Source organism: Pavona decussata, unplaced genomic scaffold (assembly GCF_977016875.1).
Source record: "Pavona decussata unplaced genomic scaffold, jaPavDecu1.1 SCAFFOLD_186, whole genome shotgun sequence".
Classification (NCBI taxonomy): domain Eukaryota; kingdom Metazoa; phylum Cnidaria; class Anthozoa; order Scleractinia; family Agariciidae; genus Pavona; species Pavona decussata.
Window position 1 is genome coordinate 2193888 of NW_028145595.1, and position 72089 is coordinate 2265976.

Consider the following 72089-nt stretch of genomic DNA (forward strand, 5'->3'; position numbering starts at 1 on the left):
TGTCAGAAAGAAAATTCGCCATTTTCAACCGGGAACGGTGTAAGTGAGTCCTGTCGGGTAAGTTTAAACTCACTAATGATCACTAAATGGACATTTACGTTTATACACTGGCGTTTATTCCGTTAGTTATTCAAAAAAAAAAAAGCTAAAAAGGATTGGAAGCGTTTTATCATAGTAAGCAGTTCTCTTTTTGAGATATATGCAAATTAATTTAGCGTAAAGTATGCGAACTCCAGTGAAAGATGTTCATTTCAATTGACCTTCGACAATGGCAATGACCTTCGGCACATGTGTTGCCGGCTATTCTTCGCGGTATAATGGATAGTCTGGTGAATTATATACCATACTTTTTCATGCTACAAGGTGGGTCATGCTATACATGAAAGATAAATTGGATTTTTCAGTCGACTCATTTGCAAGCGCTTGACTTTGTGCTCTTGCGATGACCAAATTTGCATAATGAATGATATGAACTTGTCAACAATATGCGGGAACAGTTTGAACGAACGAGCTGTTTCAAATGTACTGTTGTTTGAATTTTACAGGCTATTGCTTTTATTGTTAGCGCGGACCAATGTTCAAATTAAAAGCCAATAAGAATCGAATTTTAATTTGAACATTGATGTGCTATATGCGCTAACAATGAATGAATGAATGAATGCATTCTTTGAAACGAATAATGGGTTCAATTTTCAAATAATCGATCCATTAATAGAGTCTACGGGGGTACGCTTGACCTGGTTCGACTGTAAGTTGGGTATTGTTGAAGGCTGCCACATGGTGTATATGTCATTACAAGAGTGCAGGGGCACTTTAAACAATATCACATGAACTACTGGTCAATAAATCATCAGTACTTAATGTTATTAATCCATTTGTTTTCAGAGACAGAGACAAATACCAGCATCAGAAAATTGAAACTTTAGCTGATGGAAAGTTTGTGCTTGAGGGACATGAGGTTGGTTACATAGATAATATTAATACCCCCATCAAATGTAAATATGCCAAAGAAGTTTGAGAATTCATGAAACCAAACTACAGTGTATAACAGTCGAATTACATACCTCATGGTAGGAAGAGAACGTGATTTTAGGGCCTGACAAAATTGTTTTTACTTTGGTTTAATTATGAAAGTTGTAAGTATTGGCAATAGTTTGGTTGAAATGTGAATGTGTGGGTTTACCATACAGGCATCCGCATAGTACTATTATCTTCACTGTTCCATCTGTGGTATGGTCTGGCTAGCCTCTACTCTGTCTACTGTTGTGTTTAGTGTTAACTTGCCATGGACAACAAACTTTACTCCACATTGTCTCTCTTCATCTGCCTGGGGTAACCCTGTGATGGGCTCAAGCTTCCCATCCTCAGGGTAGTAATTTTATGGTTCCTCTTTGCATCAAGCTAGATAAAGTAGGGTTAACTGCGGGTGGTACCTGTGGCTGGAATGAAATCAGATGTAATTTGACCTTACCAACCCTTCTCTCATAAAAGTTTGATATTAAATGAAACCAACTATATTTAAACTTTCAACTGAATGACGTTTTTAATTTAATGCCAAGATATATTTTCTTCAATAAAGATAACACATTTTTTAACTCATGAATGCTCGCATGCGGGTTGTCACGAAAGCCAAGACCCCGAAAATGAAGATTTTTTTTTGATACCGTAAAAATTCGATTTAGCGCCCGGGGCGCTTATTTACTTATGGTACCTCAAGGGAGGGCGCTTATTCGAAACAGGGCTCTCAATTATTTTTTGAGAAACAGCTAAATATGCCAGAGACAAAACTTTGATATTTATATAAAAAGGAACAATAACAGAAACTGTAAAGGTTACAAATATGCAATAAATATTCACTTAATGGTAGGGAATTTTGAAAATCACTAGTCTATTCATCGTCTATAGCATCAGTATCGCTTGCATCAATAACAGAGCTTTCGGGTGTAGCATTTTCTATGTCTGATTCGGTAATTCCGTCAAAGGGATCATTGTCGCGTGATTTATTTATGGCTTGACGTAATACCTTGAGCCGTTCTAAACGTATTTGACAAGGCTGCTTTTCCTTGAGGCAGTGAATGTGTGCCATCACTTAAACAGAATAGGGGCGCTTATTGGTATAGAGGTGCTAATTTATAAAACCAAAAAACGTTCGAGGGGCGCTTATTGGAACGAGGGCGAGGGTCGTAGAAAAAGGCGCAAGTTGTTTGTCAGTTGTATACACTCTGATGGTTCCCGCCCGGTCCATTTTCAATAAGGAATTTCCTGTTTAAATTACACTCATTTACTTAGTAAATATCCTATAAGGTTCAGCACCCACGGTATTGTAGTCTTCTACGCAGCCGTTTTTAGTATCGTCACGGGAGCGTTGTGTGACGACACTAAGAATAGCTGCGTTGGAGGCTAACGGTATTGCATCATCACTTTCCCTGGATTCTCATTTGACTCTGATTATGAAAAAAAACCTTTCATTTATCTCTCCCAAGTCATGTCCAACTAAATTTATTTGAAAGTACATTGTTCTGGTTTTTATCTCAACACAGGGTCACCTTTTCCCAAACCTGGTAGCATTAGTGCAGTACTTTGTGACTTGTTTGAAAAATGACATTCACTTGGCCCCTCTTGAGAAAGAAAAAGGTAAGTCAAAAGAGAACACTTAACAAGTGGCTGAATATGTTGTTATGTGATATCCCAGGCTGCGAGCTTCTTCTATTCGAGGCAAACCTGTATCAAATCTGTATCATAAAAGTCCCAGAAGGAGCATGTTTCTGCGAGAGCTCACTAAGGAGAGGCAATTAGGAACTTATCCCTAACCCCACGTTGTGCCTGTTCCTAAGCCATCTCCGAGGTCAAAGGGTGGTTAACGTTTATGGGAGGTTAAAAACAAACTAAAATTTCAAACCGCTTGACCAAAAGGTGGTTGCATTCACCTATGAGATGCTCAAACTGTAGTGAGTTGACTTGGAGAATGTCGGTATTTTGGCGAAGTGGTTGTTTACTGGAGGTGTTCGCTTACAAGAAGTGGTCACACCGAGAGTTTCGACTACAGTCAACTCTCCAGTGACTCTCGCCTTGCGGACACTTCGCTATTATCTGATGAACACCCTGGTAATACGGACAGCAGCTAAATCCCCGGCAAAAATAAATTACAGACATTTGACTGAATTAAATTCCCGCTTTTATGGACTCGCACTATTAAGACAGTACCTTGAGTTGACTGTATATAATGTTGACAAAAAACAAAAAGCTCATTTAAGCCAAGAAGACACGTTGCAATAACCATGTTTTCTTTTGCCGTCCATCGTGCTGAATGGTGTTGAACAGAACACAGCTGGGTTCTATTCAGTGCAACAACATTCAACATTTAAAAACACTAAGCTTTCGATTACCAGTCTGCAATCTTTAATCAAAGGCTCCTAAGAGCTAACTCATTCATCCATATAACCAAAATTGTGGTGAAAATGTGATCAGTTGTTGGAGATGTTGAAGCTACACTCCTTATCCCATGCAACCAAAATCGAGATTAACATTAAGGTCTCTAGCTGTAATTACAAAAAAGTTTGTTGTTGGGTTGATTAATTGATATTGATTTTTTGTCCCATGAATGGGAGTTTGAGGAAGGAGACACAAAACAGAGTATTCACTGCAAAACCTGTTCAAGCAAGTAGAATGCTATATCCTAACACAACATCTAACTTTATTTTCCTCAAATTGAACAATACTTAATGTTAACAAGCTTAATCTACAAAATGTTTGAAAGTTGCTCTTTAACTTTATTTATTAACATAGTTAACACTCAGATGCAGTGATTAAAAAGAAAAAATATGCAATCATACATACTTTCAGATATACCTGATCAAATCTTACATAGAACTGAAACTAAATGCTAGCAGTAATCTGCAACAGATAGTGGAAATCGACAAAAGGAAATGCAACCTCTATACAGTTCCTACAACTACAAGATTGAGGTTGTTATTTAATTGTAAGTAACAAGAACACAGCATTTCTTAACAACAATCAAGGAAGTGTTAATTTTTCCGTGGCAAATTTTATCTTCTTTATGGGTAGAAGTGTTGCACATATCTTGCTTGTATTTAGTTTTGTGACATGTGCTTTGATAGGGAAACTTTGCAAGTATAGTAACATTCTAAGGGCCTCTTGATATTAGCTCGGTAACCGGGACGAATTCTGGGGTGTGTTCATATGGGAATTTTCAGCCCGGTTTACCGGGATGAATTCAAGAAAGACAATCAAAATTGTGGAACATAAATTTGTATTGTTTGCAACTTTCAAAGCTTTCTCTACCCTTGTAACTTTACTAATAAAGCTAATTCACATACTTGTAAAGTGGAAATACTTCCAAGATCAAAACTATGCCACTTTGTTGGCCGCTATGTTTTGAGAGCGAAGCTATTTTGTTTAAAAACTTTCATCATTGTCACTGGGCTGGAGTGCATGTTCATATGGGAAAATTTTCATCCTGGTTACCGTGATGTGGGCTGCAAAAACTGAGATCTCGGTTACTGGGCCAGCTCAGCCTCTGTACGGCAATTGTATCGCAGGGCCTTGTACGGCAATCTGTATAACACATGTACGCGCGACCGTGGAACCTGATCGAAATTTGCGCTGTAAAAACAGATTTAGCCAGATTGTAGGTCGCTTCACTTTTTATGTATGTGTTGTAAGTTTTAAAGCAAATGAAATAATCGTCAACAGAGAGAATTTACTTACCGAAATGACGTGTGAAAGAGAGTCAAATATTCCTACCAAAAATGGCTTCCTTCTCTGGCACGGAACACGAGGCGATGAGACCCAATGGACAAAAACAGCCCCTGGAGGGGACGGTACGTACGCGGGCTCATTTTCGGAGTAAAAAGAATGTCTTGGACTAATTTTATTTACTGAATACCCACCTTAAAAATATAAATTCCCTCACGGTGTTTTGCAATCATTTAATCACGGTGTTTTGCAATCTTTAATTAGGCTTGTTTTGTTTGCTATTCGTGGCAAGTTGACTTATTGGTCAGCGGTTGCTCAAATCCAACCAAGTTTTACGTCACTTCCGCTATTTTCGCTAACGACGTCACATCCGTCTACGCAGATTTTGCTAACGCCGTTTTGCCCATCTCTGCAAAAACTCATCCATTGCTTCGCAAGCTCCGCAATGAATGAGTTAAAAAGTGAGATGTAAAAAGCGAAGACAGAAATATCAGTATACAAAGAATTGAAAAAAAAAATGAACAAATTTCAATAAATACAATAATACAAGGGAAATACTAGTGTGAACAAAAAATATTGATGACATGAATAAAGTTATAATAAAATTGAGTATTGTCTTGGCAGATGTTTAGCATTATTGTCTGCCTGGCTAGTTATCGCAGTGTGCCAAGATTCCAGCGTTTTTCTTACGCGTGATTTGCCTCTGTCGATGACACGTGCATTCTCAAAATCAATAGTATGGCCTTCGAGCCACGCATGGCTGGCAACGTTGGAACCACTTTTAAAAACTTTGGCGTTTCGAATATGTTCCTTTTTTCTAGTGTGTAAACATCTGCTCGTTTTTCCAATGTAACTCCATGTGCAGTCCGCACAGGGGATTTTATAGACAACGTTCGTTTGCCGATCTGATGGGGGTCTAGATTTAGGAGACACAAATTCTTGTTGCAGGGTCTTGACCGGTCTGGTGGTGGCTCGGATGCCGTTCTTGTTAAGAATTCTTGTAAGTGGTTCAGTGACGCCTTTGATGTATGGTAAAACTGCAAAGCCATTTTGGGAATCTGGTGGGTCTATCAACTTAAAGAACATTCCCACTAACTCTTCAGGGGAAGGATGATTTCAGGGGTCGAAGTCTTCTTTAGGATGTTCGATATAGTTGCTGATGGATAGCCATTTGATTTCAACGCATCGGAAACGTGGGTCAGCTCTTTCTTTACTCTTTCGGAGGTGCTCGGGAGGTTGATTGCCCGATTTAGGAGGGTAGAGGCAGTACTCAATTTGTGTGTAACTCGTGATGAGAGTTAAAGTCCAGGTATCTGTCAGTGTGTGTGGGCTTTCGATAGACGCCGATAGTAATTGCCCCATTCTTCCTGGTTATCAAGGTGTCTAGAAAGGAAATTTGGCCATTGTTCTCAGTTTCGAGGGTGAAAGATATTTTAGGGTCAACTGCATTAAGAGTATCGTGGAAGTGTTTCTTTATTATGACAAAACTGTCGTCTACGTAACGTTTCCAGACTTTTGGGGGTGTTGTTGAGGCGGCGATAGCCGATTCTTCAATTACCTCCATGCAGAGGTTAGCTACGACTGGGCTAACTGGGCTCCCCATTGCACATCCATGTATCTGTTTGTAGACAGTAGTTGTTGGAGAGGGTGAATTCCAAGAGGGAGATGATTTCATCGGTGTTGAGCTTCGTTCTTAAGTGTAGCGTAGTGTCCTCGTCTAGCTTTTTTCTGATGTAGTCACAAGCCTTGTCAACCGGAATGGCAGTAAAGAGTGAAACGACATCGAACGAAACCATTACTTCATCGTCAGCGATCTCTTGGTTTGCGACTTGTTTGGTAAAGTCCATCGAGTTGGAAACAGAATAGCCATTAAGGTTCTGAATAGGTGTCAAAATGTCCGTCAGGAATTTAGAGGTGTTATATAAGGCAAGAACCAATGCAAGATACAATGGGCCGAAGAGGGAGACCTGCTTTATGGTGTTTGATTGAGCCTCGTATGGCGGGTGGAATGGCGTCTGTAGATCGTAGTTTGTAGTATGTAGGATCATCGATTTTGCCTTTCTTCTTAAGATCCAACAAATTGTGGTTTAGTTCCTTCTCGATCTTAGCGAACGGAGGTTTATGAACCAACTGGTAAGTCTGATGGTCGCTGAGTAAATTTTCCATTTTTTCGTTGTGTTCAATTCTGTCCATAACCACAAAACAGTTACCTTTGTCAGCTGTCATTATAACACTGGAGACATCCTCCTTCTAACGCTAAACATCTGCCAAGACAATACTCAATTTTATTATAACTTTATTCATGTCATCAATATTTTTTGTTCACACTAGTATTTCCCTTGTATTATTGTATTTATTCAAATTTGTTCTTTTTTTTTTTCTCAATTCTTTGTATATATATTTCTGCCTTCGCTTTTTACATCTCACTTTTTAAAGATTGCAGACTGGCAATCGAAAGCTTAGTGTTTTTAAACTTTTAACCAGAGAACGTTTTTAGAAAAAAAATTTTAATTATGCCTGGTTTATACTCATCGATTTTAAACATTCAACATGTTGAATGGCGTAGTGTCACATACGACTCTTCATATTGGATACACTTTTTAAAATTTGTTTTGCAAAAAATAGCTGCTTCTTAAAAGTAAGTCACCACACCCACCCCCTCCCTCCCAAATCTCGGACTGAAACATCTTTCTGAGCTTTTCTGCACAATCACAAGTCCTTAGACTGCTACTGTCAGCTTCGTCAGACTTTTAGATAAGTGTTTTTTCAAGAAGCTGCAACCATCTCATTTTGAAAGGCAGAATTCGCTCCAGTAGAGAGTTTTCACGACGGCGTGCTGGCAGTACAGAGCAAAAGAAATATCTGCATAGAAATGACGTTTATTTCACAAAGGAAGAGCATGTTATTGTTTATAGCGGAGCTCGCGGGCGTAGCCCCATCGCTAAGAGATTTTGGTAAACCCATCAGTGCGAGAAATTTTGGTTTGATTATGACGTCACTTCCGACCGACCGTCCGTCCGTACTAACGCTACTCCATGTAAGCCAACTTGAAATGAGACACTCAAACCCTGTACTGAAACCCGGGTTAATTTTTCGGCGGGAAATTGCGTGGCCAACTGCGCTGCCACCCGCGTTTCTTTGGCAGGAAATTGCATCGCCCACTGCGTTTGCGAAAAAAAAAATAATAATAATAATTTTGAAGACGACGTGTACGACAAAACACAAACTCAATTTATGAATAAGTCTACAAACATGTAAAGCAAAAAAAGGGAGATAGAAAGAGATCGAGAAAACAGGCGACGAAAAAGCGAAGTTCGAGGTCAAAGAGAGCGATTGAGAGCGGTAGCAAGCAGGCAAAACATGAGTGACGAACAAAGAGAGAAAGGACAGGAAAGGGTGCCGAAAAAATCCCGTGTTGCGGCACAGGGTTTGAGTGTCTCATTTCACATTGGCTTACATAGATGAGCGTATGTGCTGTAACCCGGGTTGTTTTTCGGCGGGAAAATGCATGGCCAACTGGGCTGCCGGCCGCGTTTGTTTGGCGGGAAGTTGCATCGCCAACTGCGTTTGAAAAAAAAACAAAACAAAAAAAATAATTTTGAAGACGACAAGATACAAAGTCAATTTTTATATGTGACCAACAGCAGGAGAAAGAGCAAGGCAACTAGCGGCGGGAGAAACAAATCGACTGGCACATTATCAGAATCTGGAAGTGAAATCATTTTACTCCGATCCGGCGCTACGAAACGTTGGATTTTTCCTCTTGAAGTGAAACGTTTCGCTCACTTAACGTTGTAAAACGAACGGAAAAATCAGCAGTGGAATAAAGGGACTGGTTATTCTCAGAAGAGGCGAGCACATTCGTGCAATTTTTTGACAAAACTTTGCTAGTTTGCTGGTTTGCAAGATATTGTTTTCTTGCAGTTTTGACACGCTGTTTAACTTAAGCTTAAGCTAATACTGCTAACTTCAGAACAGTATTTTGAGCTCATTTTTCGGTCCATGTTCGTTATTTCCCTTGGAGTTTTATTTTCTGATCTCGTCCAATTTTGCCGTTAAACAGCGGGAGAAAGAGCAAGGCGGATCGCGGCGGGAGAAACAAATCGACTCTTTTAGCAGCTGTTAGAGGCGGAACTTCATAAACAGCGGCCGAATCTTGAAGAGAAATTATTTTACTCTTATCCGGCGCGATGAAATGAAATTAAGGTGCAATGAATTTTTCCTCTTAAAGTGAAACTTAACGTTGTAAACGAACGAAAAAAAAACAGCAATCGAATAAAAGGACTGGTTATTCTCTAAAGAGGCGAGTATATTCATGTGATTTTGTTGACAAAACTTTGCTGTTTTTGCAAGATATTTTTTTTCTTGTAGTGTTGACACTGCAACGTGTTTAACCTCAGAGCAGCCTTTTGAGCTCATTTTTCGGTCCATGTTCGTTATTTCCCTTGGAGTTTTATTTTCTAATCTCATCCCATTTTGCTTCATTTAAAAAAAATTGATTCTGAGCTAAAATAGTCAGTCAAACAAACGTCTCCCAACATTGTATCGTTGGCATAAGCTACTGTGACAAGTTTTTCTCGCATATATTTTTAATTTTAGCATTTATTTCTAACAATCTTGACAGAGAACAAACAAAAATACTTAAAACAGTAGGATATAACCGCAAAGATTAACATGTGTGAGTAGTTTTCACTGAAAGTCTTTTCAAAGAACGTTAAAAGCGGATGTAAAATTAAAGTGTGATTTCATTTTCATCAAAACAAAGTTTACGTAAAACATTCATTCGTTTGTTTTTTGTGAATTTTTTAAAGATCGTTGTTTAGTTTATTTCTGTACTTATTGCTATGAATTATCACAGTGCTTTTTTCATTTATTACTCAAAGATATATTTGAAGTGTGTTTTTTGGTTAGTGTATCCATTTTCTCTGAGGTTTATAGCGTACGGCCTTCTTGATAAGCAAAATTTACAAGACAGTGACAGTGCCGGTAGCACGCGTTGGCTGTTCACAAACCGTTTTGCCTCGATCATCTTAAAAACTAAAAACAAAAATAAAAACAGAAAATTTTCATTTTGAGTCCATTTAAATTCCGCTTTTATAACACAGAGGGAAAAATGTTCCAAAAACTATCAAGGAACTTCGTAAAACAGTCAGTAAAACACTCATCGAAGGCGCAAGCAAACCAACGAATTATTTAATTTTTTCGTAATGTACAAAACAAACAAAACCGACGAGAACAGTTCCCATCATACACATGTAATTAAGAGAGAACACAAGTTTAATTCAGGAGCAAACTAACAACGATAAATCAAATGTTAGGCATCAATTAATTGTTCACCTGCGCTGTGAAGCTTCCTACCGCTTGGAAATCACACGAACATAGATCGATAAAACTAGCAAACGATGGATCCAAAGAAGGAACTATTTACTTGCGGAGTAATTTCTTCTTGCTCCGTCCTCCCATCAAAAGGACACTTTCATGCTCGGTTATCGTTCGTTGAAAGCACTTGGACGCCATGACTGATTTCAGTTTCTCAACCAAACAAGATAAAATCAATCCGATCCAAGTCTTTAGCTTTTGACACAAATAACATTTTGCTGTTTCTTGTGAGAGACACCAAAATTAACCTTTAGGAATTTCCTTCCTAGCTACAGCACTTGATTTCCGTGTATTTTTGGTACAAGGAACCCGGCTTAAAGAGTCGAACTTCGAAAGAACCTCAAAGAACTCCTTTTTTTCGACACAAAATGTAGAAACCAACAAAATATAAAAGTGTCGTGCTCAGCCAATTAGGAGCGAGTATTTTCGCCGCTCGACCAATCAGGAGTAAGTAATTTTGCCCTCGGTGAAAGGAAAATTACGAAAAACTGCCCCCTGTTACAACAAATCAGCATTTAGTAATTTTATTGTTGATGAGCAGTTAGCTGCATATGCGTTAAAAAAGTACTATATAACTGCAGAATTGATGAGGAACTCATAAGGTTATTACGTTCATACAATAAGCAGACTTCTGTCGTGGAGCTCCTCTTTTAGGCTTGGCTAAATATATATATTACGTTCTATATCAGTGACGTCCGTGGAAACTCTGTATGATACCGCATACCCCCCTCCCCCCCCCCCCCCCCACCACTACCACCTTGCCTTCAAAAGAAAAGAGAAGACCCTCTGTTCCATCTGTTCAGCTTCCTAAAATATAAGCGTCAATAATTTGGAACGGTACATGCGTCTTACCTTCTCATTCTTTATCTGTAATAGGTAATGTAAAACAAGCCGACAACCGTTGGAGTGCTAAAGATTCTATCAGCTTTGCAAGTAACCGTGAACTTCAGTCCGGAAACAATCATCTGTTCACAGCTGCCCAAAGTGATGACATTAACGTCATTGAGATACTATTGTCTAAAGGGGCTGACGTTAATTCAAGGAACAGTGAGGGTGAAACACCATTGATGATTGCAGCTGCTAATGGGAGCTTAAATGCATTTAACCTTCTTCTAGAAAAAGGCGCAGATTCGACTTTGAAAGACAACGATGGGTTGCCTGTGCTGCACAGGGGTGCGCGAGGTGGAAACGATGAAATTATTGAGAAGTTGCTGTCCCTTGGACTTGATATTGATTTCAGGAACAGTGATGGTCTTACACCATTGAGGATTGCAGCTGCTAATGGAAGATTAAATGCATTTCACCTTCTTGTAGAAAGAGGCGCAGATCCGAATTTGAAAAGCAACAATGGGTGGACTGTGCTGCACAATGCTGCGCAAGGCGGAAATGATGAAATCATCGAGAAGCTGCTGTCCCTTGGACTTGATATTGATTCAAGGAGCAGTAGTGGTGCAACACCATTGAGGATTGCAGCTGGTAATGGAAGATTAAATGCATTTAACCTTCTTCTAGAAAGAGGCGCAGATCTGAATTTGAAAAGCAACAATGGGTTGACTGTGCTTCACAGTGCTGCGCAAGGTGGAAATGATGAAATCATTAAGAAGCTGCTGTCCCTTGAATTTGATATTGATTCAAGGAACAGTTATGGTGCAACACCATTGATGATTGCAGCTGGTAATGGAAGATTAAATGCATTTAACCTTCTTCTAGAAAGAGACGCAGATCCAAATTTGAAAAGCAACAATGGGTGGACTGTGCTGCACATGGCTGCGCAAGATGGAAGCAATGAAATCATTGAGAAGCTGCTGTCCCTTGGACTTGACATAAATTTAAAGGACAACAATGGTAAAACACCGCTGATGGTGGCAACATCTCACGGTAAAGCTGAAGCTGTCAATTATCTCCTCAGTAAGGGAGCACGTTAGCTTCTTTCTTTTAGTACTCAGCAAGTGCAATACTCTGTAGGTTCGGAAATTATCGTCTAAGTACAGTCAACTCTCGCATTACGGACTGACACCCCGCGATAACTGGCAAGTGTAACGAGAATGTTATAACAAAACCTCGTATATTATTGAACATCGATAATCAGTTGATCCTGTTATCGAGACGATGATAAAAGCTTTGAATCATTTTCTGGAATTTTAAGCAGATTGGATTGGAATATTCAAGCAAATGATAGCGATTTTTTACTTTACTAGTAACACGCGAAAAAATAGCGTTTGAGCCTGAAAGAAACGTTTTACTTAATGTCAAAATAGGCGTAATATAATCTTATTTGTGTTGTAAGAGTTATTCACAGAAAATTGAAAGAAAAATGACAGGTCCCATTTGACATAAATTCCTTTGTCAAGTTTTCTTTTATTGGCCAACTGGAAAACATGGACTGGACTCTGGACTGGACCCTGGACTGGACTTTGGACTGGACTTTATTGAACGAAGTTAATATTTAACTAACAATATGACGATTAACGATCTCTATTTAATTATTAACCAGCGGGGAATTTTTTCAACACTTTCAACACGTTTTAAGAATGCATGTTTTTTTCAAAAGGAACATAAACGAAAAATCGAACAATGCTGACAAGTAACTCAACTTTACTTTACTTTACGTGGATAATATGACGATATATCTCATGCGTGCGCTGTCTAAAGAATGTTAGGACTGTAGTCCAATTCGATATATTCGATATGTTGAGCGCGATCGCTTTGCGCACTATTCCCGACCTGCAATTGAACCAGATAGGACTACAATAAGCACTTCAGTTGTTTACAGCGGGAAATAACGCTACAAACCCGGCCACTTTTACGCTTGGCTATGATTGCGTGAAGGCTGTTAAAGTTTGAAGTCATCACGTTACAATGTAATGTCGCCACGCGATCCTATCTCGTGCGTGTGCCATTTTAGGAATGTAGTCCGATTCAAACACATTCGAAGGGGCAAAACACTGGAAAAGTTATGGGGTGGGATGTTATGGAGGAAGGGGGGAGGGTGGGTGGCAAATACCAAAACATTGTCGCGAGGAAAAAAGAAATAATAAATGTATGCAGCTGAGAAGGAAAAAAAAAACATTTGGTGCTATCTTTTAACACGCTTCTTTATTGATTGGCAGCATAAAGTTAATTTTACAACGTGACACTGATCATAACCTGGCATTCCTGATTTGCCTAACAATTCGAATTCTATAGTAGCTAATGTTTGTTGAAGAAGTACACAGGCTAGATCTAACCAACAAATCATTGTTCGTTGTCACCTGAGGGGTGGTGAATGGTCTCGTTTCTTTAGTGTTCTCGAACGTCTCTCAGTCTCAAATTTTTGGCAAAGCCATTTTCGGGTCTAAATCTCTGTCTCGCAATCAAAAACTCAAAAAGTCTCGGTCTCACAGAGAAAAATTGCTAGTCTTACCAACCCTATAAGCTATTTTACAGCCATTTTTAAACCGTATTACATTTAGTGGTCCGTTTTCGTTTTCTTTGGCAAGTGTTGTACAACTAAAAATTATCAGAAAAGAGCAAATGTTACTCAACATATCGAATATATTGAAATGGACTACATCCCTAACATTCTTTAGACAGCGCACGCATGAGATATATCGTCGTCACATTATCCACGTAAAGTAAAGTAAAGTTACTTGTCAGCATTGTTCGATTTTTCGTTTATGTTCCTTTTGAAAAATACATGCATTCTAAAAACGTGTTGAATGTGTTGAAAAAATTCCCCGCTGGTTAATAATTTAATAGAGATTATTAATCGTCATATTATTAGTTAAATATTAACTTCGTTCAATAAAGTCCAGTCCAAAGTCCAGTCCAGGGTCCAGTCCAGAGTCCAGTCCATATATTCCAGTTGGCCTCTTTTATTTGGTTTTGGTTAAAAGTAGCAATTAATTAATTAATGGTGTTTGCCGCGAATTGTTCTATTGAAATGGTAAATTATATCATGGATTAAACCTCATTTCAACCCGTCTTTTGAGAATTTGGATAAAATAGGCGTTGAATGTTACACTTTTTTTACTACAAAGTTTCCCTATCAAAAAACAGTGAAAATAGGGGTCTTGCATTTGTTACCAATTGCAAATTCCAAGGATAAACAAATGATTTCAAATGACAATCTTATGTTACAAGTGATAAGCGTTTCTCAAAATTCTGTTTTCGATTTAGGCATTTTGGTACGCACGAAACCTTGGCGAGGCCGCAAGAATTAAAAATTGTTATTTCAACGGTTAGTTGTAAGGATATTTAAGTATCTGACTATTTATGTAAGTTACGAACTCTTTAGGTAGTTGGTGCGTTGTCTTCGCAGTTTTGAAACAGAGATACCGGTGTGTCCAAATCGACCACCTCTTCATAAATAGCTTAAGGTAGATTTAGATTATCATACGATTAAACATCTCTGGACAGAAAAGACAAGGTATAAGTTTCTTTTTGTTGAGATACATGTATGATCAAAATATGGAAATAGCCAAAATTAGCCCGAGAAATTCTTTTAATTTCGCTTAGAAATTGTAGGTTTTTAAAGTTGTTCAAATCCTATACCACCCTGCTAGCAGAACCTTTCTTTTGCTTGCTCGATTTTGGCGTTCGCGAGAAAAACTCTGCATGAATCGAGTAAGATCGTTATTGAGCATGCGGTGCATGTTGCTAGGATACAGTTTCGAACCCAGGCCTAATATGCCTAAAAGGCGTGTGCTAATGCCTCCAATACAGCATTTCAAGGCGAACCTTTCAGATAATTTTTCAGGGCAATGAGAGGAGAAACCACCGTCAACATCGGCTGCGAAGGAGCATGAAACGAAAGTTCATCTTACCGCTTGGATAACTCTTTCATTAACGGAATCGCCAGTTGATAAATTAAGGATTTGCTGTGTCCGGTGGGAAGAGAGACGGAAGTAATCTGAGCCGGAAAAAAATCAAATCATGTGATCCATGGAACATACCAATTATATAGCCCACTTTGAAAAAGAGTGATGGCCTGGGTCGAGAGTAGCTGCCCAAGCGATTGTGGGAAGGTTTGGGGGACGTTGGCTATTATTATCGTCCCCCCAAACAATCCCACAATCACTTGGGCAGTTACTCTCGACCCAGGCCATCACTCATTTTCAAAGTGGGCTTTTACAGTCAATTCACGTCACGCGTGACCAGTATTATCGAGAATGAAATGAACAAATGAATAGAATGTTGAACATTTCTCTGGAAATCTCTCCGAAGAGGACACATTAACAGCAAAAAAAAAAAAGATTCAAAATACTTGGGAAACAATTGTTATTCTAGAAATACTTAATGTTGTAATGTAAAGAAAAATTCAAAGCTTTATACCGTCGATAAACTAGGGAAACTTCTACGGGAAATTTGAAACCTCGTCGGCGATGTTCAAAACTGTTAGGTAAATTTCAAAACGCTGTTCAAATTTCAAAATACCGGTCACGCGTGAATTGACTGTAAGAGGAATCTCGTCGAGAATAACTGGTGTTTGCCTTCGAGCACGATGAGCAGATCTCGCAGCCATCTTGATTTGTCATGGTACAGCGGGCTCAATTATAACCATCGGTTTTATCACTAAACGGATGCTCGCAATGTAAAAACCAGTTTGAAGAGTGAAAACAAGATTGACGAGTCCATAACTTCGGGCTGCGGCGGCTTCAAAGAGTTGACGCGATTCAGGTAGAGCCTCCTTTTCTCTCTTCAGTAAAGAAAAAAGACAAAATGAGGCTCTGCTCGCAGGGTGATCCTTTACCTTTTTAGTTTTGTTAATGATAAGTCTTTTACTAGATCTCGAGAATATTAGATATTTAAAATGAAGTTCTCTACGTTACCGTTGCTGTGGTAACTGCTGTTGCTTAGAAACTAATGGAAAAAATAACAGTTGATCATAGAGGTGTTTTAAGAAGGGCATCGATGCTTTCTTTGTATATTAAAAGATCTTTTGATTTTAAATAGTCTGAACAAACCTCCCAAATTAATAACGAAGGAAACAAGACCTTGTCGCCCGGTACTTAACAGTACACTCCGACCAGTGACTTTATTCTGAAACATAGGATTTATTTTGGTTAGGCTTGGTACAAACAACAGGCACGTTATTCGCAGAATACAGCGATCGATGTAAAGTTATTTAGTACGTACTTATTGTCAACACAGTAGAAACTAAGTTTTCGTTTGTGGCGTCAAAGGTAGATTTATCAGTTGTTTAAATATTTTTTAAAAATCAAGCGTACAGTCGAACCTCGTTATTACAGACACTTATAGGACAAGAGTAAGTGTCCGGTTTTATATGGATTCCTGTCTCTTGTAGCCTCCCACGCCGACGTTCTTAGGGGTTCGTCACACGTTCCTGCCCAACGAACGTCTGCTGAAACGAACAGCCACTTCCGTTCGTCGGCAAATTGCCTTTGTCTGAACAGGCCAATCAGCATTGACTCATTATGACAAGTAAAGCCAATCACATACTGCGAAACAATGAAAATCATCAACCGTGGAGATATTTTTCAACCCGCTTCCGGACGTGCATATACGATTGAAATTTTTCCTTCCACAACACCCTTTGCATTTTCTTCAGTGATTTCACTGAGAGAAGCGGCAAGAATTCCAAGATTTGCCAGTTTGTCTACCTGGTATTTCATAAGATTTACAAGCGGCGAAACCACAACAACAATCAGTGACCAGCAGCTTCAAGAATAGAATTGTCAACAAACGATAGAGCTTGATAAATGAGTGACTCTCCATAACCAGTTGGAAGGTTTACGAACACATCAGTTTTCGTCTGCGCAAATTGCACTATGACGTCTCTTTGATACGCATTCAACTCCCTTAAACCAAAAGTTTGGCACACATGACCAAAAACCACATTTAAGTCCGCCATCCTGTCTCAGGTAATATTTTTTCATATCAAACACGAGCTTACCCAAAGTTGGGAAAAAAGGCTCCTAATTGGTCCGCAGTCGACGAACGGAAGTGGCTGTTCGTTTCAGCAGACGTTCGTGGGGCAGGAACGCGTGACGAACCGCTAAGAACGTCTGCGTGGGAGGCTATGTCTCTTGAGGACCAAGTGAACTGTCCGTAATAGAGAGGTGTCTGTATTATAGAGGTGTCCGTAATAGTGAGGTGTCTGCTTTAGACAAGTAGGTTTTATATGGATTCCTGTCTCTCGGGGAGCAAGTGAACTGTCCGTAATAGAGATGTGTCCGTATGATAGGTGTCCGTAATAGAGATGTGTCCGTATGATAGAGATGTCCGTAATAGAGAGCTGTCCGCATTATTGAGGTGTCCGTAATCAAGAGGTGTCTGTATTATAGAGGTGTCCGTATTATAGCGGTGGTTATAGAGGTGGCTGTATTATATAGGTGTCCGTATTATAGAGGTGTCTGTAATATAAAGGTGTCCGTATTATAGAGGCATCCGTGTTATAGAAGTGTCCTTATTATAGAGGTGTCTGTAATATAAAGGTGTCCGTATTATAGAGGTGTCCGTATTATAGAGGTGTCTGTATTATAAAGGTGTCCGTATTGTAGAGGTGTCTGACTGTCTGTATTACAGAGGTGTCTATTATAAAGGTGTCCTTATTAAAGAGGTGTCCGTATTATAGAGGTGTACCTATTATAGAGGTGTCTGTATTATGAAGGAGAGGTTCCACTGTAGCACCAACTATAGAACAATTATTGCACCCACCCTGTGATCTAGCAAAAAATATAAAGAACGTAGACTTTAATGCAGTGTACTCCCTAACAGTACGGCAGCAACAGACCACTTCATTTTAGCTGTCACTGATCATGACTGAATTTTAAATATAATTCTTTAAATTCTTATTGTATATTTTAGTGTTTCACGACCAGACAAGTAGTGTCCTTAAAAATTTTATCATGTTTAAGTAAAGACTGTTGGAAAACATGGTAGTAACTGTTGAAAAACGCAAAAGAAATACGATAAATTTACAGAAGAATCTTTGTAAATATAATAACAATGAAATTTAGTCCTACGAGCAAGTTTGATTTATTGTCGACTTAGAATTGCTTTGTTTTTTTTTATTTGGAAACAAGTGTTAAAAAAAATAACATATAACAGTTTATTAGCTGGGTATTTTCTATTTGTATAAGCTAAAGGTAGTAGCTTTTTTGTAATTTTTTAAGGTAATTTTATTTAGTTTTCAGGTACATGGTACTGTTATTAGTAAGATTTAACATTTCAAGAGGACATTTATCATTTTACTTTAACAGAATATAATTTATTTTAAAAGTAGTGAAAGTAGTCATTTGGAAATTTCTTATCGGAGGCTTCATCTTAAACTTAATTTGTTTACCTTTATTTTGTTTTTTTCCGATGACATATTTCCAAATAACTGAGTACTTTCTGGTTTTAATATGATAGGGAAAATTAGTTTTTTTACAGTGTGTATTACTGTAAACATCTTTGTAAACATTTTGTACATACTCAATGTTTGTGTACAACAAAAGTTTTACATTTTATTGTTATTTTTATAGTTAATGAGATTTACTAGGCACGGAAAGGCTTGACAAACGTAGTTTCGTAAATATTAGGGTAGCGAATGCGATTTGAAAACGAAAGAAAAAAACGAGACTATGCCGGTCGTGCCACCTTATCTTGTTTGTTTGTTTGTTTTCTCAATTGTGATGCAACCTTGTAAACATAAGAAGCAATTTGACAGGGATGGGGTGGGTTGGGGGGTGGCCTATGCTTACTAACCTTTTATCTTCAAAATTTTGCCATTGAGCCGGGCCCGACTTGATCCCGCTTTCTTTTCCCATTCCTCGCACATGTTTAAGCTGCTTCTTGTCGCCCATTCGAGGTTACTTGGAGCATTTGAATACAGTTCAAAATGCTGGAAACAAGTGAATTTGTGTGGGTCTCGATACACTTCGAGTTGCCGCTTATTTTTTCTCAGGGGGTAGTAAGCGCGTGTCGTGTCTCCTCGCGGGAGACGATTTTCGTGCGCGCGTGCGCGTGTTTCACTCGCTCTATTATCCCTGAGGAAAAAAATCCTGGCTTATTTTTGGCCCTAAGGCCTGTGCACAGGATTGTTTTTATAATCAAGTGCTACGTCCACAATAGGCGTTATTACAGGTATGAACTTGTCATTTTCAGCTTCGATATAATACTCCCTACAAATATACGCCCGGTCACGATTTTAAAAACGTCTGTCAAAAGTTTGGGGCATTGGTCTGTTTGCTTCTTTCACGCACTTTAATCGACACTCGAATGGCTTTGACAATAATAATAGGACATGTCCTACGGAAAGGGTTTACATGGAAAATGTTCGTTTCTCAGCGTTCGCGAGTAGCTCGAAGCATACGTGTCTCATTTCCTTTGCTTACACGTGAAGCAAAGGAAATAGGCGACGTCAGCACGCAGGCTAGCGACAGCCTTGTGGTTCTTCGAGATTTGCATTTGACCTCATCTAACAGTGGACATGAAGGCGAAAGGCACATTTCAAACCTGGACAAACTGCAAAACACACAAGAGCAAATAAATTAAGCACTTGTGTAATCTCCTGGTGACCATTTTATTTCTGACTGATAATAGTTTGATTCCAGCGAATCACATTACGGTATTTCCTAACCATATTTTTTCCGAAATTCTCGCATAGTTTAGTTTGGAGCCAAAGAAGCTCTACATCGCCAGTCTAGGATATTCAGAAAGTTGAACCGACCGGAACTAGCTGGAACTGGCCTGAAAACATTTACAACTTGAGAACGGAATTATGTTTCCCAAAATTCTTGTCGCTGCTTCCAATGTCAGTTATTGATATGGACCTGGGACGAGTTAACTTAAAACTTAACAGCGGGCGTAAATGCTATCGTCAGACGTTAAAATACTGAATGTGACTGGGCTGAAGGTCTGGCGTTAGCAGTTACGCCCGACGTTAAATTTTATGCAACTCACTCCTGGTCTGTTCATGGTCCATTTAAATGGATTATTCATGTCACCATACATGGATTAATTTTTAAATTGTCTTATTTCTGTGTACATATTTTTAAACAAAATGCTTTAATCCCTTGGTTGGGTGCCTCGCAAGGATCTGAGTGTCCCGTTTGTGCCTTTCCCTTTTGGGCAACCTTTTTTGATATTTATTATGTATTTATGTACCATTCATATCTGTGCGATTGCCCGATAAAGTTTTATTACGTTTTATGTCGGTCGATTTGTCTATGTAGTCCTCTTTCTTCCTTCGGCTTGAAATTACGAAAACAAATCCGCACCAAAACAGTATGTTTCGATCGGCTAAAACTGACAAGTAAACTAAGCATATCAACTAAAAAGCAAGACAGTGTTCAGTATAATCAACCGAATGAGAAAATAAAACTCTTAAAACTTTGACGAGAGAAACGCACCGGAAACCAGAAATCAAATTGTACTGGTATAGCAACCGTTTAGCAACGAGATATGCAGGAAATAAACCCTTGAATGCATGCGCGGGAGAAAAAACCTTCGCTTTCTCAATAATCGCAATATAATGTCTTCACGCGCCACCCTTCTTAGACTAAACCAAAACAGGAATGGAAATATGAAAGAAAACTCAGTCCACAAAGGGTTTTCAAGATGACGTTAAGGACCCGGTTATATAATACGCTCGGTTGACCTCTCGTTTGATACATCTCCATTCAAAACACTACGAACTGCTCCATCTTCGGGTTTACTGTTCATCAAATATTGTTAATTTATAAATTTTAGCTGATATTTAGCTAATAGAAATATTTTTGACATTGGATTCAACACACTGTTAAGCAGACTTCGACCAACTTTTCCTGAAGCTTTATAACTATGAAAAGCAATAAACAATCCTAATACGAAGATTTTTTGGGCCCAAAAAGTAACTTGTCGAGAAAGAGGTTGTTGTTGTTAATTCATCGTGGCATATGCAATATTATTAAAAACTGGATCATTGTATTATGCTATTCCAGGGATTTTGATTGGCTTAGCGGCCATGGTATTATATGAGCCCTTCTTAGAAGTTATTCTTTCGATTTACCATTTCAAAGTGGTAAGATTTCCGTTTGAAAACGGCACACTTGAGTCCACAACATGTTAACAATATGGCGCCACAATTTAATCCTGTTTCAATAAGTAAATCAAATGATGCTTTAACGTCACACAGGTAGGGGGTTAGTGGGTCCCCTCCCTCGCGATATGCGCGACAAGAATGGATTTTGATTGGCCTGCTTTTGTTGAAGACAATCAGAACAGTACATCCCGACTAGGAGAGGGGAGAGTTTAATGAATAAATTAATGTGCAGATTTTGTGGCTACTATGAAAAAAACATACGGAGTCCGTTTTTAGACACGGTATGCCCCTTCAGGGCATCCCGCGTAAAAAAAGAAATCGACCCGTTTTTAGACACGGTATGCCCCTTAGGGCATGCTAAGTAAAAAAAAAAAAAAAGAAAAGAAATCGATCCGTTTTTAGGCACGGTATGCCCCCTAAGGGCATCCCGCGTAAAAAAAGATACCCAAACCTAGACACGGCCTGCCCTGCGGGCATTCCGCGTAATAATAATTTATGATGGGACTGGACGCACTTGACCAGGAGCTCCAGACTTGACGTGTTGTATACAGCTTATTATTAAAAACTGAATCATTGTATAATGCAATTCGAGGGATTTGATTGGCTTAGCAGCTATGGTATATGAGCCATTATACCATGGCCGAGAAATGGCGACCATTAAATTGTCTTCTGGTTGTTCTTGCACAGCGAAATCAGTAAGGTCTAGCAATATTTCTTGATTGTTTTTAATAAAACAATTATTCCACTTGCGCTTGTTGGATATGAGATGATTATAGCCAACTCGGCGCTACGCGCCTCGTTGGCTATCTATCATCTCATATCCAACGCGCGCTCGTGGAATAATTGTTAATTATACGCGCAAGTTCAACCGCGCGGCCGGCTGAGTACATGATTACGGATATCCACGCCACGCGTGAGCACGCGCGAAAGACAGAACTGTTAAAGGGGCACTGTTGCGGAGATTTTGCTGTAAGTTGATCAAAATTGCTCAAACATTTGACTAAGAACCTCTTTTCTAACATGAAATTACTCTAAGAGCATCGGGAGATAAACATGAAATGATTTCTTCGAGGATGAATGAACTATAATCAGTTTTTAACAATTTTTCCAAATACTCAGAAGGAACTTAAAAATATTGGTCAATTTTTTCAAGTTGAAATCCATTTCCATCCAAGCCATCCGTAGCCAAAGATGATTGAAACCAGTTTCTGTGCACTAGTAAAAATTATTGTTAACAAATATGTACCATTATCTTTGACGTTTACATCCTTACAAGTGTCTGTCTGTTTTGGTTATTCAAAGTGACATTAAAAATAGGTGACACTGCCCCTTTAAAATTTGATATCGTGGCGCATTAATTGAAGAAGAGCAAAACCTGAAACGTTTGGACCTCTATTGAAAACTTTTGAACTTTTATTCCATTTAACGTTTGTCATTACTGCGCAAACGCACTTGTTTGTCATGATCATCCGTCTACAAAGGATCCTTTCGGGGATGGGGAGAGGATGGTGAGATGGTGGTCTCTGTTTGAGAATTTTCGAAAGTTTAGATAAATATTTCTGCTGAGAATCACACGAAGTGTCATTTTTAAGATACGGAACAGCTCTGTCACGGCCGTCCTCTTGATGTCAAGCACGATGAGAACTCGGAAATTGAAACTGTTCTATTTTCAAAAGGACGTACAACATCGAGCTAAGAAATTGTGAAAAGACATATTGTTAGGTACTGTTTGTTCTTTGTGGCACGGATTTCCCTCCGCCCCCCCCCCCCCCCCCCTTTGAGAGGTAAAAACTAAGAAAAATATTCAAATCTGGTAACTACCCTTGGGTACCAAGAACAAGAAGCTTTCTTTCGTGGAGAAGGGAGAAATTGAAAAAACGTGTCGACAGATGAAAGATCGTTCTTATAAAACATTGGACGTATTATTCAGTGAATGACGCAGGCACACTCGGAAAAAGGAAACCCGAGTGTCTAACCTAAGAATTTCCGGCTAGTTCGGATACTCTATCTCTGAGCTACAGGATCACAGGAGATCTTTGCTAACCGCATGAATGGTAATGTCCTATCAAGTATTTGGGCTATTGGGTTCCACAGATAGGCGATACAGTGTAACCCCACCCCTCAATAACAAGGTGTAAATAATCCGCTTATTTACATGTCCTTATAATATCGATTACACGTCACGAAGTACTTGAAGAATGCGCGCCATCACGTGTACTGTAACATAGCACGGGCGCCTGAATGGGTTCGTTTCTTCAAGTTTCAAGTATCTCGATCGTATATGGCACTTCAGCTGCGTTTTGTTCTCCAAAATATTTTCCTTCCATCAGTTATACTCTAGTTTCGTTAAAGATGTTAACAACTGGTAGCAAGACTTCGTATCATCCGGCCTTGACTTATTGCATTTTTGTCCCATTTTGAATTTTCAACTTGGGTGATCTGACTGATCACGCCCATTACGTAAATACTTTTACGAACGTGACCAGTTGTCTTCGTGTTCGTCTTTCCGTTGTTTTGACCATGAATCAGAGGTCAAATTATGTGTCAAAACTGAAAGACCATAAAACCGACATCCGGTCTCTTCAAACAATCAGATATTTCGACAACCTCATAAAGTACGCCGTGCAAAAAAACCCTCAGACAGACCGTCGTGTTAAGTCGTGCGCGTTCACTCACATCACTGCAACTAGCTAGACTGCTTCGGTGAGCTGAGCTAGATGGCTTCAACACCAGTTTTAAAAACATGGGGGGAAAAGGAGTTCTGGGGCTTGAGTTGGGATTACGATCCACAGTGGCTACTGAACAGTGAACAGAAAGAAATTCAAGCAAAACTGATTGAGGTCTGCAGGACAGTAATCAGACCAAACGCGGTAAGCTTTAAGTCCGTCTGCCTTGTTGTCACTGTGTTGTATCTCTTGTATGCTTTGTATAATGACCTGCTCAGTAAGGAAGAGAGTTTAAACTGAAGAAATGACAATGACCAGCAAAAGAGAAACAGTATCAAACTTAACTTATTCCAAAGAATCTTTCATTTGAATGGCTATTAAGGGATTTCATTCTCAGGACGGCAAAAGCTAGAAGCACCTCATACAGCAAATTAAAAAGCAGCAAGATAAACAGCACCACAGGAAAGCACTGCTCAGTAGCTTTCATCTGAATAGCCACACTTTAGAATTTCACCCACAGACTCAAAAGTTAGAATCACCTTGTACAGCATAATAAACAGCACTACAGGAAAGTACTGCTCAGTAGCTTGCATTTGAATGGTCACACTTTAGGATTTCACTCACAGACTCAAAAGCTAGAACCACCTTGAACATTATAATAAACAGTACTACAGGAATTCCTTGCTCAATGCCTTTTACAGTAGACATGCTTCCAAATATTAGCCCCCAAAATTCCAGGCATTACAATCGCATTTAGATAAAAATCCCGCCAATGGACTGTTAATGTTATCTGTTTTAAGCAGTTAGCTTTGAACTAACAAATTTTGAAACACAAAATTCAGAAATTCAAAATTTCCCTTCAGTGATAATCCCCGCTCCCCGCGCCCGATAACAAACCGCTCCCTGATAAAAACAAAAAACACAAAATAGTTCATTCATGAACAAATATAATACAAAGGCTAATATTTGGAATTTTATCGTTTTTTCGATGGGCACTTCTTAGGATTGTATCCAAATATTCGAAAGTTTGAGAACTTTGTGCAGGGGCATAACAAACAGCACTACAGGAAGTTACATCTCCTTCCAGAAACAGCCGATGAGGAAACATTGTCGATTTCCTGTTATTCAACAGTATTGCTCCCGTGCTACCTAATAATAAGTCTTCTGAACCCTCGTTGAATATCGGCCTCATGTAGGGTGCGATTCATGGGTAGAATCAGGGGCACCCAACAGATCGTTTCTGTAAATTATCTTTTCGGAAGGCCCTTAATCCCCTACAATTTTCTAAAGGGAATTTTCACCTAGAACGTTCGTGATATGGGAAATTTAAGGTCTTGTGTTTTCGGATTGATAAAAATGTGGTTTTAGGTACCGAAGAAAGGTCAGCTAAGATTTTCGGAAAGGAAATAAGGTTTGATAAGGTTTTCGGGAAACGGACAAAACTACCCTAGAAATTTCGACTCAAGACTCAAGTTTCCCTAGAATGACGGAACAGATAAAAATATTATAGCGCTGGCTGAAATGAACCTACCGAGCTTTAAAAGCACTCCGCATAGCCTAAAATTGTGTTTCAAAGGATTGGAGAGAAAACTGTCGTTGGGTGCCCCTGTAGAATTAGTTGCTTTGTTACACAAACAACTCCTGTAAGATAAAAATAATGCTATTTTCTAACCAGGAGAACATTTTCTGTTAAAACATCTATTCGCCGACAAGCATTTTTTTGGTCTTTGGAGAGTTTTTCGCCAATTTCCTGCATTAAGTTCCTTATTGTGGCTGGCTGTTGTCTACTGACTTGTTATATAAGAAAAGAATTATTCACCTCACAACAAACGAATACAATTTTATCTGCTGGGATTCTTCCACTTCAAAATTTAAATGAAAAAAAATGTTAGAAGAATAATCATATTAGCCACATTAACAAGCTTACATTTTTAAAATGTTGTCCAATCTAAATGCTGTGTCTATTGGATCTTAAAGGGTTAATTCGGACACGAGGAGTTGTATAATCCATTTAAACTTTGTATGATGTCTGACCTGTACCTTTATTTCAGCACGACTAATTTTCTATATATTTAAAACGGCTCAAACTAAAAAAAGGCTGTTTGTGGTTTTTGCACTGATAAATGTTAGGCCGGAAGGGGGAAGGGGAAAGGGGGGGACCCGCATAGGTGGAGCATTTGGATCCAACAGAGATTTTCTATTCAACAGTCCTACTGCAGGGCATTTGTGGATAGTTGAAAGAGTAACTGAGATCCCTTGGAAATTTGTTACAAAGTCCTTGAACTTCACAGAAAGCTTACATTTTTGGTTCCCCTTGCGCACATCCCCCACCCCCCCCCCCCCCCCCCCCCCTCGCGGGATTTACATTCCTGTTGAGTTTAAGAAATTTCTTTCCAAACGGATTCGCTATTTAAAGTTTGGTCTAAAAGAGACCTACTATTATAAAGGACTGGCTAGCTTGCAGAATACCCGTCCCACCATTAATATCTAACTCAAAAAACTGCTCCCGTGGAAATTTGTTACAAAGTCCACTAAAATAGTCAGAAGGTCTTCATAATACGGGCAGATAATTGCTGCTAAGTTCGTCTCTATTTAGCCACATAATAATTTTAGAAAAAGAGAGGAAAGAAATCAACTCAATTCTTGAAAGGAACAATTCGTGATCTGTTCTAGCGCCTTTTGGAGACAAAAAAAATGCAATAGCCTAACATTTTTCAAGTTTAAATTTCAATCCATTCCGAGTCACCTATACTCTAGCCAGAGGCACTAATCAACAGTTTAATTCCACTGGGATTGTAATTTGTAACAAAACTGGACAATTATTAGTAATATTGTTGTTCCTGTTGACAGACAAACAGCCTGAGTTTTGGGTTTTGAAATGACTACAAATTCGCGTGATACTTCCCCTTAAACAATGATAGGCGTATTATAATTACATTATTTACGCACTGGTCACGAAAGACAGGAAATCGTACAAAAAGGTTGACCTTTCAAAAACCCTCTACACATCAATCATTTATCGCTACGAGTTTAATATGAGAACACAAACTTGAAGAAGAAGTGAGCCCCATTATCTCTTTTTGTTTATTTGCTTTCCTTGAACTTGGTACTTAGTAGCTTCTGTCTGATTGGATAATAGTCTTTGTATCAGTGCTTGTTCAAAACGTGCGACGTGCCACGTCTTAAGGTTAAGTTGTTTTCGAGACGCCCTTTCTAGAACTAATTTATCCGTTTGGTATGTTTTTTATCGGGTTGCTATCTCATCCATTAAGAACATATCATATTGGATTTATCTTTATTAGTGGCATATGCCTGTTTACAATACTTTCACGTACGCGGCGTACAACATGTACAAAATCAATATCATTTTAATTGCATTCTTTCGATGCAATCTCGACGCATCGAGCTGCATGTATCAAAGAAGAAACCTTAGCTGCAAGGAAGGACGCCTATAACCTGATACTATATTTTTTCAATACACGAGTTTGGTTTGTAAAAGTCCGATTCTAAAAAAAATATTTTCGTAATTAAATATTGAATGAGAAGACACAGCGTAAAGTGCTGTGAACTGGAAATTGTTTTGAAGTCTCATTTCAGTGCTGTACCGTGAGAAATTGCATAGAGATCCAACTTTCATTTTATCTTTCCAGTTAAGCGGACAGACGGTGACTGGCAAACTCATGGAAAACCCTTTGAGTCCTTTTCAGTCGCCTTCAAGTTCCAGGATCTCTTAAGTTAAACAGCCAAACAAGTCATTTCGAATAGCACGTTTTACAAGGAGAAGTTACCCTGTGAATTATGGTTGGAATTCCGAGAAAGGAAATGTGAAAAAAAAAAATTCATTCTTAATGCGACAGGATTATACGACATGCAGTGAGATGACCGTGAATGTGCTTTGACGTTTTACTGGAGATTCGTGTTGCTCAAGTGATTTCAAAACCGCAATAGTTAAATCCTATTTAGCTCTATTAAAGAGGCACTGTCACGACAATTTAATTGTATTTTTGGTAAAAACCGCTCAAACATCCATAAAATTGTTCTTAGAGCACTGGGAGAAAAATATTTGAGTGATTTGTCTGAGGAAGAGCAAGCTGTAATAAGTTGTTAGTGATGTCTCTGAAAAACAAACCAAAGAACTTGAACAAGTTGGCCAATTTTTTCAAGTTGTTATCCATTTCCATCCTAGCCATCCGTATCCAAACATAATCAATACTAGTTTCTGTGCACTAGTAAGGTTATTTCTAACAAATTTTAATCATTATTTTACAATTCCATTGATTCAAATACGTTTTCTTTTTATGCGATTCAAAGTAACACTACAAGTAGGTGACACTGTACCTTTAACCTCATAATCCCTTGTTGATTCGGTTCTCCTCTTCGCGATGTAACTAGAGCAATGTTGCGGGGTAGGGGGTAACTCCCCTATACATTTACAAGCTATATAGATATGTGCGGCTTCAAACGGTATGCGGTTTTTGAGCCGTTTTGGTCTAAAATAGGGTTTAGATTTTAACCATTTTGGTCTGAAAGGATGGAAACGGGTGTGGATTGTACAAACCATGGCTGAAAATGGGTATGAATTTTAGAGGCCAGGTATTAAAAAAGGCACCGGAAAATGACAAACGGCTTTGAAGAACCGAGCCGCACACCTCCACCAAAAATTCCGAGGGCTCTTGATACTGGTAATCTCTGTGTCTTTGAACTGAATGACTGAGTCTTCTGGGTAGCTCCTTTTCTATTTTTTGTTTTGTTTTTGTTCCATGCAAAGGCCTCCGTGCATCGTGGCACGATGCACGCAGTTTGTTCGTTCAAACTGAGCTGTTAAAACGAGGAACTGTGTTTACTAAATTTTTAAACATATTTATCTGAAAACGGTCAAAAAGAGAACATTCAAAATGAAAAGAAATTATCAGAAAGCTTTTTATCTGAAGTTTATCCGAACGTTTTAATTCCGATCATTTTCGATGTTAAGTACGTGTTCATTGGAACGTGCCTTGGTACACGATGACTAAATTGTTTTGTCGTGTTTTTAAGAGCTACACTGGTGTCTGATATTTCATCTGGGGCAATAATATCAGTTTGTTTTTAGCGGAAATAGCAGTCATCACATAGAATCTACAAATCAAAGGCTTTGATTGGAGACGTTTGAATTCAATTTGAATTGTTCACACTTGTGACTTGCAGATCGACTCAACTTGATTAGAACCGGCCAGGGCATCTGAACTGGCAAATTGTTTCTTCTACAGCAAGATAAATAGAAACGTACAGCGCAATGACATTCCTGTGAATTGAACACCACTCTTGGGTTTTTTTTTTTTTTTTCTTCTTCTTCTTCTTCTTCTTTCTTTCTTTCTTTCTTTCTTTCTATCTTTCTTTCTTTCTTTCTTTCTTTCTTTTCGTTTTCTTTCCTTTTTTTTTCTTTCTGAAAATTATTTTATAAAAAAATTCGGAAAAATAAAAGGTTCTACATCGTAACACAGCTACGCTGTGTTACGCTCGTTTATGTAACTGTGTTCTGAGTTAAACAAATGTGCCAGCCACACTTCACTGCCTGAGTTTCTCCTCAGCTATGCTCGCAGCACTTTCCCTTTTGTCAAACAAATGTGTCAGCACCACTTAACTGCTAGAGCCGTCTTTGCCATCTGTCAGGAACCGCTATATAGTTTTATTAGGTAATATAGTTTGATTGTCGGGTTGGACGCTTTGACCCACCTATGTCCAGAAAACTTGCGACACTTTCTTAACCAATGAGAGACCGAAACTGAAAATCAATCGCGACTTGTTCGCACGCGTTTTCCCGCGTTTGGCGCCGGTTACATGTATTTGCTTCGAATTCTAATTGGTCCATTGTGTTGTTTAAGTCTGCTGTGATGGGTTAACCAGAGTAATCATTTTGGTTTTGGTTTTGGTTTTGGTTTTACGACATTCAATTGAAAACCGTTCTAGTTTGAGGTCATATTCACTAAACAAAACTCTTCGGGGAGAGGGTACTGGTGTAGTGAGCTGTTTTATTCACTTCAGTTGGTAAAAAGCGAAAGGGTAGCAAACGTTAAAATTTCAGTCACAGGAGTAGACCACGAACCGAAAAGATGGCAATTAAATCCAAGTATGAGAATTATGTATTATTCAGCCAGTGCATGCACGCGCATACCTTCCGATTACTAGTTCAGATGCTCTACCACTGTGCTACAGGAGACTCGCGTGGGAGTTAAGGCCATTAAACTAGGTTCATGGGACAAACATCCTGCATACTGCTGGGATTTGATCCAAGTAGTTGAAAGGGCAGCAGAAATTTTGCAGAAAATACAGCATTTCAAATGGAACATAACATGATTAAGATTTAATCCCAGCTAGTAGGATGCGGACCAGCTGGAAAACGAGGAGTTGTTCAAACTCGGTGCTACCGAGAAACAACTCCAGCAAGTGGTCAGCCCAGAAGGGGATCGGACTTGAACACTCTAACCACAGAGAAATCACGAAAATTGAGAAATAAATTAAATTATCAGCTTACGTTGTTCGTTTCTTGTGCTTTCTTTTGTGTGCACTGACATCCAATTTGAGATACTCGACAGATGAATAATAGGTTAATTGCAGTGTCAGGCAGAACTCATAAACCAACATATCACTTGACAATTGATAGATACTTATACTTCACCATCGCAAAGGATGTAAGTGTTAGATAAACGATTTATAGACCGACAGACACAACCGAAAAGTCTGACTTCGCCAGGTTTGGTGCCTGTAGCCCTAAACTACTCAGCGCCAAATGGCTTCACCTCAAGGTACGAAAACGTGGGATCGAAAAGAATTCTGGGGATTGAGTTGGGATTACGATCCCCAATGGCTGCTCAACGAAGAACAAAAGGAAATTCAAGCAAAACTGATCGAGACTTGTAGGACAGTGGTCAGACCGAATTCTGTAAGTGTTGCCAGAATCTAATGCAATTTTAATAACGTCCCGATAATAGCGTTCCAGATTTTACGTTTCCTCAAAAATTGAAAGAGAACACATTGTATTACGTGAAACAGTACTACTCAAACGTCATATTGTAAAAGTCACTTAAGAATTAAGAAAGGGAGAACCGACTTGTGCAGCCGCTAACACCAAACAGCACCACAGGAAAGTACGGTCAAGTACTGCTCAGTAGCTTACACATGAATACTTAAGGATTTCATCCACAAACTCATAATTTAGAACTGACTTGTGTAGCATAACAATTAACAAGAACGCCTCTGGAATGTACTGATCAGTACCTTTCATTTGAATGGTCACACTTTAGGATTTCATTCATACACTAAAAAAGTTATAACCACCTTGTACAGCATAATAAACAGCACCACAGGAACGTACTGCTCAGTAGCTTTTATTTGGATAGTCACATTTCACAATTTCATCCACTGGCTAAAATGCCGGTTAGAACCAGTCACCTTGTACAGCATAATAAACAGCACCACAGGAACGTTTTGTTCAGTGAAAATTATTTGTTTGAATTCCTTGTAGGAGATAAAGTTCATATAATTTAATTTTTTTTTCAATTTTTTTTTTTTCAATTTCAATTCAATTTATTTGCCATTAACAAAAAAATACAACATAAATACATTATAGACGACACACAATATTCTTACTATTACAATATTCATACTTGACTATTTACAATATTAAATATTAAATTAATAAGTGTACACTCCCCTAAACAGATTAGCGCCAACTTGTAATGCATAATAAACAGGCTAAAAGAAAGCTCTGCTCAAAAACTTTCATTTGAATAGCCACGTTTGGCATTTCCCAAGAAAATCGATAGTTAAGGAAAAATACTTCTCGGCAGCATTTGTATTAACATACTTCTGCTGCTTAAGATGTTATCGACAATATGCAAAGTTACAGCCACCTTGGACACTGCACTTTTTTATTCAACAACATCGGAAAGTAGTGGACATTGTTCACTTTTCATTTGAATGGGTGGGAAAGGTTTAAAATTTCATCCACAGGTTCAAAATTTGACCACAGTAATCTCGTTAGCTTTCTATTTTGAGTCGAGTAGTCTTGCAAAGGCATTTTAGCCTGACTTTGACAGCTCTACATGGAATTTAACAATGTCAAGTTTATGCATGTTCTTGACCCGTTAACCTAAAATCCGCCTTTCAACTGAGTGAGACAAACCGAAAGCCTAAGGACTTCATGCTCTTATCCCTTCAGCAAAAAGGAGTGAAAGCGAGGAACTGAGGGGAGTAAAAAGAAAAAGAAAAAAGTGTTTTAAGAAACAATGGAAATATTGGAGCTTAGAAGCACAATACGGCGGCCTCAAACGTTATCTAGAACCTCCAGAACCACTCCTTAGCGTCTAAGTTTGACAGAATGCAAAAGTTCAGGATTCTTGACGTTCTAATCCTGCCTCATTTTTTGAGTCATCAATAACGTACAGTACAATTTGATATCACAACAAATGTATTCTTTGCTCTCACAAAACATTTCTGTTCCTTTCCCAAATGCTCCAACGCAGTATCGAATTTGAATTCCGCCCTTGTCTCATGATCTGGTTTTGGTATATTGTACCGTGCAACCAGACGCGCGGGTTGAGAAGGTACTTTTGGTAGAAACCGCAAAGCTCAGTTGATACCACACAGATACTACAGACCACGATATAAGAATGCCAACACTAATGTTATATTTTCAAAAATCAGAATTCAGCGGCACCACGAGAAACGATTTCTCCGACAGTATAAATATGGAATAAACCTTGAGCAGAAGGAAATTAAGTAGAAAATTATTGCTCATAAGAATAGCTTGGACCTGCTTGCAGGCGGGATTATCAAAAGACTTAGATATCAGTAACCACACCCAAAAAGGAACAGAACAGGTTTCCTTTATAGTAAGAGCTTCTCTCTACTTCATACCTATCAGGGACAAAGAACGGTTCATTTTGCCGAAGAACTGCGGTTCTATTCGGAAAAAATGCGAATAGTTTCTTTTGACAAAAAGTGAGCTCAAAATTTCGTGATCCACTGGAAAACTGATTCCTTTCGTTTTTGGAGGGGCAAATATCACGTTCATTAAAATGCGAAATTAAGTCAACTAGCATTTTCGTAGAGCCAACAACAGCTCGCAAATTCGGGAAATAAGATTCCATTAATCTTAAAACGGCTTTCCTGAAACTTAAATTTCCAGCTAAAGTACCCGAACATGTAGACCACACAGTATGAGTTGACCCAAATATGTCTTTAAATAACAACTGTTTATATACCTGTTTGTTAGGATATCAGAACATAGAGAAAGGAAGGAACATGCATTTAGAGTCAGTTAAACGGTGTTTAACAAAACCACGTTCTAAGTCATTTTCAATTTTGCCAACAGTCATATCCAAACACTGTCCGCTGCAGAGGGTAACAAGAAGGCTTGCATCCCAGACTAGAAAACTATTTATCTACTTATAATAAACGACTTATACACAGATTTGGAGGCCCACTGATTGTCTTAAGCCGCGGCCTAAGTTAGACTCTGTTCAAATAAATGGCCCTTAGTCTTCTGCTGGTCACAGGAGACGAGTTCCGAGTTGACAGAACTCAGATTTTCTTTTTCCGAGTATACCTGTACCAATTATCGAAAAATATAACATTTTTAAGTGTTGTGATTCAAAATTCTCTTTGAGTCCTCCTGACCTTTGGCAATGAAAGAATCTACCAAAGCGGCTTCAGTGGGAATTGCAAGCGGCCTTGTCATTCCTTACACGTTTCATTGTTTTTGTTTTTCAAAATGTCTGGATCTAGTTTATCTGTAAGATCAAGAATGTTACTCTTCAGCTTATCTGACTGTTCAAAGTGCAGAGAACAACATTGCGTCTGGATGAACCTTTTTTTCAGTAGCATTCCTGCACATTTCGTCTTCCCAATCGGATTTTTTTTTTTTTTAATTTTTTGTTTTTGAGAATTCTTGAAAAAACAACAGCACCATTGAAATTGATTGTAAAGTGCGTAAAAGAGGTGCTAAGTAGAACCTTCATTTAAATGGTCGCACTTTAGGATTTTATCTACAGACTCAAAAGTTAGAATCACCTTGTACAGCATAATAAACCCGGCACCACAGGAAAGTACTGCTCAGTAGCTTTCATTTGAATGGTCACACTTAAGGATTTCACCCATAGACTCAAAAGTTAGAACCACCTTGTACAGCATAATGAACAGCAACACAGGAAAGTACTACTCAGTAGCTTTCATTTGAATGGTCACACTTAAGGATTTCATCCATAGACTCAAAAGTTAGAATCGCCTTTTGCATGCACGTTAATAAACAGCACCACAGGAAAGTACTGCTAATGGTAGCTTTCACTTCACACTTTTGGATTTAATCCACGAAGTGGATTAGAAGGATATTAAAAGCTAGGACCTCATTGAAAATTATAAAAAAAAAAAAAACAGTGCAGCGTTGAAACTGTTCATCAAATGTTTGACGATTCATGCTCGAGGAGTTATCTTCAGGCGTAAGACATTTGGAAAATGTCTCTCGGTTTCGGCTTAGTCACGAAAAACACAAGTCGGTCTTCTTTCCTTTATTCTTTACACACCAGCAAGGCTGGATGTGGCATTTCAAACATTTTGGCACGGCATGTAAGAGGAATGTGTTTTGATTCATATCGTTCACACGCTTAAGTTATCGAGCGACCGGTTTGTTGAAAGAGTAATCAAGATTAATGCAACTATATTAACAACTTCTTTAAATTTGCATCTGTGTATACCAAAAGAAATTGTTAGATTTTGCTGCTAGCGATTCTTTGATTCACTAATTTCAAGGCTGGTAGTTGTTGTTCGTGATCGCAAGAGAAAAATATAATAATATTGAACTCATTAAATTATCATTTACAGTGTTTTCGTATTGGCCAATGGCTTTTGAGTATGATCATGTAACAGTTCAAAGAATAATGAATGGTCAGTTTTGATGTTAGTAAGTCTCTGGGACACAGACAAGCAATATAAGAGAAGTGGCCACAAACAAGTGTCACTGAAAAGTTCTTTTGGGGACGCGCTCATTAAAGTTGTATTGAACTCAAGGCAGTCACCGAGTCAATCTTGTACCCAGAGTCTTCGGGCCATTTGGTCAGCGGTTGGTCGTCTTTCAGGCTAAGGGGACCAGCCGCTAAACAAAGAGCCTGAAGGCTCTATTGCAAAGGTTCTGAAAGCCTACGATTAGCAACAGTGATCATTTTGAACGGTTCATCGATTCTATGCGCGTGTATGCTTCTCTTTCTCTCGTTTCAATTGATTGAGTGAAAGATATTGAAATGAAAATAGAACTTGCAGTATCATATTTTGTTTTCAGATTATATGCGATGAAACCTATGAATTTCCAAGAAAGAGTCTGGACGCGTTGGCGTCGCTTGGGCTCCTGGGACTCATCGTGCCTAAAGAACTTGGTGGCCTGGGGCAGAGTCACGTGTGTGCTGCTATGGTTGTGGAGACAATTGCCAGATATGGCTGCCCGAGTACCGCGATGGTTTATGGTGAGTGTCTTAATAAAACAACTCATCTTATTGGCTAATCGCATCAAGGGAATGGTTTGTAAGACACTTCACGCCCTCTGATTGGTTGAAAACCATTTAGGACAACTTTGTGGAAACATAAACTGAAATTATCCAAGTGTTTTAAATCATTAAATATAGGTTGGCTTTTTTACTTTTAGCCATCAAGTAAGCACTGTGTTTGATTTTGTTTCAAACTTATGTAAAATCACTCTATCTTATGACGATCTAAGTAAGTTTGGTTTGAGATAAGACGCTATAAAATAGAGATTTTTAGGTCGATATACAGGATAAAAAGTCACGATGCATGTGGAACACGGCGTATTTTGTAGACAGGACGCGAAAAAGTGTCAAAGTCTTCATCGATTAGTGGATGAAATAGAGCAAATTACGACACTCCATGATCCAGTCACTTCGCCCAACCCAACCCAACGCAACTCCGTTATAAGAATCTGGTATTAGCCTTACTTTAGTATTAGAATCGTATTTTTTAAGTAGTAACACAACTCCACCAGCTATTGTTTTAAAACCCATCGTGTCTAAGTAAGAGATCCTTTTCTTTTTAATTAAACCCTTTCTTCTCTGCTTACAGTGATGCACCTAGGTGCAGTCGCATCGATGCTGTTCCGCCATCACACCAACAAAACTCTTCAAGATGTACTCAGAAGACTCGACAAAGATAAATTGATTGGCACATTGGTGTTCAGCGATCCTGCTACAGGTAACAGGAATCTACCAGAACATTGCGCAGTGGCAAAGGAGGCGCTGTGGTAGACTAAGGCCCGACCCCAATTTGTCTTGAAACACCTCTCAACTGAGCACAGAGAGGAAGACCTAACTGATTTATTTTAGTCAGAGACCATAATCCATTTTAAGTGTTCTTAATCACCATATAACGGGACTCTTGTTAGTTCTGAAACCCTACAGGGTTTTCTGGAGGAGTACTTCTGGAATCGACTGATGGATTAAACTGTAAACTAACAAGCGTTTCGTTTACTAAAACAGGTGGCCACAACTGGTTTCCTTTCTCCTCCAAGGCCAAGCAGTTAGATGACAACACCATCCAGGTTTTGCGGTACGGGGCCTGGGTAACAAGCGCTGGGTTTGCAGATTTTTACGTTGTTGAATGCACGAGTCCAGCCTTTAATGGCGACTTCATGAATCTCAGCCTCTATCTTATGTTTAAGGTACGAGGAACATTACGACTTAATGGCACTTTACAATTGAATTATTAGAATGCATGAGGCTGGACAACGCCCTCTGAAGGGGCCTCTGGCATCATCATCATCATCATCATCATCATATCTTTATTTACCCTCGGATTTTAGAGTAGCTTATGCAGCTAATATCTCTGAGCATTTACCCACCCAACCATGAGAATATACACACAAAGACCAGACCACAACACTGGGAACTACGTCCCCTACTCTTTGCGAACAGTGAGTGGGTTCTTTAACGTCCCACAAGGTGAGTTATTTACGAACAAGGGTTGTGAGACGGGGCCTACGGTTTATCGTCCTTATCCGAGAGAGATTGATTATGTTATCATAGAGCAGTTTTCATGTTCAATTGAGTGTTGTAAGACCAAAACTAAAGTATTTACTCGAGCCAATCACAACAGACCTAAACAGCACAATGAACCAACCAGAACTCGAATGAAAACAGCCGGCGTCACGACACTTCAAGCGCGGGAAAACGCGTGCGAGCAATTGACGATTGGGTTTGGTTTTGCTTGTGATTGGTCGAGAAAGTGGCGCGAGTTTTGCTAACCAATCACAGGGCGTGGTTTAGCAAAACCAAGGCAAACGCAAATTTACTTTCGACACTCATGCAAGGTTTAGTTACGTCCTCGCATAGTCTACAGTTAAGCCGAAACACATCAGAAATTACCTTTGGCCGTTAAACGTGTTTACCATTTTCGCAGGACGAAGTTCGCTCCAGCACTGATGAGTGGTCGGCGTTGGGCATGCGCGGTAACCAGTCCGGCCCCGTGGTGTGTGAAGGGATCCTGATGGCCGAGAGGCTTGTTGGGTCATTTGGTGAGTTACCTGAGAATAAAGCTACTTAGAAGTTATTGGGCCGTTAACAGGGAAGGAAAGAGAAAGCGCTCGGATTGGGTCAGTAGAGTTAGACATTCCTTGAGCTTTTTACACGAGAAAACGTTTTGAAATCGTTCAGCTATATAACCATTCAGACACCATAACAGAAGAACTAGAGATTTGATTTCAAAAATCTCGTCATAAATGAACAATCAACCCTCCTCCACCTTATCATTGTCTTTTTACACGAGAAAGCTTTTTGAAGTCGTTCAGCTATAACCAATACAAGCAATTCAGACACCATAACGGAAGAACTAGAGATTTGATTACGGATTAAAATCTCTTAATAAATGGGCAATTCCTTCACTCCTCCACCTTATCAATGTTGTTTTGTCGCCAAAACGAATCTTGGCGAATCACTTTTAAAATAACAAAGACAGAGAGGGGGAAAGAGGGAGCAAAATTTGCGAACTTGTCTGCGTTTTTAACAGACGCGCGCAAATTGCATTTGGCTCAAATAGTTGTTTCCAGGATAGTGGAATGTTGTGCTAATCCTTGAGGTTAGGTAACTGTTTACACGACACATGTTTTGAGTTTTAATTTAAGTTAAGCATTCTTTTTCATAAAGGTGAATTCCCACTGGCTGCACATGAGGTCATCGATCCATACTTCCTGCTATTTAGCTCGGCCTGTTGGAACGGAATATCCCTAGGTGCTATTGATATCGCTCGGAAGCACGTGATCAGAACAGAGCATACTGATACGGGCATGCGTGTGGCTGACTATCCAATTATACAGGTAACAATCAATAGACCTCTTTCATAATGGAGGGCATAATTAGTATTCTTTTATGTGCATGCAAATAAGCCTTCTTGACCTCGCTTTTGAGTGAAAATACTTTTGTTTTTACACATGCTAGCGAGGCCAGAAAGGCTAATTTAAATTCATACAAAAGAATAAAAATTAAGCCCTCCATTTATGAAAGAGGTCTATACTATGGCAGGGATGCTAGGAAACAGTACTTATTATTTTGTCACGTTGCTAAGCGATATAACCTAGTGCCAAATGATGTATCGGAGGATTAACTCTGCAGTGTATGTTAAAGTGCTAAAGTGAACCCATGAATTTCGCACTGAGCGTTAGCCCTAGTAAGGAAATGGGAAATCGCACGAGACAAAGAAAAAAATCTCCGACCTCGGTGAGAATCGAACAAACGACCTCCGTATTTGATCGACCGTTAATTGCTCTTCCGATTGAGCTACAAGGCCAGAGTCGGGAGCAAGTCGTGGGTGATTGTAGTGGTAATTGCGGCTATGTGAATTTGACTGATTAAGGGCTCAAATGAATATTATGATATTGTAACCTAGTACCCTGGTACCCATTCATACGCCAAGCCAAGTCCATGACCACATTCGCCTGTTAGACCAAAGATCTATCTTTGATATCTGTCTTCTCAATTCAAAGCGATTTATGGCCATGCTCCTTCAAACTGTCGACTAAGAGAGGAAGTAAAGAGACATCTGTGAACTTCTTTAAAAACTGTTTGCCGTTTTAATGTGGTTTTTTTTTTTAGGATTACTTTGGTAAATCTTTGACGGAAACAAACTGCTCTCGAATGATGCTCTTCAGTGTGGCACAAGGAATGGATCACGTGACCAACAACAACGACTGGTCCATTTACAAGGAGCCCATGATGGTACCAATGTAAGTAACACTTTCAAGTGCTGAATTGTTGAATTTCATAACAGCTCATTTTCTATGTAATGTTTAAAGAACGAGCAGGAGTGTTTTATCGGGTTTAAAAAAACACGTGGTGCGAGTTTTTTGAACTGCTTCAAAAAAAATCCTGGAAAAGCGTGTGCCAATAGAGTTCATAACAATTATGCTTTTGTCACGTTGGAAATTAGCATTCGAGAAAAACACCGCATACTAATGAGGAATGTTTTAAGGAGGAGGTTTATTGATATAAAGTCACTGCACGTGATCTATTATCGACCATTTGATAGGTCAATGGGCTTGTGAATTATTAATGAGTTTTTGAAACTAATTTTTTTTGTCTTTTCTAGTCGAGGTCAATTTCATCACTGGTGTTTTCAAGTCAAGATCAAAGCTGCTGCCAACGTCGCTTACGTCACAGATGAAATGATGCATGCCTGCGGAGGAGTTGGCTACAAGAAGGAGTTGGGTAAGCCTGTGGTTTGTCATGAGTTTTCTGGCCAAACATTTGTGGTCATTGTGTTAGTTTGGGACTGGTCTCATGGCTTAAGCAGTTTGTACGCTTTTGGCCTATAACCGACGAATTTAAAACAACTTGAAACTTAATTCTGTTAGCCAAATCGATAAGCTCTTCTCTTCTCTTCTCTTCTCTTCTCTTCTCTTCTTTTGTCTTTTCTTTTGTTTCCTTCTCTTCCCTTGTTTTTCCTCTCTCTCCTCTTCTCTTCGCTTCTTAACCTTTCCTCGTCTTATCTCCTTTTGTTTTAATTCCAGGAAGTAGCCATACTTAACAGATGACGAGAAGATTTCATAAGGAAGCGATGTTTGACTGATCTTTTGTTCCTTCTGCTTTTCAGGCTTGGAGCGTTTGCTACGAGATGGCAAGGCAGGATGGGTAATGGGAGCTAGCAATGAGGTGCTCAGACAGATAGTTGGAAAAACGAGCCTGTTTGGTCTCGGTGCAGTGGACTTCTGGTAAGAGATTGAAGTTTTTACTTTAGTGTCTTCTTTATTCTGTTTACGCTCTCTGGTTGGTTAAAGGACTGACGCCAGTCTCTTACCCAATCAGAATTTGAAGGAAAACGAAACTATTCGTTCACGTCTTTTTCGCACGCGTTTTCCCGCGCTTGGCAGCGGTTAAACATATTTGCTTTGATTTCTGATTGGATGGTTGTTTGCGTACGTCGTGATTGGTCTAAAATCCTGACTATCCGGAGTCGTGGAATGGACTTCCGAAAATGGCCCGGATGATCGAAACTCCGAAAAATGACACTCTGAATGTATATGGAAACTGTAATTGAAATACAGCGTACCACCAAACAATATTTTGGGTGGACAATAAAGCCACTTATTTCCAGAGAAAACTGTATCCGCCGACAGCTAAAACATCGATAAAATAACGGAACAGTTGTCTCTGATAATCGAGAGGTCTAGGCAATAGACATCGTACTCTATTATGGAGCGAGTTTATCAAAAAAATATCTCAAATGCTTTGTTTATAGTGGAAATGTTCCTAGCTACAAATTTAGTTTACAGGCACTTTACTCAGAAATAACGGGAGACAAATATATAACCCAAATTAAAGATAACAGGTTAAAAATCCCAATTGGCAGGAGGCAAACCAGCTGGTTAAACACAACTGAGCGTGCTCGAGGACAGGGGGTTGAACCCAAGACCTCCGGATTTCAAGTTCCGGCGCGCTCATTCCTGGGCCACGCCGCCTTCTCCACTCCACTCAGTTGAAAATTGCTCTAATAACCTCTATATTTTTTATTTATTTTAGGCTGAAGCTTCCCGATAGTCGCGTTCTTAACGCCGAGCTAAGGAAACTAAGTGGAGATGCAAAGAGGGAATTAGCACGGAAACTGCTCGCTGAAGCCGAAAACGAAGTTTCGATCACGAAAAACCATCAGCATTTGTACCAGGACACAGAGTTTGACAACCCATTTAGCACTAACCCCCCGGCAATGCTGACATCTCTGGACATTCCTGACGGAGTTACGCATGCGCGTGAGCCTTGCCTCAAACCGGATGAATTTGTCGCCTTGAAACTGCAGTCTGTAAAACCTCTGGGTGAAATGGTTGCTGAGTATACTTTTGGCTTGCCCCATGCCACCGATTATACAGGATGCTTCCCCGGTCAATATGTCCGAGTGAGGCTTGGGAAGAACCAACGGTTTCTTTCGCCTGTGACACGCGCGAAGGAACTTGGCAGAATTTCGCTGTTGCTGAAACACGAGACGCATGGAATGTTTTCTTACTTCATGCGCTCTCTTGAAGTCGGTAAGAACAATATGTTCTTTACTCTTCTCGTAAGAGCAACAAAGGGCCAAACTTTCACTGTATCTGAGCTCATATATCTTACAAAAGTCGTAAGAAACATGCAAACATCAGAATGCCACTGCAATGCAGACGGAAAACTTGATCGCTTTTGGGTGTGTACAGTAAGGATTAAACGGAAAATAAATACCTTGATGAAGGGAGATGGTTAGCTTCTAAATCTGCTGGAGCATCTGGGGCATGTTAGCACGTCGCGTACACCCTCTTTCTTATAAGAACGTGTAATTTGGGGGCTGAGGCAAAAAGTTCTTTTTTTGGCAATCTAAGACTTAAAAAAGTTCTTAAGATTTTCTTCAGTTAAATGTAATAGTACTTCATCTTCTTCATCTTCTTCTTCGTAAATCTTTGCGGGCGTGACCAAACCACCAACTGAAACAGCAATTTGTGCCGTAATGTGGTGTATCCGTATTTATACTAAGCATGAAGCCAAATACAACACGAGAAGGAAGCGCATTTATGACCTATCACACATGTGCAGAGAGTGTTACGAGCGCACATTCATTCCTGCGATGTGCATCCGTCCGACAATGCTCTGGAAAAGAAATAAATTGCTTGTTGATATGGTTTTCTTTTTTTTTAGCAACGTAAGATATTTTATATATTTCATATTATTATCGATACTATTATTACGTAAATTACTTTGATAATTTGTAAATTTTAGCATAGCCAATTCAATTCAATTCAATTCAGCCAATTGTAAATTTACGCGATTCAGCCACTTAGCTGTAATGTGAATTGATCTAATAAACCTATCTATCTATCATACTGTTCATTTTAAAAATATTTGGTCAACATAATAATGTTCTTAACTGACTCTCAGCTTGGGTAATGTTCTTAGAATGTTCTTAAAATTTTAGTTAATCTCAGCCTCAATGGTCCTCAACGGTCTTATAAAACAGGTTTTTAAATATGGTATATAAAAAATGTGTAGAAGTTCAACTCATATTTCAGTGCGAATAATTTCCCATGAGTTATGTTAACCTTATTTTACAGGTGATACCGCAGATTTCTCCGGTCCTTGCGGTGGATACGAATACGAACCAAACACGACCAGTCACCTGACTTTCTTGACAACCGGTATGTCATGCCAGCCTGCGGTCCAGATTGTGCGTGAAATAATGGCGACCCCAAGCGACAAGACTTCTGTTTCTGTGCTACTCTATGCTAACAGGCCAGATGATATCCCTTACAGACAAGAACTACAAAAGTACGCTAACGACGACAAGCGATTGAAAGTGTCATTTACCGTCAGTGAAGTCGACCGCGATGATTGGGAGGGAGCGGAGGGTTATATCGATTCCAAGCTGCTATCCAGTGCGCTCCCTTCCCCCGACGAATCCAGTCATCGAGTGTTAGTGTGCGGGGGCCCTCGCATGGTCATGGGCGTGCTTCAGGGGCTTCACGGAGCAGGGTACTCAAGCGAGAAGATCTTTGTGTACGGTCAGTTTGGGGTCCAACAGATTAGAGCTGTCTATGGAAAATTTGCAAAGCTTGCGCAGCATAGGGAGACCAACAACAACGTCAAAAATGGATATTATTAAAATGCCAGTAACATTTACTATAGTAACATTTACTATGAGACAGACCAAGGAAATATCCTGAACTTTATTCTTTGTACTCCAATAATCTAATTGCATGAACGTGTATCAATAAAGAAGAAATAAGATTGAACAGGTGTAGTTATAAACTCCTTACGAAAAATATCCAAAATTTTAGTTCTCTTACAAAATATTGGAAAGTGAATCTCGCGAATATCTGAATTGTTAATACGTGTTCGTTTTGGGATTTATTCACGAACTTCAAATTTTGAACCACCTTGTACAGCATAATAAACAGCATTACGGGAAAGATTGCTCAGTAGCTTTCATTTGAATGGTCACACTTTAGAATTTCATCCACAAACTCAAAAGTTCGAACCCCCTTGTACAGCATAATAAACAGCACCACAGGAAAGTACTGCTCAGTAGCTTTCATTTGAATGGTCACACTTTAGGATTTCGTCCACAAACTCAAAAGTTCGAACCCCCTTGTACAGCATAATAAACAGCACCACTGGAAAGTACTGCTCAGTAGCTTTCATTTAAATCATAAATTTCATCTTCATACTTGGACTGGCCATCTTGTACAGCAAAATAAACAGTAATAAAGGAAATTGACGCTTAACAAAGGCTTTCATTGTGGGAGTTCACCGATTCGGTGACGTCATGAGTTCGCGCCAAAACTGAGTAACCAGGAAGAAAAGGCCTGGGTACTAGACTGTTTCATTATTTGTCCAGTATTGATGGTTTGCATGTGACGTCATGGCGGCCATTTTGGTGGACAGGAATAATAAGATTTTTATCCTCTGGAAGCTAACTGCCATTTTTATGCATGTAAGCAAATTTTCTTTTGTTTTGTCCACCAGCATGGCGGCAATGCAAACCACCTATACTCAACTGTAAGAACTACCTTGTACGACTAAAATTTGAGTACAAGCTTACTAAAGTAAGGTTTTCACATGACAAGTTGACGAATATACGATCTCCTATAAATGTTGATTTTCGTACCTGTGTACTTACTGTGTTATCGGGAACTGACGTGACTGAGCTGCAGTCTAAAGATCGACAGCGTAGCCATGTAGATACTGACATAAACAATTAAACTAAAGATTTATTAATGGTATTGTAAAATGACTTGGTTCACCTCAATAATAAAATGAGAAAGTTATTACAAAATGTTTGCCGGGGCCTGAGTCTCATCAACACCACGTCGCTATCTACGATTTCAAGATGGCGGCTCGTCGCCACTTAGAATACATTAATCAAAGAAAAATGCGATTAGAACAAATTTATAGAATTAATTCGAACATAAAGTATAGCCATGAGGTAAAAAGGATTGTATGGATAGCACTGTAAAATAATTCAGTTCACCTCCGTAATAGAGAAATTCACTGTATAATGTCGGCGATTGGCTTTCGATTCATTGCACCATGGTGACCTGGACCTAAATTTTAAAAGGGTTGTGATGTTTTGGAAGAGGAGAATCCTAGTCCCCTGTCTCCTCACCTCCTCCCTAAAAACGGGACTTTTCCTTAACGTCCCTCTCAATCTTACTGAATATCCCCTGATTTTAGCCAACTCGGCCTACAGCCTCGTCGACTAAGTATCAGGCGATATTCCGCGCGATTTCGCAGGATAACTAAACGTTAGGTGGTCAGTCAAGGAGGTACTGTGGCACTATATGCAGATGACTGCAAGGCGTTTAGAGTGGTAACTTGTCCAAATGATCAATTGATGTTTAAGGAGATCTAGATGGCGTGTGCACTTGTAGTAAACAGAACAGGATGACCTTCAATGTTAAGAAATGCAAGTTGATGCGCATTACCCTGAAGAAACAACCACTCAGCTCAAGAGTTGCCCTAAATGGATATGTCTTAGGGAAAGTTGATGAGTTTCGTGACCTTGGTTTGCTCACTAACCTGCATCTCTCTTGGAATTCTCATGTTGATGCCATTACAAATAAAACTAATAGACCTTGACCTTGCAGAGGTTGGAAGGATACAGAAACTCTGAAGGTGCTGTACTGCATACTAGTGAGATCGCAAGCGGAATATGGATCGGTTGCGTGGTCGCCATACACCTCAAGATGTGTTGATAAGCTCGAGCGCATACAGCGGAGGGGAACAAAATTTATTCTCGGAAAAAGGAATATTACCTATGAAGAGCGCGTAAAATGTCTAATGTCTAATGTCTAAAATGAGATGTCTAGAATTCTAATGGAAATCTTAGGAAAAAGTTTTGCATGAAAAATATTTTATCAAAAAGCATTTTTGGATAATTTAAATGACAATTGTCGCGCGGGAATTTTGACTGAATTCTGATTTATTAACGTGTGTTAAAGAAATCCATTATTCATGTTGCTTGCACCTTTTCCACGAGGCGAGAGAAGGAGTAAAAGAAGACTATGGCTATACTACAGCTTTCGCTGTTAGAAACAACCTGCAATACCAGTTTTAATTGCAAGAAATGTTGTACGAAACGAAGAACGTGGCTTGCAAGCCAAGCATTTTCTCAAGAGCGGGAAATTTGCGAACACGTGCAGACTTGTGGCTTGCCGTTGCAACTGCGAACAGCGAGCAACATCTTCTACAGTCTTCAGGTAATGTAACCGTTTCATTCATTGTATTTGCAAAGTTTATCGAAGTGTTTTTCTATATCTTTTCAATAACGAGCATTTCATAAGCGTTGGTGATTAACAACTTCTAAACGCGCTTTTCTAGAAAATGGCGGAAGTTGCGCTCCTTCGTTGGCCATTAAAATGTCGTTTACGTCCCGTGAGCTATACTTTAATTTGTTCGGTGCAAGAGTTTTGTACGCCTCGAGGCGTACAAAAACGCACACTTTACTCGATTTGTTTATTAACATTTTCACTATTTGAATTCGTTCGTGAAGTTAAAATAATGAAAAAATTATCCGATGTACATTGTGCGACAGTCGGTTTGCAGTTTGCTAACCATTTACGTATTCAATCAGTTGAAACTCACGGCGTTTACTTATTTTCTTTACAGTCCGTCTTAATGTACGCTCTCAAGTTTGCTTGAAGTTCTGATCTAAGGCGACGGAACATCCACCTTCTTTAAGGTTTGTATACGTACAAATTTGATTGAATTTTTTACTTTCCATTTTTACAACATTTGTTTTGATTGGCAGAAATTTCCTTGGTCGTAATCATCTTAAAATTTGTCATTTATAATGTTTCTGTCCAAGAAATGACCGACTGTTATTTGGCACACCCGCTGTGATTTCACCGACCACAATTTGGTGGTTTTATGTGGACGTCTTTGAAGGCCAAGGAGATGAGAGCCTTATGCTGTGCTTTAAATTGGCCCCGGGGATTTGTGGACCCGGAGGGTAAGAGGGCAGTGATTTCCTTACTATTTCCTTTAAATATAAAATTCTTATCTTTTTTCAGGAAACAGTCAAGCGTAGAATGAGAAAACTAACAGACATTATCAATCTTTACTTAAAATTCAGCTTGTTTAAAAGGTAAGATTCAATTAAGCATTTTACGTGTTTTGCACGAATGTTTCGTTAAAAGACAGGGCAAGCGTACAAGACATTTACAAGTTATGTCTTAGAATGATTGTCTTTTCTCATCTGCAGGGTATATTAATACAATTTGGCACGGAATGAGAAAATGTATCGGGGAAAGCACATGGACATTGCAATTGTCTCTGAGAGGTAAGATCTAATAAAGCACTTCTTTGTACAAATTGAATGCAAACCAGTCTCGTTTAAGTTAGAAATGCGTTTCAGCTTTTAGGGGACAGGGGCAGGCTCATAAATTCATGTCAGTATACGATTTGTCTCAAGCATTGTTCTAATACATGGTAACAAAACTTAGGATATAGAGAGGATTGCAGTTGAGTGTTGTGGAATCAAAGTTATTTCTCTAACTAATTACGAAAGACGCAAACAGCGCAATGAACCAATCAGGACACGCAAAAGCAAATACACGCAACCGGCGCCAAACGCTGGAAAACGCTTGCGGGCAAGGCGCTCGATTGGTTCAGATTTTTAGCGAAGTGTACAAGACTAAGCAAAGCCAAAACAAACGCGAATTACTTTCAGCACCCAACTGAAAACCATTCTACCCGCAATGCATAGGATTCTTTGTAACGCAGGAGAGCTCAAGAGTACGGCCTCAGAACCCGATTGCATAAATAAATTGCGTCAACCTCTGTAGGCTATTGTATGCAGTCGGTATCAGCTTCAAAAAGGGCACAAAAGCAAATCATTGCTTTTAAATTCAGTTGCGTGTAGTATTGTGCGCAAAGCTGCACGCAACATTTCAAATGAGAACAGAATTTTCACTTTCATAGTAATGCGCAGTCCCAGGTATAACCATCGTTTGGATAAGACAAACAAAATTCAATGTAGGAAATCAGATAAATAGAATGAAAGCTTAATTGATGTGAACTTCATTTTGCCTCTAGGTTTTCGGGTAAAAGCATTTAAAACCTAGAAACTAGGGTTAGCATGAAAACATTAGCAAATTTAAAATGTTTCCTAATGTGTGCGCTCGTTATAAGCCGGTTTTGTTGCCGAATCGTTTCTCAAAATTTCCAGTAGTACTTTGCTTCCACGAAAACAATGATATACCAGAAGAGCCCTTTATTGGAGGGGTCATGAGATAAACGTACTACTTGAAATAATTTAGTTTGACTTATTCTTATAGAGCGGTTTCCAATTGAGTGTCACTAAACCAAAACCAAAGTTATTACTCTGGCCAATCGCTACAGATGTAAACAACACAACGAGCAAATCAGAATTCGAAGAAAATACATGTAACTGGCGCCAAGCATGGGTAAAAGCATGCGGCCAAAGCACAATTGGTTTTGGTTTGGATTCCCATTGGTTGAGAAAGTGGCGCGAGCTTTGTTAACCAATAACAGAACGTAGTAATGCTAAACCAAAGCAAACGCGAAATTACTTTCGACACAATTGAAAACCATTCTATATGGAAAACAAAACAACTTACGACCATTATGGCATTAAATGCGTCAAAGGTAAATTAAATATAGATGTATGAAGCATCGATATTTATATTTAATTCTTTCTTCAGGGAAGTAAAGATAATTCAGCGCATTAGAGGTGGAAAGAAGAGGAGACGCCAGGGGAAAAACTGAAACACTGAACCAGTCACCGACACAAGTATTGTCGAGGTAAGAGCTCTCAATCATCAGATAAAACGGTGGCTGAATGTTATCATTAATAAAAGCTACATGCAACAATCCGTGTGGAGGTGTAGGTGTCAGTGTGTGAATGGATTCACTTAATCTTACGCAAAAATCCAGTAAAACATCCTTCAGATGCACAAGAATCCCATCCAGGGGGGATTAGTAATACTCCTGGTCACTACATGCTGGGTATCTTGTGATGGACGAGCATCCCATCCAGGGAGAGTAGTAATACTCCTAGTCACTTCATGCTGGCTATCCTGTGATAGACTAGCATCCCATCCAGGGAGAGTAGTAATACTCCTAGACACTTCATGCTGGGTATCCTGTGTTGGACTAGCATCACATCCAAGGGGGATTAGTAATACTCCTAGTCAATTCATGCTGGATGTCCTGTGATGGACTAGCATCCCATCCAGCGGTGAGTACTCAATAGTAATACTCCTAGTCACTTCATGCTGAGTATCCTGTGATGGACTAGCCTCCCATCCAGGGGGGAGTAGTAATACTCCTAGTTACTTTATGCTGGGTATCCTGTGATTGACTAGCATCCCATCCAGGGGGGAGTGGTAATACTCCTAGTTACTTTATGCTGGGTATCCTGTTATTGACTAGCATCACATCCAGGGGGGAGTAGTAATACTCCTAGTTACTTTATGCTGGGTATCCTGTGATTGACTAGCATCCCATCCAGGGGGAGTAGTGATAATCCCAGTCTCTTCATACTGGGTATCCTGTGATGGACTAGCATCCCATCCATGGGGGAGTAGTAATACCTGTTAGTCACTTCATGTTGGGTATCCTGTGATTAACTAGCATCCTGTCGAGGGGAGGGCGGGAGGGGTAGAGTTAGAGGAGTATAGTAATACTCCTGGTCACTTCATTCTGAGTGTCATATGATGGACTAGCATCCCACCCCGGAGAGGAGGGGTGGGGTGACAGGAGGGTGGTGTAGTAACACTACAAGTCAGCATCCTATCCAGTTGAAGTTGTAGAGCTTTCATGTTCAAGATATCGGATCAAATACGTTATCTAGTCTTCAATGCTGCAGCTTTACGTTTTGGCCATAGAAAGTCAGAAAAAGAATAGAGCTTAGCTAATTTGGCGTGTTCCGTTCTGAATGGACAAGTTGAGCTAACAATTTGTTTCTTTTCAGGCCAACAAATTCAGGGAACTGGACAGAGAAAGAAGACAATGGAATCCACTGCGCAAGCTAGAACAACTAAATCAAGACAATAATCTGACACAGTAAGTACTTTATATATATTTTTTTATTAAAATAGATCTCTAGAAGTTAAAACTGGTGGCTGGACGGGCGAATTTTCAAATTTGAAAATAATTCAATTCTCAACGTAACCGCATCGGTATCAAAATTGTTTGTCATTTTCTTGGAGTATTGAAACGGCTTGTTCGGGATTGCATTCAGAGCTGCCCAATAACTGCTTTTTAACCGTGATAGTTTTAAAATTGTGTATATATTTAAATAAAACAAAGCTCAAAATAACAATTCTCTAAGCTAGAACAACTAACGCCGCATGAACGATTAACACTGCAACAAGAAAATATTTTTGCAAGTTCAAACGCGCAAAATATGTCGGAGCTAAAGAAATTTTCTGGAACTGATTGCTTGAAAATCTTTTGCGTCGCGCGTTGCGTTTCCGCGTTTTCGTGTTATCCGTCGTAATCTAATTCAGCCGCTATCAGAAGTGAGTAGTTATTCCAGATCGCGTTAGTTCTTTAACCTAATTTTTTTGACTTCCAGAGCTTTTTAGTAAGTGGGTACAAATTTTTCGTCCAAAAGTTAAGGTCTTCGTTTAGGAATAATGCTCATTTGCTATTTTTTTGAACTCTCAATTCAACTGACGAAACCTCACTACTCTATAAAGTAAGGATAGAAGGAGATATACCATCATATCGTCGGCTGGTAAAAAGATATTTGATTCAAAATCTATCGCGGTTGAAATTTTAAAAGGAAGATAAAGAAGTCGTAACTTTTTAGCCCAAATAGTACTTTTTCAGTCCAAACCTTTACTTTCAGTCACTCAAATTTTAGTTTTTCCATTCCAAATTGTTGTTTTTCAGTCCAAAACGTTGCTATTTCCGTCCAAATTGTGCATTTTCATTGCAATCATCACAGTCCAAAACTTTACTTTCTCGGTCCAAGTTGTGAATTTTCAGTGCAAAACGTTACTTTTTCAGTCCAAATTGTGCGTTTTTAGTCCAAAACTTTACTTTTTCAGTTTAAATTCTGCATTTTCAGTCCGGAACCTTAGTTTTTCAGTTCAAATCTTTCCTTTTGAATCCAAATATTAATTGTACATATTCAGTCCAACACTTACTTTCCAGTTTAAATTGTGTATTTTCAGTCCAAATTGTACATATTCAGTCCAAAACATTACTTTTTCAGTCCAAATCTTTACGTTTTCAGTCCAAATTGTGCATTATCGGTCCAACACTTTACTTTTTCAGTTTAAATTGTGTATGTTCGGTCCAAAACATTACTTTTTCAGTCCAAATATTTACGTTTTCAGTTCATTTTTTTCATTTTCGGTCCAAACCATAACTGCTTCACCTCAAATCTTACTATTTTAGTCCAATTCGCACATTTTCAGCTTTCCACTCCAGATAAATCAGTAGTACTGTTTCAGTCCAATTACCTTTGAGTTCTAAACTTGACTGTTTATTTCATATCTAACTGTTTTAGTCCAAATCGGTCCACTTCAAAACTTTTACCCTTCCGCTCCAAATCATGGTTTTTCAATACCAAATTGTTGTTTTTCAGTCCCATACTTTACATTTTTAGTCCAAATCGTACTGTTTCAGTCATAAATTTACTTTTTTGAGTTCAAACAATTTTTTAATTTCAGTCCAAATCAACTTTTCAGTTCAAATCGAAACCTCTAGGTGCCAAACTCTGTCTTTTCAATTCAAACTGTACTTTTTAACCTGAAACTTTGTTTACCTATGGTTTTCGTCATTTTTCATATCTCCAGTTTTCTTCTTTCCACACGTGGGGGGTTACTCAATCGCAAGAAGAAAATAAAATGTTTGGGCGATCCTGCCAAGCTATCAGCTTTCAAATTCTCTGAACATTTCAAGACTTTATCCGATAGTTTAAAGATTCCTGGACGTTCAGTTACAAATTTTCAACAATATGAGACTTTCCATCCTTCAACTCCAAAATCCCTTTGCTGTGGGTCTCAGGCCTCAGTCTAAAATTTTTGAAAAAAAGTGTTTCTCGATAGCTTTCACTTCACTAATTTAGCAGAGATTTCTCGTCGTTTATAATATCAGATTTAAACATTTCTTTAGCAATTAGCTTCCAATTTTTGTTCCTCGGTTGCAAATTAAAAGCTTGCACTATCCAGATTCTTACAATCTTTGACACAATTTAAGGCTTGTCATGGAATAGTTCTCAGTGATCTGTTACAATTACGTTCGTCAGTAAAAAGTCTATTGTAATGCCTTAGTTCCAGGCGCGTAGGAGGGGGGGGGGGGGGGTTCGAGGGGTTCAACCCCCTTTGAAGATCAATAATGGCGGAAGAATAAGTTTTAAATAAAGTTTCTCTGCCTGGTCAAAATACATCAACACGAGAAAAATAGAGATATAATCCCATTCTTCAGGCCTTATGTCTTATCCTCCGACTTTGATTTTATCGCAACCTTCATCTGCGCCTACTCCTTCCTCTCCCATATGTCGGGTCTCACTGTAAAGCCTTCAGAAGAAAACAAACGACATCTTCAAAGCGTTTTCGATGGTATCGGAGGTAAAGGCAACTTACAAACGTCTTCGCACCAATCTTCCCACTCACTTTAACGAGATCTACGATCTAGCTTTAGCCATGGCAGAGAAAGTAGGTGTTGCTCCCACAGCGCCAAGGATTGCTGAACGACAGAGCCCTGGCTCTAATGCATATCAAATATGATATGCCTGTCAATCTTGTCGAGATAGTCAATTTGTTCGAAGGCCTACACCCGAGAATGATGCAGTTTACCAGCTTGGTGTATGGCTATCAGCGGATCGAATAGCTATCAGAACTTGACAGGGCGCAGAATGTACATTGAACTTTCTTGTTTAAGTTGAAACAAATATGCCGTCGAAATGATGTATATTGCTTAAAAAGCTGCTGTAAAACAAAGTTGTGATTTGCCTAAAATGGGTCTCGAAATTCAGGAAATGAGGTTTCTGGGAACCTAGATTTTCAAAAATTTCTGGGGGAGCATGTCCCCTGACCCCCCTAGTAAGAGCGCCTCCGGCGCTCAGTAAGATTTGGGGCTCAACGAACACCCCTATCGAAACCTTTGCTACGCGCCTGAGTTCATTATCACAGTCAGTTGCTGACATTCAGATTTCAAGTCGGAAAGAGACGTCTTATTTTCTCTATTTCTTCCCATCTAGCTTTAACTCAGTTATTAGACCTTATCACGGTTTTCGACGCCATTTTGACGAGTAGGCAAACAGGCTTGAAATAACAGTGTTTGTATGGAAAGTTCAAAACACGACTGGACGCTTTCTGGCACAGCTCACATCCCTCCAATTTTTTTCTTAAAATCCTTTTACTAGTACCAAAAGTTTCCAATTCATGAATTTTTCAGCAGTGATGTTTTATGAAAATTATTTGACATCGGATTTTCCATACAAACACTGTTATTTCAAGCCTGTTTGCCTACTCGTCAAAATGGTGTCGAAAAGCGTGATAAGGCCTAATCAATCTTGGCTTAGAAGGTTGCCAAACATCAGATTCTATTTTGAACGCACAAGGACGATTAATTGAATCACTTAAAAAAAAATTGAAACTGCTGACATACTAGCATTAGAAATTATTTGAAAAAGAACGAGACGAAGTATTTTTTGGTCACATTTTTCGCTGTTGCAGATAAAGTAAATTAGTTTTTTCTTTCTACATTTATTTCTTGTCTTCAGTAGATTTGAAATATTGCCACGTTATATTCGAACTGTTTCTTTTTTTTTTTGTCTTACATTTTTTGGTCAAAAAAATTTCGATGGAAATGTGATATTTTTAGATTGCAAAATAAAAAAAAGGAAACAAGTAATAAATTGGCGGGTTTGGATTCCTACTTTGCCTTTAGTCGCATCACCTTGAAAGCACAAGTCACTATCCAGAGCGCCACTCAAGACTGCTACGAAAGACGAGGCGAAAATAATATATACATAGGTTGTAGGTGTATTGTTCCCTAATTAGTCGTTTAATTCATAGTCGGTGCAGCCGAGAATGTTGCACGTTCTTTAAAATACGTGATGAAGGCGTGCAGATTTGAAAAATAAAACATGGAATTATTAAAAACAACATCAGCAAACAACATTTTCGATCACTTTGGCAGAACGCAAAATTTATCTCAATTTTTGGGAAGAAATTGTAGCTTTAAAAGACTGATAGTGAAAGCGCAAATTTTAACTCAAAATAAAAGCTAGATATTTTTAAGGCAGCAACGTATTTTCAGAGCCGGGCAATAGAAAATGAGCAAAAAGTCGCGACCTTTTTTTTCCACATTTATTTTGCAAATTGAAAATTAGATCCATGAATTCAGCTAGTTTTCCAGAGAGTATTGATTTCTTATTGTCTGCTCAGCAAAAAAATGGATGATAATAATAATAATAATAATAATAATAATAATAATAATAATAATAATAATAATAATAATAATAATATGAAAATTTTCATACCTGATTTGTGTTTTGGTCAACGTTGAGTAAGATCGAAATTTGACCACAAAATTAGACCCAAAAAAAAGGAAAAATCTTTCAAGCAAAAATATTTACGCCGAAGAAAAGAGAAAAAAACTGCAGAAAATACTTCAAAAAGAGTTAAAAACACCAGTTGATGGTGTTGAACCCCTGCCTATCGTCTTAACTTAAATTAAACGACGGCAGAGATAAGGCCGCCATGTGTTTAAGTTAAGAAGGGCGAGCTTATGCACTAGACCACGGAGGCTTTGTGTAGAAATGAGAAGTCAAAATTACCTAGTACTGGGTTGTGGGTCCCATTGTTGTCTCTGGTCCTATTGTTTTCGGTGAATTTGTTACTGTTAATTAGGCATATTTTATTCTGCACGTGCAATCTTTGGTATTTGTAACGCAAAGATCTTGTTTACAAGTTTAGCAGAAGGCGCAACTCGGGTAAAACATTTTGTCACTATCAAAAGAAATTGTCAAATTATTAGGCATTTTGAAAAAAATATATGGGTTGTGAGAACGTGGTGATTGTAAAATAAATCGCAAAGCGAATAATTTTTCTACAAACTTATATTTCGTGAAGGAAAAGGAAAAATGAAAGGAAAATGCAGCAATAAAATAACAAACTATTGAAAGAAATGACCTCATGATTCGCCATTTTGAAAATAGGTTGTGATAGCGTGCAAATTGTGAGCAAATCTGATGAAAACAGCTAACAAAACTTAACACCAACCGGGAGCAAATTGAGTTTAAAACAAAATTTCTGATGTACCTGCAAATTCTCGTAACTGTTATTGAAAGTATTGTACGTAAAATCACGGAGAATTATTATTTTGAGCTTGCATGGGAAAGGATTAATGATAGAGTTTGTTTACGAAACATTTCCATTTATGTTGCTTTTATTGTTTGTTTCAGTTATTCGTCTCAAGTTGGATGCACTTATGCATGGACAAGAATAACGAAGAACAAACAAAGCCTTATCACACTGTAATTCTTAGGAGTATTTTAGGTAAACATAACTTGTACGAAGTCGCGCAACAAAAGGATTTGGATTATCCACTTGAGATAGGCACAATTTTCTTGCAAAAAGTCTGAACTTCGGCAAAACAAAATTGTAGATTCCAAATCTTTTGGATCGAAGAAAAGTCTTTTGGATTATCAGTTTTCAAATACACGATGCAAAGTTTCAGGGGACAATATTCAACGAAGGTATTTTGAATTTAGTTTCTTGTTCGCAAGTTTTACAACAGCCAATTTAAAATCGACTTTTGGATTATCAGTTTTCAACTGCACGATGCAAAGTTTCACAAGTTTTACAACAGCCAATTCAAAATCGCGTTCAAAAAATTAAAACAACTTTAAAATTTCAAACTAGTTATAATTTTGAGGGCAATTAAAGCACTTGAAAGTTTCGAATAGCACTCCGTTAATTCCTTTCAGGAAACTTTTTCACAGAGAAAATAATAGTAGTTTTTGAACAGCTGTTGATTGAGACTTTGCATCGTGCACATTTTCTAGAACGAATTCAAAATTCAATTGCTTTTACACGGTCGAAATTATTTTTCATTTCTCTCTAAATTGCGATGAAGTTGTTGGTGATGCCTTTTCATTTCCTTACCGGCAAAAACCGTGTTATCAAAAAAAAAAAAGACTTAAAAAATGTTTCCTATAAATCTGGTTGAAAAGAAACGAAACGTTTTGCCAGCAAGTTAATCTTAAATTAACAAATTTAAGTTCACTTTTCTTACTCTGTTTGTTAGCAATTTAACGTGAAAATAACTCTTTACAAAAATTTTTGATTTTTGTAATAGAAAAGAGACTTAGAAACATTTTGCCAGCAAGTTAAATTTTCTTAGTCATTTACTTAAATCAAATAGTATTCTTGTTTCTACTATTTAATCAAGTACTCTAGTAAGCACTGTAAATAATAGTAACAATATTAGTAGCACTCAGTAAAGAAAACGCATTTTTCATTGTAAAATTAAGCATTTTATTGTCTTCTTAATAATGGTAACAATCAATAAAGAACAGCATTATTGAATCAATTTTTGTTTATTACTTTCAGTGTATTCAATAGTAGCATTACAAATAGTATTGCTTATTATGGGTTATTAGTCATTTTGTAGGCTATCTCTTTTACTTTTTTTTGCCTAGGAGAGGTTGCCGACCGGGAAAAAAAATTCTGCACTTTTAAAAGGGTTCTGGTAGAAACTCAAAACATACTTGTTCTTTTGAAGGGCTAAATCTGTCCAAAACACCGTACAGATCTTTCCCGCCAAAAGACTTAGTATATTTTTCACTTCAAACCAGACTCCAGTCAAAAGTGCAGCTCTTTTTTCCCAAGAGGGCAAATCAATACATGAAAAAATTTTAGTTAAAAATTCTTACCTAGTTTTCTAGCCCCTTTTAAAAGCGCAACAATGCTTACATTTTCAAAACAATTTTGCCAAAATGGCATCAATGAGACTTCAATGAGTTTTCAGCCTGCCAAGCAAGTTTGAATGTAAAAGCGTAGCGATTTTCTTGCCAAAACTCAAATGCTTCCTAGACTGTTTTTAAATACGCAATTACATTTTAAAAACAATTTTGCCAAAATGACATTAATAACACTTAGAATATTTTTCCAATGAGTTTTCAGCCTGCCAAACAAGTTTGAATGTATAAGCCGGCGTAGCGATTTTGTTGCCAAAACTCAAATGCTTCCTCAACTGGTTTTAAAGACGCAAAGTTTTAGGGGCTATTTTGAAAGCATGACACATGCATCTTTCCAGGATCTATGCAAACTTAATTCAACGTTCAAGAATATCTTCCGCGATTTTTTAACAAATAAACTAGTGAAATGCACTTTCAGCAAAGAAATCGTGTTGACTAAAGTTTTATTCTCAGACCGGCTTCGCCTAATAACTACAGACTTCATCAGAGAGTTTGAGCAAGGTTAGATAGCGAACTTCTTTCATATGCAAATTTAACAGTGAAAATCACGGTTTGACCAAACAAATACAACAATTACTTTCAGAATATGATGGGATTTTCACTGTAACAGTTATGTACTAGAAATACGTGACTCGCAAAACCTCGCGAAGCTGGAGCTGGGTGGAAAACCCTCTTTACTCGTACTGTAGCATCAAATGAGGAGATTAAAAGGGGCATAGAATTTTTGTTATGAGCATGGTCTTTTCGTAGTTCCACAGGCTAGTTTGCGGTTGAAAATCTATTTCTGACGCGACGTACTGTACAACGGGCGTGCAGCGCTGTCGTGTTCGATGAATTTATTTCCCACGGAAAATAATTTTAGCGCGGCCACAAACGTGTAATTTCTTCAATGCAATCTTTCACAAAAAAGATTTGTAAAAGAAAGGGAAAATATTCTGGAGAGATAGTTCTGTATCCAGTGAATATTGATGAACATTGCAGTTGAAATTTGATCATGCACGCATATTTTTTCCGATGTATACAAATTTTGCTCCACACGACGCCAGACAGTCTGACGTCATTCTGCGGTTGAAAATCTATTTCTGACGCGACGTAATGTACAACAGGTGTGCAGCGCTGTCGTGTTCGATGAATTTATTTCCTACGGAAAATTATTTTACCGCGGCCACAAAACGTGTAATTTCTTCAATTCAATCTTTCACAAAAAAACATTTCTGAAAGAAAGGGAAAAGATTCTGGAGAGATAGTTCTGTATCCAGTGAATATTGACGAACATTGCAGTGGAAATTTGATCATGCACGCATATTTTTTCCGATGTATGCAAATTTTTTTCAGACGACGCCAGACAGTCTGACGTCATTCAAGTGCGGACACCTTCAAAAAAATATATATATATATAAATATATTTTTCGCTCGAATTCGCGTGGCTTAGCTCCGCTCGGGCCGGCTCGGGCCGACAAATTTATTAACCTCGCTACGCTCGGGCCTTCGGCCCTCGCTTCGCGAGGAATAAATAAGTTCCTTGTCTAATCGTGTTCAAAATTCCTGATGAAGTCCGCAGCTATCAGACGAAATCGGTCGGAGAATAAAATTTGAGTCAACAAGAAATCTTTGCTGAAAGTGCCGGTCACTGGTTTGTTTATAATACAAAAACCTTTTGACTTAATACTACCAATATTAGGTAGTAGAAAACGCTTTCAGGAAACCAAATAAATAAAACGCACGCGTTAGTTTTAAATCCTGGAGTGGTGTATATATCAGCTTTCAACAGAAAACAAGGTTTCGCAATTACATGCTACGTACCCCAATGCCTTTATCGATAAGCAAACTAAAGGAGCTTGTCGTGGTTTGAAAACGCTTTTTGTACCTTGAAACATATGTGTAGTACATTTAACGACTTCGGTCGTAATGTATTTCAAGTGATTAATTTTTCAACTTTTCGTTTCACTTCCAGTTCAAAATCTAGTGAATTACTGCATAATAAATAAAGAGCACGGCTTTGCTCCTTTAAATTGCATGGATTCCGTTGGGCAGAAAAATTCTAATCCAGTCTACACAAGGTGTTTCTAAGGTGGTCTACCCACGTATGTGCTTTTGAGTCTGCTACTGAGCAGTACTTTCCTGTGGCGCTGTTTGTTATACTATACAAGGTGGTTCTAGCTTTTGAGTCTGTGGATGAAATCCTAAAGTGTGACCATTCAAATGAAAGCTACTGAGCAGTACTTTCCTGTGGTGCTGTTTATTATGCTGTACATGGTGGTTCTAACTTTTGAGTCTGTGGATACAATCCTAAAGTGTGACCCTTCAGATGAAAGCTACTAATCCTACTTTCCAGCTGTTGTGGTGCTGCTTATTGCAATGTTCAAGGTGGTTTGAGATTTGAATCTGCATTAAATGCTAAAGTGTGAATTAAAAAAGTGTGGGAAAATGTAGCACCAAAATACAGTCTGAGTGTATGTCAAGATTTTGATTTCTCAGGTACAGTGAATGTTAACTTAGGATGTGAAACCAAAACTTGCATTTGTCTGTTTTTTTTATTTTTTTAAATATTAACTAATATATTATTACCAAGTTTTAACATTTGCTAAACTTAAATGCAGTGAAAAAATTGATACATCAAAGGCATTGGGGCACGCAGTGTTTACACAACTTTAAATCTACAATAAGGCGATAGAATGGTTTTCAATAATGACTGTCAATTACAATTCAACATTAAAAAAAATTCAGTTAGCATGCTTGCTTTTTCCAATCTGATCAAGAATTCACTTCAAATTAATAAGAAGCATGTGTTATACCAAATACAAGCAACTGGGCTGATCTTTAACGATTTGCATGTAAATTTATTTAAATTCAAATAGTGCAAAAATAATTTCCTGAAGATTTCTGTGTACCACTCCCACAGCTATCACCATTTTCTCACAAAATCAGTTGTTCAGGTTTAAGAAAGAACGTTTGCCGGCGACAATAATTATCTTGTCTGATATTGTCAAAATTTTTGACAAGCTGAGATCAGATTTTGTTAGTAGTGTACACTAACAAAAGCTAAAGTTTTACATGGCATGATAAATAATTCAAGCCTCTATATGCTACTCAATTTAGCCCTTTCATTACACCCATTTTGAAATCACTGGTGATTCTTGCAATCTGATTGGCTCTCAACAGTGCAATTTTTTCACGAATCGCACTATTTTTTGCTCTAAATCGCATCTTTTTTTAGCCCATCAAAATGAAAATGAAACCGGTTTTCCTGAAGTGGATAAAAAAAAATCAGTATTAACAAAAAACAGTGATATTTCAAAATGGGTGTAATAAAGTAGTAATTGAACTTTGTGTTGTGCAATTTTGGTCTGAAATCATACTTGTGATTTCAAATCGAACTCGCGCTGCGCGCTCGTTCCATTTTTAAATCACGCATATGATTTCAGACCATATTGCACTCCACTCAGTTCAATTACCATTATTTAGTTGCCAAGTTTTACACAAATCGATGCAGTCTAGACAAGGTGCCTTTTTTTCTTTGATCCGCATGTTTGGAACAGAGTTGCATGAAAAAGCAGCCATCGAACACGAAATTGCCAAGGGAAACAGTCATCTAAAGCACTGCAATGTGAAATGAGAACGTCTACCACATTCGAAACAAATTCATCGAAGATGTGATTATTTAAGAAACCCCTTGAATGAGTCTTTACACGATACTCTTTTGTTGTTGATTTGTTGTTATTGTTGTTTGTTTTTGTTTACTCATTTCTATTTGTTTAGCTGAATGTTCATAATGCAATATTGTAATTAATTAAAAAAATGTAGTGGTTTGATTGTTTCGTTCTCCAATCACAGACCTTGTCTGGAATAGTACAGGGTTGCTCGTTATTTTTGAGGTTTTGTTTAGAGTTCAGATTGATTCACTTCATTATTATTTTACATTTGCTACCTTGGTTTTGGTTTTGGTTTTAAGACAGTCAAAAGAAAACCATTCTTTTCCTTATAGACAAATAAAATCTAAACCTAAATCCATTGACTATTAGCTGCAGTCTTCAATAACTAATCTTAGTTGACTCTCAGGATATTATAGGAATTCCACACTGCACTGTCCTCTGGCATCACTCCAGGTATGATCCCCTTGTGAGCAGCAAGGTCAAACTAAAAATTTAAAAGAAAATGTTGTTTAGTATTTTTACTTAGAAATTATATTCATGAAATCAGTGAGCTTCCATTCAATTCACTGATCAGTGAGCTGCCCATTAGCGCCTCTTTTACATCCACCCACCCTGTCAATGAATCGAAACCAACTTATAGTTGCAACTTCTTTGGGACTACGTATTGTGCGATCATATGTTCGATACCTTCGATTGTGCTCGATTGAGATTACGTTCGATTTTGCATCCCGAGATGAATCGGAAGCATTTCAAATTAATAAGCCTTAGCCGATTTCCCCCTTTTCTGTACCTCAGTTGAAGGCAATTATTCCCCAGGCGTTCCTAACAGAGAGAAGACTGGGCAGCCTTTATGCGCCTACAAAGGCTTAAAACTATCAGCGGTATTCGAGTTCACGGGTGTATATGGTGTATATGTATGTAGCAACCAATCTCGTACCCAGAGTCCTCAGGCTTTTTGGTCAGCGGGGCGGCGCCAGGAGAGACTCTGGGATAATGGAAAAATATAATTTTTTTGATTGGTCGTCTGCATAACAATGGAAGACCGACAGGAAGTCCGTTGGTCATTTGCGGAAGTTAACCAAACCGGAAACCCCCCGAACCAACTTCCCTGTTTTGGAGGGAGATTTGAAATGTCAAACTCGGAGCTTTGTAATTTTTATGTGTGTGACGGTTTTTTTTTTATCGCCTCCATTTACCCCTAGCTTAAAGCACACCAAAAATTAGAAACACTCTAATTCAAAGACGGGTTTTGAATTATGTCATTGTCAGTGCAACAATTTCTAGCCGACGAAACATCAGTCGTTTTAGCGTGGGAAGTTGCACTACTGCCATACGATGATAAAACACGGCAAAATGCAAGCAGCTACTTACCTTGTTGCGGATGAAAATTTGGAGATGAAGAGATCTGTTGTGGAGCGAAGTCCATTTTTGCCACAAGGGAAACGCTGAAGACATCTCCACGATGATCAAACGCCGCACACGAGAGCAAAAGTTTCACTTTTTTTCAGTCACGGCCCATCTTGCCAAAGCTAGCTAACCACTCAGAAAAGAATTCCCTTTTAGAGGCGGAGGTAATCTATTTTATTTTCAGCATTATAATGGTGTGTGGAACATTTTCTCAAATGGTGAGAGATTTTGTTTTGAGTGTAAACGTTTGAAAGTGTGAAAGGCCGTTGTTTTATAGGTTACCTTAAGATGAAAGTTAAGTCTCAAATGTAATAGCCAGTACATACAGATTTACAGTAGAGGGGCAGTTGAGAATAAAGACTTGTTGTCTGCTACTTACAACCATCTTCTCTGCAAGAAAGTCAACACATTGTGACAGTGAAGTAGCCACCCAACTTGACCTGTTAAAGAACAGGTGTAGATAATACTGAAGAAAGCTGGTCGTTCAAATGCAGATATACTTTAAAAATATTTACATTTATTTACTTCCCAATGTACAGAGACAAACAAATAAAAGAAAAGTATAGGTGGAGAGGAGGCTAAGAAACCATGGGGCTAAATATGAATATTAAGCCTCCTCAATCTTAAAATACAAAAGTTATAATATTGCTTGGAGTGTTTATATAACCAAACATATAATGCACCCTGAGTTTAAATTAAGATGGCAAAAATTTAAAGATACGATAGTTTAATTGTACTCTGTTAAAGGCTGTATATTAATATGTAAGTAAAAATGATCTAACTTTTTTAAAATGTTCCTTTTTTCCCTTCATCTGATCACGACAAAAACATGCAAAAACTCCATTGAAGAAGGATGAGAAGAGGAAACCGTGGGTTCCCTTGCAGACAGATATTCCTGTTGAGATTTCCAAAGCAATTCTGCTATTGCAAAGTGTGAAATCATGCCTAAAGTACCAGTTGTTGGAAAAAGATAGATGAGCAGTGCTGTGACCTTCTGACGTGTTATATGTCATAAGGAAGAACACCAAGTCTTCCCTTGAAGGGTTTAATTGGGACAAAATTATTATTTAAGGAGATACAGGAGGTCTCTGCTCGATTTCATTCTACTGCAAGTGTACCTGTTGTACATGAACATGGGAGCCAAGTACCCCCCGTTTGTGTGACATATAACCAGATGATGTTTGCACAGCCTCGTACAGAAAGTGACCATTTTCATCATATATCCATAACACTCCACTTGTAATTGGGAGATTAAGTAACATACTTATTTTGGCAACCCTTCCTATCATTTCTTCATGTAATTATTAAAACAAGTTTAACACAAAGGACACTAAAATCAATTACCCACCTTAAAAAACGTTTCCCTTTTTAATATTACTCATTTAAACAACAAAAATATTAAATATTTTCCACAATGATGATAATAATAACAATCACTATTATTATTATTATTATTATTATTATTAAGGAGAGGGCGCGGTCCAGCTGCTTGAGGTTGGTGAAGTAATATACGGAGGATAATTGGGAAGTGGGTGATGAGAGTAACACAACCCAATGCCGTCAAAGCAAGCGGCTCACTGCAGGTGTGCGCAGGCCATAAAAGTGGGAGTGAGGCTGTTATTCATGCAATGCACAATATTTTTGACGCCAATGGAACAGACGCTGTTCTTCTTGTTGACGCCTCTAATGCCCTAAACAGTTCTGCTGCAGATTTTTGGTCAGTGCAGCTCATTAGACTTGGCCCAGTCCCACCAAACATTATGCAATATGCTGGATGACCTAGATTGTGGCATGATAGACCATTAGAGTCCAGGAAGGGCTTGAACTAAGAGTCAATAGTTTTTGGATTTTTAGGTCTTAGCTAACATTATTGTCAAGGGACAACAAATTCCCACAAGCACTGGATAATTTACACAGTTCATTACTTTTGACAGGGTGTCCAGCAAAGGTCTCAACAACACTGTGCCAATCATTCAGGATATTGGGGAGTTTGACAATAATAATTATCTGTTGTCAACACGAGAGCGGCAAGATCAGAGAAGAGATCATATTATACTATTCAGCAGATCAGTGTTGGTTGAGTACTTCCCTTGCCTGAAGTCAATAATTAAAAGTGTGATACCAAATCAGATCACCATCCAGTACTGAAAAGAAATGGCAAATCCTTCAGAAATTATCAATTTACCAGTTGTACCCTTTAATCAAAATAAATTAGGTAATGTGTGTCAGTACATGAGCTATCTGACTCAGCTCTTAGTTAAAGAGTACATTTCACAACCAAATGAAGTTGGGCCCCACCAATTTATGTAAATTAATAATATAAGCACAAATTCCCCAATCTATTGACCCCTTCCCTGTGCTTCCTATAGTACACACCCAAAAATATGAGAACTCACATAAGATAGTTTTAATTTTACCCTGATTAAATGTACAAGGAGGAGTATTGAGGAGATTATATACATGGTATAGAAATTGACTAAGTGAAATATCATAGTCAGGATATCGACAGTCTCTCAACAATCACATTATAACTAATTTACTGATGAGAGGTGATGACCACTCCCTATACAGTTCTCATGTAAATACTCTGTGGTTAGGCAAAAAAGTTAACAAACCTCATCACAACTCACTGTCCTTATTTTCATAGCCTGTGCCAGGAAAAGCTTTGGTACTACGTAGTATTGGGATTTGAATTGAATAAACCAAACATGCATTGGAATGCATTTAAAACACTGTTAAAAAATTACTACTTCATTTTATTTCTAGATATAGAGTATACCTGGGAGCAACTCTACAGCACTAAAACCATGCAAGATGTGAGCACTCTCTATCAGATTCGTCAGAAGTTTAGTCTGAAATGTCAGCCATCTCCTCTCCCTAACCCAGAGGGGGCGCGTCCCCTGTGGGTTAGGGAGAAGAGACGGCTGACATTTCAGACTATCAGCTGAAGCTTGGCAAAAGGAATGTCTATCCAGAAAGAAAAACTTCAAAGCTTCTCATGACATGACATTCAGGACAGATGTATAAAAATGTGCTGATGTTTAAATTGTGCTAGCTTGCAATTGAACAGATATAACATTCTAATTATATACACTTTAATTCATTCTATTGCAATGAAAAAGGGGGCAAAAAAACTTTACAACAGTAAATATCAAGAGGTGATTTAAATTCTCAAATGATAACTTACACTATGTGTTCATTGAAGCAATAATTTATAATAAGACATAACTTAAACAAATCCCATTTGGACATAAACTGACGTAAAGGGAAGGGGAAAGTAATTTAAACATAAATTCAACACACAGTCAGCTGCAATTCTGTGAGAGGAGAAGTGATGGTTCCTTTTTATTTGTAAGCATAAAAAGTAATAAAGAAATAATTATGTTATTTACTTGTCTGTATGCGTTGTAGCAATGTCGAATCAAGTCCACCGTTCGCTCGCTCTTACAGGATAAAAAGTCCAGTTGCTTTGATCCGCTCTTACGGGAAAAAACCCAGTTCCTTCGATCGCGTGTAACAATCAACTTTGGCTTTCTCGAACACTTTCAAGGCCCGATAAAACCTTCAGGCCCGAAAACATCAACACGACTGCCAATTTTGGGGCATTTGACTTCCGTTTTAATCTTAAGCATGCGCACAAAGACCGGAATCCCACGTTTTCTGGGATAAGAAATTCCATTATCCCAGAGTCTCTCCTGGCGCCGCCCCGCTGACCAAAAAGCCTGAGGACTCTGGGTACGAGATTGTGTAGCAACAATCTCGTACCCAGAGTCTTCAGGCTTTTTGGTCAGCGGCGCAACGCCGGGAAGACTCTGGGGACATCGAAAAAAATCAATTTTTTTGATTGGCTGTTCCGTAACGGTTTCCATTGTTTTACCGCAGAAATCCTGCGGTAATAAAATTCGATGTCCCCAGAGTCTTCCCGGCGTTGCCCCGCTGACCAAAAAGCCTGAAGACTCTGGGTACGAGATTGATGTAGCAACGGAAAGCTCCTCCCACGCAAACCGAAGCCATAGTTGTTTATTTTCTCCACCTTGAGCTCGCCACAGTTGCAGCCAATCACATGTAATTGGGGACATAATTTCGTAAGACTTTTCGCGTTACAAATATGAAAACTTTCGGTTGAAGCCTCTGTGAACTGGACACCATCATCGCGTCAGCAACCAACCAGTCCGTAGTCTTGTTGGCGTCATGTTATAAAATTGCTGTTGTCCTGCTTCAACAAACATGCTCAGTGAACTTTGTTGAACGGTATAAAGCCTTTCTCGTGCTACATCTACGATCATCAAAAAGGTAAAAGTGACCTTTTTTATTTATTTATTTATTTATTTATTTATTTATTTATTTATTTATTTATTTATTTATTTAGTTAGTTAGTTAGTTAGTTAGTTAGTTAGTTAGTTAGTTAGTTAGTTAGTTAGTTAGTTAGTTAGTTAGTTAGTTAGTTAGTTAGTTAGTTAGTTTTTGGTCTTCGTTTAACATGTTCCCGATATGTTGCTTAGTCAATGTACACTGCATGAAATATAAAATGTATGGTGGTATAGTGAGTATATAATCATCTTGTACACTGACGTGTATTAAAGGTCACCGATGCTGATAAGGACTGGGGAGCAGACAGTACGTTGGCCAGTTACAACCTGTTTTGTTGTTGTTGTTGTTGTTGTTTGTTTTTGCTTTGTTTTGTTTTGTTTTCTTGTTTTATTTTTTGCATAACCTAATGTGTACTGATCCTTGTTTTTGACGGCTTTATACAGCTGTTTCGACAAAGGTTGTCCAAAAGAGCGTAAAAGCGTACGCGATAATGTCGAAAGGTAGTCTGGGAAATACCCAATAAATTTCAATAAAAGCTCAGAATCCATAATGCCTCGACCGTACAGCGAAGACTTGAGATGGTGGGCAATGCCTGGGCAATATGGATTCTGAGCTTTTATTGAAATTCATTGGGTATTTGTCGAAACAGCTGTATACATCATGGTAGGTCCTTATATTTTCCATATCAGGACTTTATATACCGACTAGGTACCAATCAGAGTTAAGCCGGACCGTATACCGATCACAGTTTATGTAGCAAAGCCTTGATCTGTATTCTCAGTTTAACAGCAGTCAAGATTAGAGTTAAACGGCCTATCATGTAAAAAAAATGAATGAATCTTAAGTTTATTTGCCCTTGAAGTAGCCTAGACGAATATTGTGCCGCTAGCACTAATCCGGACACAAACTATGGAGCAGAGAATTATTTCCGTAGTGCATGCTCGAGTCCTAAGAGAACCCGATGTGAAATTCTTATTGAACGTTAGCCCTAGAATGGAATGGAAGATGAACGCGCAAAAATCTTTCAGACCTCGATCCACCTTGATCGCAAAACGACATTTTGCTGTCCTCTTTCTCCAGGCGTACTGTTTGGGAAGCTCACTAATACATTTTCTCTGCCTCAGATTTTTATAAACCGGGCTGATTTTATCCGCTCACTCATTTTCAATGTCAAATAGGCCGATTACTTGGTACGTGTAAAAGATAGTCGAGCGGTTTTAAAGTGAATGTAGTAAAGCAAAACCAAAGGAAACCATTCTAGCCAATCACAAGACTCAAAATACGCCATTAACCAATCAGAGCTCGAAGTAAACACATGTCGCCGGTGCTAACCGCGGGAAAACGCGGCTCGAGAAAATCAAGAGTGGTTTAGGCTTGATTTCTCATTGGTTGAGAAAGTGGCGTGATTTTGTTCTAACCAACCACAGAAAGTACAAAAGTAATTAAACCAAGACAAACGAGAATTACTTTCGACATTCAATTGTAAACTACCCTATAGACATCCACATAAATGAACATATACTGACCTTCGATTCAACTATCTCTGCTGCCACGATCTGCTGCTGTCCACACAAATCCCAAAAACTTTGTCCGCATGACATAATGTGATCAATCACTGCCTAATCACGGAAAACAGAAAAGGTTGATTAGAAATGATTTGAAAATGCATTTCCCTTGTATATTTAGCCAGTACAGTATCTCGGAGTTTAACAACTTCGAAGAAAAGTTAAGCTTCTATGATGTCGTATATATCAGGGGTTGGAAAATCTAGAACGGCAGACCCAGATCGGAGGAACCAGGAATTGTGGAGTGGACTGCTGCTTCAATTTCCATCCTATCACTGCAGCCGCAATAAATTATTTTTTGGAAACTATTTTTATTAATAATGAAACCTATGGCCTCTAAAATTCTTACACAATTGACATCAAATATTTCACATTGATTTACATGGCAGTAATTGCTAAACGACCTTGCTTCAAATACTTTTCATTTCCGTGAGATTGCCAAACTATTGCCCCTTTCTTTTTGCTATATACCTACATACAAACTCTTATTCAATATGTTAACATGCCTTAACTATTGTAAAATGAAACACAGTTTGGGGCCTGTTTCGAATCACAACTTAAAAATCCTACCTTTTTTTTTACGAACTTTTTACGAAGTTGAAAACCGGAGATGAACGCAGATAGACTGGTCGTTCCATTGCAGAAGGCATGATCATCTGTATACCTGTAAAAATTCAAAGTAAAAGTTCAATTTCCACCCGCGAAAAATGAGAAAAACGGAAAGTACTGACAAATAGCTTTCATTTGATGGTCACACTTTAGCATTACATCCACAGACTCAAAAGTTAAAACCACCTTGTACAGCATAACAAACAAAATTACAGGAAAGTACTGCTCAGTAGCTTTCATTTGAATGGTCACACTTAAGGATTGCATACACAGACTCAAAAGTTGGAACCACCTTGTACAGCATAGTAAACAGCACCACAGGAAAGTACTGCTCAGTAGCTTTTATTTGAATGGTCACACTTAAGGATTTCCTTCACAGACTCAAAAGTTAGAACCACCTTGTACTGCATAATAAACAGAACCACAAGAAAGTACTGCTCTTATTCATTCACTCGAGTCACATTTTAGGACTTAATATAAATATATAATGACCACCTTATATGCAGCATTAATTATGAGCAACACTACATTTGCAAAAAGTATTTTTCGTTAGCTTTGAATTCACTTGAATGTTCACAAATTTTAAATCCTTTTAAAATATTTATAGAGTACAGATTAAAGTTAGAACGGCTTTAAGACTACAATAAGAAAATAATGCTCAGTAGCTATCATTTGTTCAGTCTAGCTTTAAAATTTCTGAGCCTGAAGTCCCATTCAGACCAACAAACATGTTTAATTAAACCAGGTTTAAAAAAATGAAAATTGGTAACAAAAAGCTGAACCATTGACCTTGACATAGGATTCAAGTAAACTTTAACGTATGCTTTCATTTGTGCTAAATCTGAAGTCGACAACAATCCGAAAGCAGTTTATGAAGGAAACAATTTTCAACTGTGTTTAACTAAACAGCTATTAAACGTGTTTAAGCCTTGGTATGAATGAGTCTCGATTTGTCAGAACCAAATTAAATGTCTCGACGCTTTACTTCATTCAAGAAGAATATGGTTACCTTAGTAGAATTCATTTCGACTAAAATTACAAATAAAAAGTGCGCAGTTACCTTGTCAGAAGAATTCAGCATTTCTAGTGAAAGACATTTTAAGGTCTTCCCATGTCCTACACGTGTTTGGAAAGCGCTTCAAGTCAAGTACTCGTCAGCCCCGTTCTCGTAGAAAGCCGTACAAAACGTTTAGATGATACTCAGGGATACCAACGTTGAATTTAACGATACTTTGAGCGAGGATGTTTACTCGGAGACGAGTAAAATTCGAGCCATTTACTACACCAAAATCAAGTTCCTCGCGCGGTGTGGCCGTTGACAAGAAATGTTGAATAATTGAATACTAATGTGAAAAGGTTATCAGCAATTCAAATGAATTTTCAGTGAATTTTGAACTCTCTCATCCACCGACAATTACCAACGTTAACTGTTCCGTGATATTAAGTGAAAAACTTCCAAGAACTAACAAAAAAAACAACAAAAATTTACGGCAAAGTCGGAACGTACAAAACACTATAATTCAGATTTAACTTTTACTCTCCGCAATTTTTAGTGTATATATATTTCCCTCCATTGTCAAAGAAAATATACCAGCATAAGTTTTATAGTTTTTCAAGTGTACACTTCGCTGCCGTTATATGTGAAAGATCTTAAAATACGACTGGTTGTCAGTGTAATTAAGGGCCAAAGGAAATTATAAGCCGAAAAAGTGCCCTAAGGGAACTGATATTGTGCCTTGTGCCAGCGGGGAGGGGGGGGGGAGGGGAATCGAAACCCTTACCCTATTATATCCCATTTTTGACAGGAAATGGTAACCCTTGCACATGCCTACAGTAGAAATACTTTATCTTTTTTCGTTATTTTAAAAGGCCCTTTTTAATACCCAAATGACATTTTTCCCTATCCATTTCTACTGCAGCCCATGAAATCCCTGCCCTTTTATATACATCCAGTCTGAAAAAGGTACACCTTTCAGGCGGAGCCCCCCCCCCCCCCCCCCTCCCCTCAAACTCGTTCCCAGAGCCCACGTGTCTTTTGTACAGTTTGATTAGATCAGTGACTAAGGATTAACCAAAAATGGAGACTCTCACAGAAAGAAGTATACGTTGCAAATAAACGGGAAAGCCATTATCTAGGGTCTAACCATACGAACTAGCACAAGTGACTTACGGAAATCGTTGAGTAGTGGGGAGGGGAGAGAGGGAGCAAATCTTCTAACTCAGCCTTTGCAAGTCATAGCTTCTATATCCTTTCAAAAGAGGTTCCAGTGGAACAAGTGTGGTATATGACTCGAAGGTACGTGTGTAGACACGACTAGCATAGGATGGGATGGGATGGTATAGGATACTAGGATAACTTTATTTAAACACGGTATTTCTATCAGCTACATAATCATCATTATCAACTAACTATCTATCTTCCTAACTAGAGCTATAAAAGTAAAAAATAATAAACCAATAAATGCTGCTTTTCTTGGAGGCCGTGTTTAAAATCCTACCTATAACTGTATTTTTCAATTGAGTCCTCTATATTTACACCTTACAAAACGCAATACTCTTCCACCGCCATAACAAAAATCGACCAATTGCAAGTATCTCAGCATGAATCCTTTCTTTTGTCTACAGTTTGCGTTTTCTAATTATAAAATAATTTTATACAAACAGCATGATACGTGGAAATAAACTTCGTTTGCAAGAGTAGTCGTCGGATTTCAACTATTCTTGGATTCTGAGGTCCTATTGTTCACTGTATAGGCTAATATTTTAAGCTGCAAAATGATCCTCTGAAATGACATCAAACTGCCATGTTTTTAATGGAGGAATTAACTTAAAAAACTCAATCATTTTCAATAGTTGGAAAATTAACCCCTTTTTTTACTTTAATTTTTTAGAAAAGATAGCAGTTTTTATTCACTATTAAATTTATTTCTTCCTCTTCTACCGGGAGTGTCAAAATAAACTTCCTAACGGCAAACAGGAATTCACTTCCGCATGTAGCGTCGCTCGTATCTCAAAAAAAAATTGCGCAGTGCACCCTCGCCAAGCACAAGGAATTGTTGTTTTCGTTGTTGCGGTGTTCAAAAATTATTTTCCACCGAGAAAATCAAGGCTATTGTACCATTAAGAGAATAAGCTTAAATTCAAACGTGATTAAAAAAGATTCGAGAAGAGATGACTATAAGATTTTCCGACATTAACGTGATAATTGCAAACCGCGGTTGAGAAAACCGTTACACATTGAAAGTAATTTCATATATCTTTCAACTCACCGCAAGGGTGTAAAGTTCATACACCGTGTACGACTCTCGTATTGGCAGGTAATTTCTTTAATTAAATTCATATCCTGCCGACTTATTTTCCATCAAAGCGAATTGTGCATTCATTTGATGCGTTCTACATCTCTCATTATATGAAAAGGATTTTGCACAGGACAAAACCTGTCAGCTGAATGCAACATAAAGTTCATTCCATACTGTGCGCACTTTTTCTTATATCACGTATTTTCTTATAGAACATATTTCCGAGAGGGAAGCCCAGAGAAAAGGGAGTCCCGAGAGGGTGGGGGGGGGGGGGGGATGGTAGCGAGCGTCGAGGAAGGAATGACCAGCGACAAAGATTTGTGCATATCTTTTAAGTCAAGTGGAGGCTACTGCATCAAGAGATGTCAGACACTGCGTTAAAGGGACTCTAGTTTGTGGAGCAAATTGGCTAGTGTCTGCAATACTCCTTCGAAAGAACAGCTGAGCTAATTTAATACGTCCCAGGTTTTGATAAAAAAATATTTCATATAGATAATAACAACTCATATACGACTCAATTTTGTAGAATAAACGTTAAATACCATGGTCAATTTAAAAATGGTGGACAAAGCATAGATAGACCACTATGTCTACTAAAAGGGAAAATTAGAATCCCAGAAGCTTCTAAACTCCTTCGGGCATCAAGTAAGCGAAAAAATCGACTGCTGCCAAGATTGACCTTCTATACATAGTTATACATTCAAGCCATGCGTTTGTACACGGCACGTGGCATTTGAATATACTCGTGTGCATGAGTTGTTCCCTCTGGACCCTGAACAAAAAGAGAGACTGTTTGCTGTCTAAAACATGAAGAACAATAACTACATTAGTTTTATTGGGCCTGGTACTCATCTGCAAGGAACACTCATCGACAATGTCGCTTTGGAATTTCAGAGAACTCAGTTGAAAACTGCATTGGATGTTGGTATGAGACTTCTCTCACGAGACATCTTAAAGGATTCTGGGGACGGCCAATGACTGCAAAAATTACATTTTGGGAGAATGTCCTTCAACAAATGTCCAGAGAA

At 38.5% G+C, this 72089-nt stretch overlaps 2 protein-coding genes, 2 long non-coding RNA genes and 2 pseudogenes across 5 annotated transcripts; 3 read left to right on the forward strand and 3 right to left on the reverse strand.

The window, feature by feature from the left end:
- Nucleotides 1–268: 268 nt before the first annotated feature.
- On the forward strand, nucleotides 269–12452 carry LOC146462659 (uncharacterized). Its single transcript, XM_085085324.1, has 4 exons — nucleotides 269–312; nucleotides 886–958; nucleotides 2541–2634; nucleotides 10972–12452. Exons 1-4 carry the CDS (start codon nucleotides 269–271, stop codon nucleotides 12018–12020), a joined length of 1260 nt encoding a protein of 419 aa, XP_084941450.1. The 3' UTR covers nucleotides 12021–12452.
- LOC146462660 (uncharacterized) lies at nucleotides 5311–6512 on the reverse strand (annotated as a pseudogene).
- A 3186-nt stretch (nucleotides 12453–15638) lies between the features above and the next one.
- LOC146462661 (uncharacterized) lies at nucleotides 15639–17197 on the reverse strand. Its single transcript, XR_014857094.1, has 2 exons — nucleotides 17132–17197; nucleotides 15639–16372 (listed from the first exon to the last, which is right to left on the reverse strand). It is a non-coding gene; the product is annotated as an uncharacterized LOC146462661 (long non-coding RNA).
- On the forward strand, nucleotides 16389–18682 carry LOC146462662 (uncharacterized). Its single transcript, XR_014857088.1, has 2 exons — nucleotides 16389–17281; nucleotides 17314–18682. It is a non-coding gene; the product is annotated as an uncharacterized LOC146462662 (long non-coding RNA).
- A 5006-nt stretch (nucleotides 18683–23688) lies between these two features.
- On the forward strand, nucleotides 23689–43693 carry LOC146462663 (uncharacterized). Of its 2 annotated transcripts, none has more exons than XM_085085438.1 (11): nucleotides 23689–23973; nucleotides 35081–35261; nucleotides 35872–36000; nucleotides 36285–36466; nucleotides 37204–37318; nucleotides 37947–38116; nucleotides 38892–39022; nucleotides 39385–39503; nucleotides 39889–40006; nucleotides 40815–41314; nucleotides 42365–43693. In XM_085085438.1, exons 1-11 carry the CDS (start codon nucleotides 23821–23823, stop codon nucleotides 42910–42912), a joined length of 2346 nt encoding a protein of 781 aa, XP_084941564.1. In that variant the 5' UTR covers nucleotides 23689–23820; the 3' UTR covers nucleotides 42913–43693. The 2 variants fall into 2 exon arrangements, with proteins under 2 accessions (XP_084941564.1, XP_084941565.1); XM_085085439.1 differs by lacking the exon at nucleotides 23689–23973 and adding an exon at nucleotides 30468–30688.
- Nucleotides 43694–71544: 27851 nt separating this feature from the next.
- LOC146462664 (kelch-like protein 24) overlaps nucleotides 71545–72089 on the reverse strand; it is a 2287-nt pseudogene continuing 1742 nt past the window's right edge.

What these genes read in the sequence shown, in the direction of transcription:
- LOC146462663 (XM_085085438.1), top strand. Translation starts at nt 23,821, where the DNA reads ATGGCTTCAACACCAGTTTTAAAAACATGGGGGGAAAAGGAGTTCTGG. An exon ending in GAGGCTTGTTGGGTCATTTG is followed by an intron (nt 37,319 to 37,946) that starts GTGAGTTACCTG and finishes TTTTTCATAAAG; the next exon opens with GTGAATTCCCACTGGCTGCA. An exon ending in CATGCGCTCTCTTGAAGTCG is followed by an intron (nt 41,315 to 42,364) that starts GTAAGAACAATA and finishes CTTATTTTACAG; the next exon opens with GTGATACCGCAGATTTCTCC.
- LOC146462659 (XM_085085324.1), top strand. Translation starts at nt 269, where the DNA reads ATGGCAATGACCTTCGGCACATGTGTTGCCGGCTATTCTTCGCG. An exon ending in GTTGCCGGCTATTCTTCGCG is followed by an intron (nt 313 to 885) that starts GTATAATGGATA and finishes ATTTGTTTTCAG; the next exon opens with AGACAGAGACAAATACCAGC. An exon ending in TTGTGCTTGAGGGACATGAG is followed by an intron (nt 959 to 2,540) that starts GTTGGTTACATA and finishes ATCTCAACACAG; the next exon opens with GGTCACCTTTTCCCAAACCT.